Source organism: Triticum urartu, chromosome 1A (genome assembly GCF_056163025.1).
Source record: "Triticum urartu cultivar PI428250 chromosome 1A, HENAU_Tu73, whole genome shotgun sequence".
NCBI classification, from domain to species: Eukaryota; Viridiplantae; Streptophyta; class Magnoliopsida; order Poales; family Poaceae; genus Triticum; species Triticum urartu.
The window spans coordinates 495,003,410-495,074,565 of NC_141873.1; the positions used below are offsets into that span (position 1 = coordinate 495,003,410).

Below are 71,156 nucleotides of genomic sequence, written 5' to 3' on the forward strand. Positions count from 1 at the left end.
GGTTAGTTAGTTTTAACTAAATGATTAGGTTAATCTAATCTAGATTATTTAAGTTGATTAATTAATTAACTGATTAAATTAATATTTTAATTATTATTTATTTATTTATTTATTTTTAATTCTTTTTTTAACAAAAAAACGTTCTGGGGGGGTCCCATGTGTCTGTGGCCCAGAGGGCATTAGCGGGTTTGGGCGGCGGCTAACGGGGCGGGCGCTGGGTGCGGGCGCTCGTGCCGAGGCCACAGCAGCAGGCCGAGCACGGCGGCAGAGGGGCACGGCGCGGGGAGGCCGCGGGGCATGGGCAAGCACGGGCGCGCGCGCGGCCTACATGCGCAGCAGGGATGAGGCGGCGCGGCGCAGGCAGCGAAGAGTCAGGCGGGGGGCGCGAGCGGCGAGCCGCGGTGCAGAGCAGGCGCGGTGGCACGACCGGGCGAGGACGGCGCCGGAGTAGGGGCAGCCCCAGACGACGGCGGCCCTAGTGGGCGCGGCCAGGCGCCGCGGGACGGAGGCGATGGTGGCCGGGCGTAGGTGGCTCCCGGGGCAGCGCTCGCGGCCGGTGAGCGGAGCAACGGCGACGGCGGCAGTGGAGCTCGGTAGCGGTTGGCGTGGGCGGCTCCGAGGCGGCGCGGGATGGAGCCGAGCGTGAGGGGGGAGGGCGCGGCCATGGCAGAGAGAGGAGGGAGGGGAGCTCACAGGGGAGCAGTAGGGCACGGGCTGTGGGGCTCGGGGAGGAAGACGTGGACGGCGCGCGATGGGGAGGCAGTCCGGCGAGGAGGCTCCGGCGTCGAGCAGCGGGGCGGCGTCGGGCATCGAGCAGCGGGATCGATCCGATCTAGCTCGGGTCGAGGTGGGGCGGGCACCATGCGGGGGAAGATGGGGAGGCAGGCGGCGGCGAGGGGGGTGGCCGGAGGCACTGGGCAGCGGCGGCGGCGTCGGGGGCGAGGGCCCCGATCCCGATCTGGATCGGGGATAGGAGGAGAGGAGCGTGGGGATCGTGGGGGCGGGGGGACTGGGAGGTGCTGCGGTTTGGTGGCTTAGGGTTACGGGGGATAAGGGCAAGCGAGGGTGGGTCGGTCGCTGGCCTGGTTGGTCGGCCGGGCGGCCTGGAGGCCAGCTGGGCCACGGCCTAGCAGGGAGGGGTTCTCTCCTTTTCCTTTTTCCTTTTTTTGTATTGTTTTGTTTTCTGTTTTTATTATTTTATTTCTTTACTGTTTTCATTTGAAGTTTCTTTTCTTTTAGTTTCATAAAATACCAAATGAGCACCTAAATTTGTATTACTAATTAGGCCACTGCCACAATTATTTTGGCACACTATTAAATTAGTTATATTATTATAACTTTATAAAAGGCATTAAATTAATTATCTTGCCCTCTGTTTTGGTTGTTTTAGTGCATCTAAATATTATAATAAATGTTGGTTTCTCCAACATTATTACTCATAATTTATTTGTCACAGTTAGAACATTTTAGTTTTAATGTTTGAAAACGTTCATTTGTTTGTTTGATTTTTAACTGGGACTCGAACCGGTTTCGAACTAACGCGAGATTAACAACAGTAACCGTGATGACGTGGCATCATTAACATGGGATTACTGTAGCCTAATTATCCGGGCGTCACAATTCTCCTCCACTACAAGAAATCTCGTCCCGAGATTTAAGAGGTAGTGAAAGGGGGAAAGGTTTTGGTTATGAATATAGCGGGTCTTCTCGATAATGGCTGCTCTTCTCGAAGAGATCGATCCATTACGTTGATGTCTTAATTTCTCTGTTTCAGGTCATCACGATGAAGCTGGCATCCTTTCTCCAGGATCTCCATCATTCTTACGGATAGGCAAGGGACAGCTCATCAACGGTAGAATGCTATAAAGGGTAATCGTTTGGGGTTTTCCCGTGAATGAACAGATGAGTATCTCTCGAGTTGCACAAATCGAGAGCAAGGTAAGTAGGTATATCAAGGAGTTCCAAGCAGATAGAAAATCGTTCGATGCCTGAAAAGGAATGTGAAAGGGGTTCAAAGCAATGGGAATAATTATTGTGTCTGATACCAGAATAGATCACTAGGCAGGTGGCCCGTGAACTACATACGAAGTCAAGCTCTAGGAATAACTTTGGCAACATGGGTGTACAAGAGAGTCAGGTTTCGATTCTGTGGAACTGTGGGTTATGGGCCCACCATGTGGGGTAAAAGTAGGAAGGGCGGTGACGTCTTGCACGATCATGTAAGCAAGGCATGTCAGGGGATAGCCTGTTAGTTATGTCGGCAACAACATCGGTACCGAGGGCAAGGGACGAAGAGAACCACTTTCCTGCTCGTTGAAACGAGGCGGGCCAGTAGGCAAGGTTCTCGTCCATCGGTGGCTACCGAAATGTCATCAACAATAGTAACAGGGTCTTGCTGACAGAATTGTACACTGAGGTATATACATAAGCAGGAGAATATTACTGCTTAGATCATATAGATCACAAGAAAGGTTAAACCAATTAATGGAAAGGAAAATGTGTTTTAACACATATATCAGGGGTATATCCTTCCCAAGGACAAGCAGAGCATGATATCCTTGGCAGGATATAATGTAGAAAACTCTTTAGGAAAGGGGAGAGAAATTTCATGACATTACCAATGCAACGGTGTTTGGATAATTGAGCAAGTAACATTTAGCATTGGGCTTCAAATGTTCTTGTTGAAAATCGGAGCACCACCGACATGCTTCGAGATAGCATTGACATGGTCTACAGGTGAAGATCAGACTTTGGAAACAACAGGATCCATCAGGAATAACTTATAGAATAAGTCTTACAATTTCCTCATGGAAGAATGGCTAACCTTGCTAAAAAGGAAATTATAACAATAGGTCCTCCGGTCGGGTGTGCTAGGCATGACATCACCTTACCGAGTCATATAAGGACCAATGTTATAACTCTTGAAAATATGTCCCAACCATCATATCTGACCGAGGTTCAGATCCGATTGGTGTCAGGATACCTCTGACTTAGGATGCCAGAGAAGAAAAGGTGCAACACAAATTGACGAGATGACAATGTAAGATTCTCGAGAAATGAACTATGGGAGAGGGTCCAAAACAAGAGTTCATCATTAAACCAAGGAGAGGATGGGGAGGTGGCTGATGGTCTCAGCGACACTTCATCGAGAGTTCCAACAAGGTGGTTTTCCACAGTTATGTGAACAAGGGGATATAATTAGTCGGATCAAATGATATAAAGATGTATGCTCGAGGAAAACATACACAATTACACATTGGTTGAAAGGTGCACCCGAAGTATGGCCTTAGGTAGCATGATCAAATGTTAGAATGGTGATTCGGTGATCAATAGTCTAAGAATGAACGTTCGACCATTAACTTCAAAGCAATAGGGTTGCTAGAAGGGCAGAATCCAAACAGCGCCGTTCACCTGTTGGTATCCCGGTTAGAACCAACACGGGGACCAAGAAAGAATGGTGATGGTGAGAAGTATTACTATATCAAGAATTAATAGTGGAGGTAATTCCCTTAACATTCTTGACGTAACAGATGGTAATACTCCAAGATAGAATCATAATATAAGTTGGATAGAAAGGAAACTACATGAAACATGAACAAGTTTTGTGTCGGAGGGAATGCGGGAATGTTGTCGATGTTAATACAAATCATTAAGGGGGCAAGGATGGTGTTACACATTCTGAATTTGATTGATATCCTAGAAGAGCTCAATATGTTGATGATGATCACGACAATTTTGTCGAGAGGCTCCACAAAGAAGCAATCGAACAGCGACTGCTCAAGCAGAAGAACTAATGCAGCAAAAGACTATTGGAACTACGGATACAACACCAACTAGGGATCAAGCTTGCCGTTCGGGGTGAAACGACAAGACAAGGAAGATCGACATAAGCTTAGCTCATCGTCGAAAGTTGTGCTCCGGGAAAAAGGACCAGGTAGCACAGTTAAAAGTCTGCACGATGATGATATAACCGATAAGGCTAGGAATGACTTGAAGGATTATTAAACTTATAAGCAACGGAGATTACTTAGAGTTATTGAATCGGAGTATGAAATTGATTCACTTATCAGTGTCCTTGAGTGTCTAACAACTCAGAAACCGGGGAAAAATTGGAATCGGTGGGAAATAATACTTGAAGAACTCATAAGAAGTAATATGGTTCTGTGCTAGTATCGAGATACCACGGGGTAATACTCGAAAGTAGATCATAATAAAGGTTGGACGGGTGCATTGTTCTGCAGAGGACTTGTCCGAGAAAAGAATCAAAGATGATCAATCATGGTCGGAACCACGGTTGCAAAGGACCAGCATAGATACAAGATGAACTTATAACAAGGGAACCATTATTAATACAGGAAGCTTCCTTGATAGACTCCACATTGGGCCCATGGGCATGAACACAAAGTTCAAGGTCGACTCCCACTTCTCCAAAGCAGAACCTTACATTCACTTCTCGTTTTGATAATGGCATTAGTGTTGAAAGTTTTACCTGGTGAAATACCAGATAAGTAGGACCTGTGAAATCTTTCGAGTTTGCACAGATTAGGGAAGGCATAGGTTCAACCCATCGAGGCATCGTGGAAACATATACCACAAGCTTTAATAGTAAATACCACCAGCTCGAGAGCAGAGCATGGTTGAGAAAACAAAGGATACAATTTACCCAAGGCTTTATATATCCGTGGAAGGCTCACAAGGTTATTGAATATGAAGGACGCTGTCGGATAAAATCCATTAAGGGATCTGTCGGTCCATAACAGAGCTGATGTGAGCATCGACACACAACCAGAGGAAGTAACAATGCAAAGGCATTGGATTATAGAAACAACTGACTAATCCAGAGCTCAAATGCAAAGGAATTATGATTTTCAAATCAAGGGATCAGAAGCAATGTTCTGATTAGGGATGGATAAGTTGAATAACCTTAGGGGTACAATCGACGGCAATTGGATTGGTTGAGAAGCAGCTCATGTTTAAAATGACATCTGAGCCGGAAAGATAATTTAAAAGGATCAACTGATGATTGCGTGCATTCGCACTCATGTTGAATCAATAGGATCAAAATGACGGTGCCTAAGGATACTAACGAATATTGTCAGACATATGGAAAGCATCCATAATGCAAGCCGACAAGCATTGCAGAGCAATAAGCTACTAAGGATGTTTGGAGGATCGAATAGTATTTCGAAGACCATTGTGAAACACATGAACAACTGGGGGATGAGCGGATACTCGATAAGTGCGAGAATTATCCATAGGGGTATTCAGGAGACAAAGAACAGCAAGGCAGTAAGCTCAAAGGATTATCGAACAACGACGAGTATTTCGGGGTATCTTGTAATAACAAGACCAACTGGGGATGAATGTAAGAATAACAACTGCATGTAGTTATCCATAAGGGTTGACGGTGGAAGGGGAATTGCAAACGCGATGAACATAAGTTCTCGGGTTAACAGCGGAGAGTATTTTCAGGGTCTTCACGTGCAGCAGACAATCATCAGTAATAAGGGGCTCTCCGGGTCAAAGTGATAACGAGATCCTAATGTTAGATTTAGCAAAATTCATTTAACCCGAATAGGAGAGATGTCAAAGCCCCAGAGTATAGGTCGGGAAACAAAAGACCCTACTACCACCCAATGGCGACGTGGGCCCATGGGCCGCACAGCCATGTTAGTAAAACATTTTTCATCGACTAGACTCAACTTCGGCCAAGGAGTTGGAAGGGGGATTCCTACAGGCAGTCGGCTCTGATACCAACTTGTGACGCCCCCGATTTGACCGTACACTAATCATACACGCAAACGTGTACGATCAAGATCAGGGACTCACGGGAAGATATCACAACACAACTCTACAAATAAAATAAGTCATACAAGCATCATATTACAAGCCAGGGGCCTCGAAGGCTCGAATACAAGAGCTCGGTCATAGACGAGTCAGCGGAAGCAACAATATCTGAGTACAGACATAAGTTAAACAAGTTTGCCTTAAGAAGGCTAGCACAAACTGGGATACAGATCGATAGAGGTGCAGGCCTCCTGCCTGGGATCCTCCTAACTACTCCTGGTCGTCGTCAGCGGGCATCACGTAGTAGTAGGCACCTCTGGTGTAGTAGGAGTAGTCGTCGACGGTGGCGTCTGGATCTTGGGCTCCAACATCTGGTTGCGACAACTAGGTAGAAGGGATAGGGGGAAAAGAGGGAGAAAGCAACCGTGAGTACTCATCCAAAGTACTCGCAAGCAAGGAGCTACACTACATATGTATGCATTGGTATCAACTGGAATAAGGCTATTATATGTGGACTGAACTGCAGAAAGCCGGGGTAAGGGGGGATAGCTAGTCCTTTCAAAGACTACGCTTCTGGCAGCCTCCATCTTGCAGCATGTAGAAGAGAGTAGACTGAAGTCCTCCAAGTAGCATCGCATAGCATAACCCTAACCGATGATCCTCCCCTCGTCGCCCTGTGAGAGAGCGATCACCGGTTGTATCTGGCACTTGGAAGGGTGTGTTTTATTAAGTATCCAGTTCTAGTTGTCATAAGGTCAAGGTACAACTCCAAGTCATCCTGTTACCGAAGATCACGGCTATTCGAATAGATTAACTTCCCTGCAGGGGTGCACCACATAACCCAACACGCTCGATCCCATTTGGCCGGACACACTTTCCTGGGTCATGCCCGGCCTCGGAAGATCAACACGTCGCAGCCCTACCTAGGCACAACAGAGAGGTCAGCACGCCCGTCTAAATCCTATGGCGCAGGGGTCTGGGCCCATCGCCCTTTGCACACCTGCACATTGCGAACGCGGCCGGAAGCAGAACTAGCCCCCTTAATACAAGAGCAGGCTTACGGTCCAATCCGGCGCGCGCCACTCAGTCGCTAACGTCACGAAGGCTTCGGCTGATACCACGACGTCGAGTGCCCATAACTGTCCCCGCGTAGATGGTTAGTGCGTATAGGCCAGTAGCCAGACTCAGATCAAATACCAAGATCTCGTTAAACGTGTTAAGTATCTGCGAACGCCGACCAGGGCCAGGCCCACCTCTCTCCTAGGTGGTCTCAACCTGCCCTGTCGCTCCGCCACAAAGTAACAGTCGGGGGCCGTCGGGAACCCAGGCCCACCTCTACCGGGATGGAGCCACCTGCCCCTTCAGCCCCCATCTCCGAACAGTATCACAGGTAATGTAACTGTGTAAAGTATATCGTATATGCCCGTGATCACCTCCCGAAGTGATCACGGCCCAGTAGTGTAGCAAGGCAGACGGACAAGAGTGTAGGGCCACTGATGGAACACTAGCATCCTATACTAAGCAGTAGGATAGCAGGTAATGGTAACAACAGTAGTAGCAAGGACAGGCTATGCATCAGGATAGGAATAACGGAAAGCAGTAACATGCTACACTACTCTAATGCAAGCAGTATAGAGAAAAGAGTAGGCGATATCTGGTGATCAAAGGGGGGGGCTTGCCTGGTTGCTCTGGCAAGAGAGAGGGGTCGTCAACAGCGTAGTCGGTCTGGGCACCAGCAGCGGCGTCGGTCTCGTAGTCTACCGGAGAGAAGAGGGGGAAGAAACAATGAATATAATGCAAACAGATGCATAACGATGCATGACATGACAAAGCGTGATGCTAGGTGTGCCCTAACGCGGTACGAGGTGGTACCGGTGAAAGGGGGGAACATCCGGGAAATTATCCCCGGTGTTTCGCGTTTTCGGGCAGAGGAGCCGAAGGGGGGAAGTTGCGAGTTGGATATGTTAGGGATGCGTGGCGGACGAACGGGCTGCGTAACCGGGTTCGTCTCGTCGTTCTGATCAACTTTCATGTACAAAGTTTTTCCATCCGAGCTACGGTTTATTTTATATTAATTTTAAAGTTTTAAATCATTTCCTAAATTAATTTTAATTCAAAAATTAAATGTTAAATTGCTATGGGTACTTAGAAGTGTACCCATAGATGGGCTTGGGTGGCTGACCAGCAGGCCCAGTTGACTTGGTCAACTGCCCAGTCAGCAGAGGCTGACTGATGGGGCCGGTCAAAGTCAACAGCCCAGTCAGCATTGACTGTTGACTGGTTAAACTAATTAGTGGGTCCCGCTTGTCATAGTCTCATAATAATTCAACAAGGTTAGTTAGTTTTAACTAAATGATTAGGTTAATCTAATCCAGATTATTTAAGTTGATTAATTAATTAACTGATTAAATTAATATTTTATTTATTTATTTATTTATTTATTTTTAATTCTTTTTTTAACAAAAAAAAACGTTCTGGGGGGGTCCCATGTGTCTGTGGCCCAGAGGGCATTAGCGGGTTTGGGCGGCGGCTAACGGGGCGGGCGCTGGGTGCGGGCGCTCGTGCCCGAGGCCACAGCAGCAGGCCGAGCACGGCGGCAGAGGGGCACGGCGCGGGGAGGCCGCGGGGCGTGGGCAAGCACGGGCGCGCGCGCGGCCTACATGCGCAGCAGGGATGAGGCGGCGCGGCGCAGGCAGCGAAGAGTCAGGCGGGGGGGCGCGAGCGGCGAGCCGCGGTGCAGAGCAGGCGCGGTGGCACGGCCGGGCGAGGACGGCGCCGGAGTAGGGGCGGCCCCAGACGACGGCGGCCCTGGTGGGCGCGGCCAGGCGCCGCGGGACGGAGGCGATGGTGGCCGGGCGTAGGCGGCTCCCGGGGCAGCGCTCGCGGCCGGTGAGCGGAGCAACGGCGACGGCGGCAGTGGAGCTCGGTAGCGGTTGGCGTGGGCGGCTCCGAGGCGGCGCGGGATGGAGCCGAGCGTGAGGGGGGGAGGGCGCGGCCACGGCAGAGAGAGGAGGGAGGGGAGCTCACAGGGGAGCAGTAGGGCACGGGCAGTGGGGCTCGGGGAGGAAGACGTGGACGGCGCGCGATGGGGAGGCAGTCCGGCGAGGAGGCTCCGGCGTCGAGCAGCGGGGCGGCGTCGGGCATCGAGCAGCGGGATCGATCCGATCTAGCTCGAGTCGAGGTGGGGCGGGCGCCATGCGGGGGAAGACGGGGAGGCGGGCGGCGGCGAGGGGGGTGGCCGGAGGCACTGGGCAACGGCGGCTTCGTCGGGGGCGAGGGCCCCGATCCCGATCTGGATCGGGGGTAGGAGGAGAGGAGCGTGGGGATCGTGGGGGGAGGGGACTGGGAGGTGCTGCGGTTTGGTGGGTTAGGGTTACGGGGGATAAGGGCAAGCGAGGGTGGGTCGGTCGCTGGCCTGGTTGGCCGGCCGGGCGGCCTGGAGGCCAGCTGGGCCACGGCCCAGCAGGGAGGGGTTCTCTCCTTTTCCTTTTTTCCTTTTTTTGTATTGTTTTGTTTTCTGTTTTTATTATTTTATTTCTTTACTGTTTTCATTTGAAGTTTCTTTTCTTTTAGTTTCATAAAATATCAAATGAGCACCTAAATTTGTATTACTAATTAGGCCACTGCCACAATTATTTTGGCACACTATTAAATTAATTATATTGTTATAACTTTATAAAAGGCATTAAATTAATTATCTTGCCCTCTGTTTTGGTTGTTTTAGTGCATCTAAATATTATAATAAATGTTGGTTTCTCCAACATTATTACTCATAATTTATTTGTCACAGTTAGAACATTTTAGTTTTAATGTTTGAAAACGTTCATTTGTTTGTTTGATTTTTAACTGGGACTCGAACCGGTTTTGAACTAACGCGAGATTAACAACAGTAACCGTGATGACGTGGCATCATTAACATGGGATTACTGTAGCCTAATTATCCGGGCGTCACAACCCTTTTCATCGAATCCGATCCGACTAAAGTGGGAGAGACAGACACCCGCTAGCCACCTTATGCAACTAGTGCATGTCAGTCGGTGGAACCAGTTTCACTAAGAGTACGTGTAAGGTCGGTCCGGGCCGCTTCATCCCACGATGCCGCCGAATCAAGAGTCGTACTCGTCGTGATCCAAATCACCGATGATCCTAGTGCTGAACGGACGGCACCTCCGTGTTCAACACACGTACAGCCCAGCGACGTCTCCTATGCCTTGATCCAGCAAGGGGAGAAGGAGAGGTTGGGGAAGACTCCATCCAGCAGCAGCACGACGGCGTGGTGGTGGTGGAGGAGCGTGGGACTCCAGCAGGGCTTCGCCAAGCACTACGAGAGACGAGGATGGAGAGGGGTAGGGCTGCGCCAACAGGGAGATTCAATCGTATCTATGGCAGCCCAAAACCTCAAGTATATATAGGGGGAGGGGAGGGGCTGTGCCCCCACCTAGGTTTCCACCCCTAGGGGTGGCGGCCAGCCCTAGATCCCATCTAGGGGGGGCGGCCAAGGGGGGAGAGAGGGGGGCGCACCATTAGGTGGGCCTTAGGTCCATCTGAGCCTAGGGTTTGCCCCCTTCCACTCTCCCTTGCGCTTTGGGCCTTGGTGGGGGGCGCACCAGCCCACCTGGGCTGGTCCCCTCTCACACTTGGCCCATGCAGCCCTCCGGGGCTGGTGGCTCCACTTGGTGGACCATCGGGACCCTCCCGGTGGTCCCGGTACATTACCGATAAAACCCGAAACTTTTCCGGCGACCAAAACAGGACTTCCCATATATAAATCTTTACCTCCGGACCATTTCGGAACTCCTCGTGACGTCCGGGATCTCATCCGGGAGTCCGAACAACATTCGGTAACCACGTATATCTATTCCCTATAACCCTAGCGTCATCGAACCTTAAGTGTGTAGACCCTACGGGTTCAGGAACCATGCAGACATGACCGAGATAACTCTCCGGTCAATAACTAACAGCGGGATCTGGATACCCATGTTGGCTCCCACATGTTCCACGATGATCTCATCGGATGAACCACGATGTCGCGGATTCAATCAATCCCGTATACAATTCCCTTTGTCTATCGGTACGATACTTGCCCGAGATTCGATCGTCGGTATCCCGATACCTTGTTCAATCTCGTTACTGGCAAGTCTCTTTACTCGTTCCGTAACACATCATCCCGTGATCAACTCCTTGGTCACATTGTGCACATTATGATGATGTCCTACCGAGTGGGCCCAGAGATACCTCTCCGTTTACACGGAGTGACAAATCCCTGTCTCGATTCGTGCCAACCCAACAGACACTTTCGGAGATACCTGTAGTGTACCTTTATAGCCACCCAGTTACATTGTGACGTTTGGCACACCCAAAGCACTCCTATGGTATCCGGGAGTTGCACAATCTCATGGTCTAAGGAAATGATACTTGACATTAGAAAAGCTTTAGCATACGAACTACACGATCTTTGTGCTAGGCTTAGGATTGGGTCTTGTCCATCACATCATTCTCCTAATGATGTGATCCCGTTATCAACGACATCCAATGTCCATGGTCAGGAAACCGTAACCATCTATTGATCAACGAGCTAGTCAACTAGAGGCTTACTAGGGACATGGTGTTGTCTATGTATCCACACATGTATCTGAGTTTCCTATCAATACAATTCTAGCATGGATAATAAACGATTATCGTGAACAAGGAAATATAATAATAACCAATTTATTATTGCCTCTAGGGCATATTTCCAACAGATACAGAGGCAACTGAAAGACTATAAGCACAACACTAAAGGACCACACAGAAGATGAATGTACAATCTTGGGGGACCTAAACGCAAAAAAACATGTGTTGCCAATGTACGCCATTGTAGCCGAAGCTTTGATGGACAAAGGGGAGACACCAACTTTCCATGGTCGTATAAGTGTCATAGTAGACAAAGTTGTGTTGTGAACCGACAAAGCGAACTATGAATGATTGGTGGTAGGTTTGAATTGTACTTAGGAAGATTTGATTCATTCTATAATGTAAGAATTTCAATGTAAAGAATTTCTCTGCCCCCTCCTCGAAGTGGAGACACGAAGCCATCATCCCGGAACCACACATATCGTGTCCCGCTGACAATCTTCCAGATGAGATCATTGTTGCCATTGTGCTAAGGGAGGCAACACCAGCAACCCCGCTGCATTAGGAACAAGGCCACAAAATGGAAGACAAACCGTTATAGCAGACACCAACATGACAGCGAGATTAAAGCACACATGGTCTCGAAAATGTTGCCACCGTCAGGCAAAATCATGCTTGGAACATAGATCCACACCAAAGACATAAGGCACTGCATCACAAAGGTATCGAGAAGCAATCTATTCCCTCTTGGCATCGCTACCAACAAAGAGGAGATCATGGCGGACCGAAGCACTAAGCAAACTAGCCTGTCGTGCGTGACGTCAGCCGACACCAATCCCGTCAGCGACCAAAGGTTGTAAGGGAGGAAAGCCATCGTAGACAACATCGGCAGACGGTATCGCATCTTTCTCGCATCGGAAGAGAAGAGTGAAGCAACTCCCTGGGAATTGCAGTGCATACTCTGTTTCCCTCATCCTTTTGTGGGCGACATTCTTAAAATAAGCACCGAGAAAAGAATTATAATTCATGGCGCCTCCCATCTTTCTCGAACCTACCTGGGCTTATCATTATCCCCAACAAACTCCCTGCCTCAGCCTACCAACTTATCGTTGACACATTCGATCTATATCTATCTAGATGTACTGCTCCTCTCCTTACCAAGGGACTGCTCTTGGTACTCCTCTCTACCGTGCTAGACTCACTACCCACTTATTTTATGGGGCCCTTTTCTCTCCCCTACAAAGCTAATTGAAATATTGGATAAAAAGAGACAATCAAAGATACATGCTCCGGTGCACAATGCTTGGTTGACTGGGACAAGGCTTGTAAACCGAAATCTGCATGTGATCTTGGTATTAAAAATATTCAGGCACAATTTTTTTTTTATGATCAAATTTACATTCAAGTTCCTTCATCCCACCAGCCTACCTTGGAAGCAGTGGATCATGCACGAGTCATCCTTTCCTGACGCTTATGGAGACAAGGGATCTTATCTTGCCAGATTAGTCCACACAAATTTAGACAGTTTGAGAGAATTAATACAATGTTGTGTGCATGATGGCAAGTTATTTTTCTTTTGGCTAGATAGATGGCTACTACATGTTTAACTTTCCACTGCTTTTCTTGCAATTTATTCTCACCACCCGCACCCAAATGCATTTGTTCATATTATCTTACATGAGGAGATCGGCTCTGACCTGCGTAATAGACTAACCACTATTGCAACACAAGAAAATGTTTCCATGAGTTCTCCTATGCAAATTGTATTCCTCTTTGAAACGCCAGATCAGCGATGCATTGTTGGAGGCCAAGCTCTCTCAACAAAGGCCGCACACTCCACCATGTACAACAGTACAAGGCAGTTGATGATCCTGCACCGAACTTGGTGTGGTCCTCCAGGGTTCGAAACAAGGTCAAGATCTTTGGATGGGTACTGCACAATGACAAACTAAACACTTGCAAAAACCTACACCGAAAGACTATCCTACAGCCAGACAAGTGTCTCAGATGCCTGCACCACACACAGACATGCTTACACCTGTTCCATGTGCCCCAAGGCAAAAGCTATTTGGAGGACAATTGGCATCGGACCAAACTGCAATAACATAAGCTCATTTGCAAAACCAACTTCCCAACCCACATTCCCGAGTCACTCCATGCTTTCATGATGTTGATCTTTCTCTAGAAGACCTGGGGTGCAAGAAACACACTCGTTTTTCGGCAACTCCAGCTAAGGCCATCTCAAATGTAATTTCGGATTTTTTTAATCTGGTTTTCGACCTCATTTCATTTGGAGGAAATCAAAACGTAGGATTTAGAAATAGTATATAGAAAGTTGATAGGATGAAATTTGCCATCCTAAAGGATTGTCTTGCCCGTTTCTACGCACAAAATGAGCTTTGAGTGGGTGTATAGATTCATCCAAACAAAAAAAATGAATAATATTTCTACGAAATTCCCGTGCGTATTTTTCCTACGAACCGAATGCATCTATAATTTATTTTTCTTTCCGAATCTTTGATCCTATGCTTTTTTATATAAAAATCCTTCAAACCGGATCAGGCCTGAGACTTAAAAAAGCTTGGACTTTGTGGTGACGCCAATCTGTTTTCATGCGCCATCCAAAGAACAGAAGAATCACGTTTGTACATGTAACAATTGAGCCACAACACACAAAGGTCAGTTACCAGTACCAAGTGCTAGATTTGCCTTGGAACCATTAGTGAAAAAGAACCCGTAAAAAAGCTCGCTCAAAAATCAAAATCTCTCAGCACTTCAGTACCGCCGGCTCTGCAGAAGCTGGCTCATCGAGTCGTACCCCAGCGCGCGGTGCAGCAGCAACGGCACCTGCTGCGCACCGGCACCGCCGCTCCTGCTCGCCGCGCGTTCCAGCTCACCCGAGCCGGACACCCCGCTCGTCCGGCGCGCGGGGCCAGCGGTACCCGCGACCGCGGGAAGCGCCATCTCGAGCACTTTCTCGCACCCGCCGCACCGCAGCCTGACGCTTCCCCTCCTCCGCGACGGCACCGCCGACGTGGGCGCCTGGAGAAGCTCCGAGCACTCGCCGCAGACGACGAACGGCGCGCCCCCCAGGACCGGGAGGCAGTGGCGCCTCCTCCGCGGCCTCGCTGCGTGCCGCTCGCCCTGTCCGCTGGACGACGACGCCGACGACGACCACGAGGCGGAGCCAGCGCTCGAGTAACCGTTCCGGCGCGGGCCACGTGCCGCCGCGCTGTCGGCGGGAAGCTCCTCCGCGAGCCGCGACTCCAGCCGCCGGAACAAACGAGAGTCGCGCCGCGTCACGGCCCCGCTCCCGCCGCTCGCCTGCCGCGGCTGCAGCTCGATGCTGGCAATCATGCCGCGGAGCTTGTCCAGCGCGTGCAGCAGGTCCCTTTGGAACGCCGGGTCCGTCAGGGGCGATGCCGTGGCAGCGGACACGCTGGCAGACGTCCTGAGCTCCCTAGAGCTCAGCGCGGATTGCCGGAGCTGCTGCTGCCCGGACGACGCGTTCCTCAGCGCCTCCTCGGGATCCGGGACAGAGAAGTCACGTCGGCGCAGAATGCTCGGGTCGGAAGCGCTCGACGCCCGCCTCGTCCGCCGAGACGACGCCCGGAGCGCATCGACGCGACTGTTCACCGGTCGAACGACTCGAACCTCGTCCTGTCCATCCGAGCCAATGAGGCCGTCTTCGACGCCCCGAGGTAGGCAGCTATTGCTCCGAGGTTTGCCGGCCCGTGGTGAACCGAAGCCTCTGTGCGGCGACGGCGAGGAAGCAGCCGCAATCCCCTGGCTGTTGGCATCAGAGTTGGAGTTGTAGCCGCACGAGAAGGGAGGTTGGTCGCCGTCGACGTCGATGACCGAGGGCTGCGTAGTAGAGGAACCCTCGAGCTCGTCGGAGAAGACCGACTCTGTGTCGACGGCCGAGAGGATCTCCAGACTGCTCAGAGCGTTGTCCGTTTCATCGTCTGTCGGCTCCGTGTTCTTGCCTGCGGACAGAGGCAGAACGGGACCGAAGCAAATTAGAGCAGAACTCGACGGCGCGCATGTGTCGCACGGTGATTATGCGGCGCACCTCGGATCGGAGTGCGGCATTTGGTGCAGTAGTAGATGGCGGCGCTGGTGCTCTGGCAGATCATGGCGCGGCAGTACGGGCACCGGCCGAACCGCGTCTTCGCGCCCCCGGCCGGCATCGTCGCCGCCGCCGCCGCCGCGTGTCCGGCACGTTGTTTTCTGTCCTTGGAAGCTTAGACGATGGTTGGAGAGCAGCTACTACCTACGATTCATTGAATTAGTTGGACAAAAATTAGGAAGAACGTTGGGGTGTCCATTTCGAACCTGAACAAGTGGTTCGTCAAAATTTAAAAAAGCTCAACTAAAGGCTTCATTGGACACAAGGGCCAGAGGTCAACCAGTAGGTTAACTGCTTATGACAGGCCTTGAGCGGCAAGTCATTGAATTGGTCATGTCATTCTAGGATGCTTCTTCATCAATGGCATTTAGAGAGCAAAGTCAGAACTATATACTAGTAGTAATCCGGAATGCAGATGTAGATCCTGGACTACCTTTACGGAGAGACAAAAAAGAAAGAACTTTCGATATTGAGACGAGCTAACTAGTATTACATGGCATCGGATTGTTGAGACATAGGCTCAGGAGTCAGGCCCATTCATGGACAAATTTGATGCAAAACAGTAGGAAGGTTCTGAAATATGGAACTATTAGATTCGAGAGCAGCAAACGAAGACAGGAAATGAAGAACAGGCAGACCGCACCTCTCCCGTTGTCAAAATCTTCTTCAGAGCTTCTCCGTTTACCCACCTCTTCGCGGGCTTGTCCGTGATAACATAGCACGGTGCCTCTATGGCGGGCGGACGGATTTTCTGAAACGTGAAGACACAGGGAAGAAGAAGTAGGAGGAGGAGCGCCCAGCCAGAAAGAGTCGTCCTCCCTCGAGACAGCAAAGATACAGCACTCCGAGGAAGTGCTATTTTAGTAGGTGGCGTACGTGGAAAGAAGTGGCCATGATTTGGTAGTTGGAATTGGAACACAGCATTCAGCTGCTTTAAATTTGCAAAAAGGACCTTTTTATAGTAATAATCGAAAATTGAAAAGTTCAATCTTTTCTCTAGAAGAAATTGAAAAGTCCAATCGCAACTCGCAAGGGGAGGTTTTTTTTTTGAGGTTAACTAGGGAATTTATTCAAGGTTCAAAAATTCAGGGAAATAGATAATATCCGGAACTAACCCTAGCCACAAGTGTCGTCCCACATCTAGGAAGGACGCTGCTTTTGCTAACATATGAGCTTCGTAATTAGCTTCCTGAGGTTCAAACCGGAAGCAAACATCATCAAAATCGTTCCTTCGATACTGAATCTCGTTCAGAATTGAGGCATAAGTGGCAGATGTCCCCTTGTTGATACCATTGATGACCTCCAAGCAATCAGACGCCACCACCACATTCCTCAACGCAAGGTCTTGGGCAAGAGCCATCCCCTCATTGCATGCATAGGTCTCCAAGCAGGCTGGGTCCACAAGGCCATCAAAGATGATGGCTGAGGCGCCTAGGTAATGTCCATTGCTATCTCTGCAAACAGCGGCTGCTGCTCCCCTATTTCCATTCCGCGATACACCTCCATCTGCATTTATTTTTACTGCTGTTCCACTAGGAGGAATCCACTTGCGAACTCTCTGTCTTGGCGCAGGTGGTGAAGGCCTGGTAGGTTCTCTTGCAACAGCGATTTCAAGGTTCTGTAGACATCTGTTGATAAAACACATGGTTGGTAGGGGGCTCTGGAACTCTTCATCGTGAATCGCTCGTCTCCTCGCCCACCAAATCGCCCATAGTGTGATCAGTACACGAGCGAGATCCTACTGGTTAGGCCTATTTTAGTTCATAGGATAGGATTATCGTAGTAATAGGAATCTTGTAGGAAATGAGATGACATGTATCTCAAATCCTATGAGTAGGAATAAGAAACAAGATGTCATTTGGTTGACACCAAAGGAATTTTTCCATTGAGTCTAGGCTCATTTTTATTTTCCTATGAAATATGAAGGATAGGAACCAATCCTATATAGAAATAAGAATCCATTCCTATGAACCAAAGGCTCTAAAGAAAAAAATCCTATAAAAATTCTATCCTCTAGAATTCCTATGAAATTCCTCCAAATCAAAGGAGGCCCAAGTGTTTCAAACAACCAAAATAGCTATACACGAGCATCTTCAGACCGGTTTGACAGCACATGCTCCGAAACTTCTTCGTCCCCCAAAGCCCATACACATCTGGCCATGCACATCTTCTATATCTAAATAGCTAGCCCCCACTAACCTATTTCTCTCAACATGCAAGCATGCCACCTCATCAAGCAACATGCATTAGAAAAGACCCACTTCAACATTCAATGAGTCATAGGAAAAGGTTGACTTCAACATGCAAACATGCATGATATATTTAATAAATATTTTACAAAAATACAATAATCAAACACAATAAACCATATGTATTTTTAGATTTAGCTCACATATTATTTCTCCGAATATTCTTATTTTCATAAAATTATTAATATCTTAGAAAAATATTGCAAAATAATCCCGCAACAACGTGCGGGACATCATCTAGTTCAAATAGCGAGTGTCCCCACGTATCTTCTTCCGCGCAAGGGGAGGTTTGCCTGCTCTCGAAAAAAAAAGCTCGAAAGGGGATGGAGAATCGGCCTCGGGCCAAAGCCCGATATAACTCGCTGGCCCATTGTTTTCTCGCTCGGCCCATCGTTATCCCATCCGCGTGCGTGGCTGCAAGCCCCTGCCCGCCACGTAGCACATTCCGCAGCCGCAGCTCGGCTCACCTCAGCCTGCTCACCTCCACCTCTCAAACACGCGCGCCTCCACCTCCTCCCATGAGAGGCGCGCCATCCTCTCCATGGCCTCCTCCTCCCTCCTGCCCCCGCCCACCTTTGCCAACAAGTACCATGCGCTGCTCCACCCGCACGGCGCCAGGCACCGGCTGACCAGGTGCGGTGCCGCGCCCACCGACGGCGGCGCGGGGGACGAGCTCCTCACCGGCGCGCTGAATCTGAACCTGGTAAGGCCCGACCCGGTGGTGGCGACCGTGGTCAGCGACACGGGCACCGATGGCTGGGGTGACCTTTTCACCGAGCTCAAGAGGTCGCTGCAGGCGGACTCGTCCGACCCGGCCGCCAGCGACGCGTCATCCATTGGCGCGGCTGTCCCGGACGGGCTCCTGAGCTCGCCTCTGGCCGGCGAATCGGCCAATGCCAACGCGGCCCTCGTCGTCCCGGAAGGGGTCCTGACGAGCTTGCCGGACTCGGCGACGGACGGCGTGGGCGCGGCCGTGGACGCCATCCCGGACGAGCTCCTCTCCGCGCTGAACCTGAACGCGTCCAGCCCGGCGGTGCGCGTGGCGGACGACGCGCTGTCCCGGATGGAGGAGCTGACGGCGGGGATGAACGAGGCGGAGCGGTGGGCGCTGTTCGGGGTGGTGGCGGTGACGTGGCTGTACCTGACGGCGCGGCCCGGGGTGCTGAGCGGCGCGGTGGACACGTACGTGTTGGCGCCGCTGCAGCAGGCGCTGGACACGCTGCTGGGGCGGCGGAGCCTCAAGATGAGCGACTTCGTGGTGGGCGAGCGCATCGGGGAGGGGTCGTTCGGGGTGGTATTCTCCGGCGCCGTGGTGCCCAGGGGCGGCCCCGCCGTCGAGGAGAGGGCCGGCAGGGCCAAGACCAAGCTCCAGCTCGACGACCGGTACAAGGAGAAGGTCATACTCAAGAAGGTGAGGGTGGATTGGAAGCGACGCTAGCTCGATCGGCTCCGCCGGGGTTGCAAGCAAAAATGGCGACGAATCTGATGGGTGGACCGGCGGTGCGTGTTTTGATTTTGCAGATAAAAGTGGGGACGGTTGGAGCCAAGGAGTGCGGCGACTACGAGGAGTGGTTCAACTACCGGGTGGCGAGGGCGGCGCCGGAGTCGTGCGCGGATTTCATGGGGAGCTTCGTCGCCGACAAGACCAAGTCGGAGTTCGTCAAGGGCGGCAAGTGGCTCGTCTGGAAGTTTGAGGTATGCTTCTTCATAAATAATGCAAAATATTTTTTTAAAAGGGAAAATGGGGAGTTTTATTCCAATATTGTTGGACTACAGTGCTACACTCTGCACGATTATAGTTTGCCCAGAAAAAAAAAAGATTATAGTTTGCCAAGTGATATGTTACTGTATCCATGTCTCGGAGCAGGACTACGCACATTGCACCCACTAGCCGACCTGACTACCACAAACAGACACTGCTAAGATGAAGAAGAAGAAGAATATCCATCAAGGTAGACAGGGCCATTGCCGTTACATATATTGCCCTAACTAGCGACTTCGACTTCATGGTAGACTACCACGAATGGCAAGGTGAGCTATCTCAAAAACAAAAACAATGATAAAAAACAAAGACTACCACCAATGGAGCAATCCACAGTAAATGCACAAAAGCCATGCGATTCCATGCCAACAATTGGTCCCACATATAAATTCGATGGGCTTGCAGCAATCGAGCCCCCCCCCCCCACCCACCCACCCACACACGCACACAATGAACAACGATTGCAACGCCATCGCCGCCACCGCAGTTCTGACTCCATGGCGACACAACGAAACACTGAAGAACCAATTGAACACGTCGGAAAACCGTAGCGAAATCGAAGCCCTGCTACCAAGCAGATCCCAGCACCTCCCGGCACCCACCTCATAAAAAAACTATCATCCGGCGATGATGTCCCCGAGGAGGGGAAAGATGCAAAAATGCATGTGTCACCAGATCTAGTGAATCATAGGTTTTCCTTAAGAGTCAAGGTCGTCGGACGAGGAGAGGAGCACAAACCCACATCAAAGCTTTCAAGATATTCTAGGGACTTCACACGCATTGTCGTCGCTGGTTTCAACCAAGACCAGAACAAGAATTTCTCTCGGACATCCCTCAACCTCATGTTGCCCGAATCACCCTTCCATGAGTCGCAATCGTACCACTACAACCCATACAAAGGACGTGAAAGTGCTTCGAAAGGTGTCGGCCGGTGCACGGAACCGGAGACGACATGTTCACCCAAGCCCCACCGACGACCACCCCTACTAGGCAACCCCCTAAGTCCACAGGCCCCGTAGTGCTGGTTGTGTTCACCATTCCTCATGGACCAACACAGTGCCGCCATCAACCACCTTTTAGACTAAAGCACGCTGAGTCGCTGATAGAGCACGAAGTAGCAGAGAGATATCATCGAGGCTGATAGAGCACGAAGTAGCAGAGAGATATCACCGAGTTACACAATCCGTCGCCGCCTCGTCGAAGCAACTACAAGGAGGCACCAGAAGAGAGTTGGGGAATATGCAAGCCTTTTTTTCCCACAACGGAATTTTGATGAGGTATGTGTGTTAAAACGGATGGAAGGATTGCCTTAAGAAAAATACATGGTTGAAAATAGGGTATAGCTCTGTGAGTCTTAGTTATCCAAGTACAGAAGATTCTCCATAGAAAGAAAATTCAAATAGGAAAAGAATGATTTCTGTCAAAAATGAAAAACTTGGCCCATACAAAAATGATTTCTGTCGAAAGGTGTCGGCCGGTGCACGGAACCGGAGACGACATGTTCACCCAAGCCCCACCGACGACCACCCCTACTAGGCAACCCCCTAAGTCCACAGGCCCCGTAGTGCTGGTTGTGTTCACCATTCCTCATGGACCAACACAGTGCCGCCATCAACCACCTTTTAGACTAAAGCACGCTGAGTCGCTGATAGAGCACGAAGTAGCAGAGAGATATCATCGAGGCTGATAGAGCACGAAGTAGCAGAGAGATATCACCGAGTTACACAATCCGTCGCCGCCTCGTCGAAGCAACTACAAGGAGGCACCAGAAGAGAGTTGGGGAATATGCAAGCCTTTTTTTCCCACAACGGAATTTTGATGAGGTATGTGTGTTAAAACGGATGGAAGGATTGCCTTAAGAAAAATACATGGTTGAAAATAGGGTATAGCTCTGTGAGTCTTAGTTATCCAAGTACAGAAGATTCTCCATAGAAAGAAAATTCAAATAGGAAAAGAATGATTTCTGTCAAAAATGAAAAACTTGGCCCATACAGGTCTCGAACCTGTGACCTTCGCGTTATTAGCACGACGCTCTAACCAGCTGAGCTAATAGGCCCGTTGTGCTATGTATCGAATAGCACCTTATTTATTGAATGATAAAGCGTACATTGGATGCTTGCTTACGCCGGCAATGGCCAATAAACTCCAAACGCGCGCGCTCTGACACTTGAACTTCTTCCTCCGTGCAGGGCGACCGGACGCTGGGCAACTACGTGACGGACCGGGGCTTCCCGGCGAACCTGGAGCCGCTCATGTTCGGGCGCGCGCTGCGGGGCGTGGACCCGCTCACCCGCGCCGCGCTGGTGGTGAAGCAGGTGATGCGGCAGCTCGTCACGTCGCTCCGCCGCATCCACGACACCGGCATCGTCCACCGCGACATCAAGCCCTCCAACCTCGTCGTCACCCGCCGGGGCCAGGTCAAGCTCATCGACTTCGGCGCCGCCACCGACCTGCGCATCGGCAAGAACTACTTGCCCGACCGCACCCTGCTCGACCCGGACTACTGCCCGCCCGAGCTCTACGTGCTCCCCGAGGAGACCCCCACGCCGCCCGCCGAGCCCATCGCCGCCATCCTCTCCCCGATCCTCTGGCAGCTCAACAGCCCCGACCTCTTCGACATGTACTCGGCCGGGATCGTGCTCATGCAGATGGCCACGCCGGCCCTCAGGTCCCCCTCCGGCCTCAAGAACTTCAACTCCGAGCTCAAGGCCGCCGGCTACGACCTCAACAGGTGGCGGGAGACCACGCGCCGGAGACCCGACCTGCAGATCCTGGACCTCGACTCCGGCAGGGGCTGGGACCTGGCCACCAAGCTCATCGCGCAGCGGGAGAAGGGACGCCTCTCCGCCGCCGCCGCGCTCCGGCACCCCTATTTCCTGCTCGGCGGTGATCGGGCCGCCGCCGTCCTGTCAAAGCTGCAGCTCACCAAATAATTGATACGTCTGGCTTCATTGAACAAGCGACCAAACCCCTGCATATAGTTTCTATATAGATGATAAATTCTGTCCTGAGTCCTGACATGAGTGAGACGCAAGATCACCAATGGCATTGGCAATTTTGTTGTACAGTCATGATTTCATGAGATCTCAAGGCATCTGGCTGGTATCAATCAATCAGTACATCGTTTTTGTGCGAGTTCATATGGACAGCGTGTGTGGCGCAAAGTTACAGATGCTGGGCTAACTTAATTTACTGCTGATCGAGTGTGGACGCTACCAAGAAATCCTACTTCTGCTGGTCAGTTTCTCGAACCTACGTATGCCGCCGAGCAGGCCCTTGCTGATGCTCCCAGCCAATGGAGGCCGTGCTCGTCCTGAAGCTCTATCGACTGGCAGGCAGGAACATCAGGTTTTGTCCTCGAAAGACTGTTTACTCATGACTTCGTCGCCTGGCCGGCAGTATGGTTCGAACTTCTGCTGAAGATCGACCTGGTTCCCCCCCACCAGCTTGTCGATCTCCTTGTTATCTCTCAAGAAGATGAATGTCGGCGTGGCACGTACGTCGAATTGCGTGACCAGTTCCTGACAAAAAGTATATATCGAAATGACATTTAGTTTGGGCATTCGCTCAAAGGTAAAGTAGCAATGAATTGGCGGAACATTTGTGTACCGGTAGTTCGTCTACGTCCACGGACACGAAAACAAGATCGGAATGCTTCAAAGAGAGTTCGGAGTATGCAGGAGCAGCGATCCTACACGGGCCACACCATACCGCGCTGAATTTTACAACAAGCTGTGCAGTTGAAAAATGCCAACGTGGTTAATCAATACAGTTGAAGGGATTCGAAATTGGAAATTGCATGCACCTATATATCCTTGTGTCCAGAGTATGAGTTAGGTTGTAGGCTACTTACTGTTTTATTGGCGTCAGTTGCATCTTCCAATTTCTTCTCCCAACTCTTTAGATCAGTTATAAGAGTCACATTCCCAGAGCTGTAGTCTAGGTGTTCCTCCTCATCTACAGGGTTCTGCAAAGGGAAGCATAACCAAAGAACTCGATTTACTAATGTATAACTCGATAAACGGCTTCCTTACAATACAGATGCTAGTGCACGATTCAGTTATCAAAGTTGCCAGTTGTAAATGAGATGTATGTGAGTAAAAACTACTCACGCTGCCGCAGCATCCCATTGGTTCGAGCAAATCCGTCAGGATGTCCGGACTCCTGGACTCTGGTACACGAGGAGGAAAAAGAGGTATATTTTCAGTGCTGATTTCACTATTTGACTGAATAAAAGATAACATGATACCAAATATATCAAATATGATTAACATAGCTAGCTCTAGATGGCGAAATGGTGAATATAAATATGTACTACTACCTCTGTAAAGAAATATAAGAGAGTTTAGATCACTAAGGGAGTACCTCTGTTCTTGAATATAAGACGTTTTGACAGTTTAAATTGAAGTGTCAAAACTTCTTATATTTAGGAACAGAGGGTGTACATACAAATGGTGAATGGCACTTCAATTCTTCCAAACAATGGCCAGAGACTGCAGAAATATGAACAAGAAGAGACCAGCTAAAAACGTGCTGTTTGTTTTAGATAGAAATTGAAACAGATTTGATGTCCGCAAGTCACAACCACAGCAAATCCAATAGAACTGAGAAGTTTGTTTCGACGATAGCGAATTTTGCTCAACATATTTGCCTGAATCCGCGTGCTACAGCTTCAGACAATCCTAGGGTGTCAATTTTTTCATCCAAAGGAGATACATTCATTAAATTGGAGGAGACCTCCAACAACAATATGACCGTTTGAACGCCAAAGAAATGAACTTTTGTTGACCTACTAATCCTAGAAAAAACATACGGTTACCACATTGCTTAGATGTATATTGTAGATTAAAAAGAAATGCCATGATATGGAACCGGCAAATAGCTTTCGGCAGCCATGCATGCAGCCTGCTTATTACTACATTGCTGAGAGCAGAATGAAATGCACATATCCATCAATCCATGCATACCTTGGCAGGACCAAGAAGCCTACGTTCCGCCTCCTGACGATGGGGGATCCAACCGAAGATTGAGATTTCCCCGCGTTGGATGCCTGCCGGCCGTCGTCCACGGCAAGCCCACCCCGGCGGGCGGCGGGGGCTCGGAGAGAGGCGGGTGGCGCCGGGGCGGAACGGCCCTAGCCGTTAATAGCAGCAGCTCAAACCGTCGAAACCGGAGGGCGTGGTGACAGGGGATCTGCAAATAGGCCGAGGGAGGGAGCGGCTGGGAACGGGGTTCTGGGAAGGGAAGACGTACGCGCGCGCGCGCGCGGGAGAGGGAGGCCGAGAAAGAAAAGAGGCGACCGACCCCCTCCCACGTCCAAAATTAGTTTGGTGTGAACTGTGGAGGAAGGTGCCTGCTGTGCTGTCGTTTTAGGCCTGCGAAATGGACCAAACTGGACGGCGGCGACGTGCATGGCCGTTCTGCCGGCGCAGCACAGCACAGCACAGCGCCAGGACGTGACAAGGTAAGGCACACGGCGGTGCTGGCGCCGGTCAGCGGTGGCGGCAGAGCACAGTATTTCGGGTGGCGGTGGCCCTCCTGGCTCTGCTGGTTTGCTGCTGCGCCTTGACACTCTTATTTGCCGGCTTGAGTTTGTATATGATTTTTCATAACCCGTTTTCCACTTATTAAGCACTGGTGATTAAGCATAAGCCGATTTATTTTTCAAACACCTACCTTTAAGCACTCAAAACATCTAAAAATAAAGGCGCACGCACCGCGCTGCTTGCGATTTCTCAGCAAACCTGTCGTCTTCACATGCTACTCTGTTTCATTCCTAAATATAAGTCTTTATAAAGATTTTAATATTGACTACATACGGATGTATATAAACATAGTTTAGAGTGTAGATTCACTCACTTTGCTCCATATTGTAGTCCATATTGAAATCTCTAAAAAGACTTTGCATTTGTCTTGAATTAAAGCTAGTAAACTTTTAAAAAATTACTGACACCTACAATATCTAATCAATGCTAGTAACATTAGATTCATCATTGAATGAATGGTCAAAGTTTAGAAAGTTTGACTTAGGGCAAAGCAAATATGCAGAGCCAACACGTTTTGCAGCGAGCTTCTGGTATATTGCAAGTTGCAACTACCCTTGATGCTTTAGCTGCGAACAACAACAAAACTGAACATACATACATATCGAAACATGACCAAAAACCAAAAGAAGATAAATCTGGACAAGGTAATGAAGCAAACATGTTTTAATGAACATTTACCAAATAACACCAACACCGATGAAGGTTAACCCAACAAGCATAGGTGAATAGGCTGATAGGCATGCATGTCTGCCGATACTAGTGGCAATTGATGATAGGGCCGACGCCGAATGCAATTTACAATCCTTGAGGATCGGATTACACACACCAACAAATCGAAGAAACAATGGCCCATAAATATTTTTCTTGAAGCGACATTTCAGTTGTCCACGATGCAGGTCTTCTTCAACCCATGGCGTACTTCTGCGTCCAGCTGCGGGCTGTCGTCTCGTACTTTGACCGGTCCGTCTTGTACATGTGGGCAATCTCGGGAACAAGGGGATCATCCGGGTTGGGATCGGTCAGCAGGGAGCAGATAGAGAGCAAGACCTGTACAACATCAAAACATGCAACAGATCAATAATGGACAGCAAGCGGTTTATGATGGTGGTTTCTGGGAAAGTGCAAAACTGAACAAACATGCACTCCTTTTGGCTTATGAACAACTTATCAGTCTCACATGTTAAACAACAAAAGTGTCCCTAAATATTGCAGATTTTCACAAGGATATGGCAGGGATAGCATGTAGCAAACAAGTAATGCAAAAAATAGTGGTACTGGAGCAGACTTCTACAAGTGACTTGTATTTTTAGTAAGCATATAGAGAGTTATGTGTGCAAATAGAAAATGAGGATGGAGACGAGGATGACCTTGGAGATCGTCAAAGCAGGGCTCCACTGCTCCTTAAGAATATCAAGGCATATGCTTCCATTGCTGTTGATATTAGGATGGAAGACCTTTGTCTTAAAAGATACCTAAAAAGAGAACATACCAATTAAAATGGCACAACCATGGATTAAAATGCATTGTAGGGAGGAATATCGACACCTAAACATTAGAATACTGCACTTAGCAATGTACAAATAGCAACAAATGATGCATCCAAACACCACATGGTCCTACTAAGTTCTTCAATGTGGATTTTAGTCAAGAAGGAAGATTGAGACGAAACAAAATAATATCAGGTGTTGTCTACCATATGCTATATATGTTAGCAACAGCAACAAGATCATAATAGTGCTGTCATAAACAACATCATCCATGCCATTATAGCATGTCTATCCCACCTCATGAAAACTGAAAAGTGATTGTGTTTACTTTAAGATAAAATAAACTGGACGAAAGACACAAACAGGACAATCCTGTAAACCAAATTATGAACAGGACAATCCTATATACCAAATTACTAACAGTGTTGCAACTTTGAAAGACCACATCCATGTTAACTATATATATAACCAAAAGATGATTTTATGGCGATCCATAAAAGGGCCACACTGATAGTTATAATACCATGAGTGGACATTGAGAAAAGCATTAACAGGAAAGTGCACACAGCGCCCATCAGGAGTACTCCCTCCGTTCGGAATTACTTGTCGCAGAAACTGATGTATCTAGACGTATTTTAGTTCTAGATACATCCATTTCCAAGACAAGTAATTTCGAACGGAGGGAGTACATGTTACGACCCCTCTACGCAAAAAGGTGATCATAAGTGTTATGGGCATGACAGGCCCAAAAGAGTCACAAAGAAGGCAAATATGGCAGCAGATAAAGATTAATTAGCTGTTTCCTTCGTAAGCAAGTTATATTCTAGAGATCAGAGATTGAGATTGATATCTCCTATTGTTTATGTGTCGCAGTTAATATTCTATTATTAGGATTTCTACTCTATAAAAGGGCAGGTGAACCAGCGAGATTAATTGACTAAGAAAATAGAACCATTGTTGTTCTATCTAGGCGGGAGTGTAACTCCCTGGATGAGCAGGGTGGAAATAACAGATAAATTTCCAGATTACAATATCAAGGACTATGAAAGCAGGCAGAGCACACATAATGAGGGTTTACAAATACGAGGATGCTTCTAAGTCCTATACCTTTGGTGGCTTGAAGGGGTAATCCGGAGGGAAATGAATGTTCACTAAGAAAACACCGCCGGCATAGGGACTGTCAGGGGGTCCCATAATTGTTGCTTGCCAATGAAACATGTCCTCACCAGCAGGACCTAAACAATTTACAAACAAGAAATAGAGTCCATGAGATGGCATGCCAGGATAAAGCAGGGAACAAAAAGGTGTGAACGAAGATAGTGTTATATGGCGTAGATCTCCAATGGAAACAAGTCAAATTCAAACCTGCACTGCATGATGTGGGCGGGTCCTTCTGCAGGTCCTTGAGTTCCTTGAGGATGCGCTTTGATGCCATGACAAGCAACCTAGAAGGAGAGAGAAAAGCTGTTCTAGTTACAACATACTGAGGAATGAAATTGCTGCAGCCATGCTATGACCTCAAAGCTACTCCATGATGATGACACAGCCTCATAGCTGTGAAAATATAACTCAAACATTCTACTCAGGAAGCTAAACAATCCATCGAAAACCTATCAGAAGTAGGAATCAGCAGCTCAGCCCGGCACAGGAACATATCAATGTTTCAAACTCCCATGGCCCATGCACTCATGTGTTCAGTAATAAGGGTAACAAGGGATCAAAGTAAACAGCAACTACAAAGCCCAGCTTGTGAGAAAAGAAATAGTAGCTCACTAGTACACAATTGCCACTGCTGTCGAATCCCCGCATCGATTCGGGCATCTCGGAGATCATATAAACCTCGAACCTCACATGAATACACGAGACTGGACGACTGATCCTCGTAATTCTCAGATAATATACTCATATGTAAGCATGCGACAAACAAGCGAATAATCTTGCCTATACAACACCAAATAATTTTACGTGCGCATCGCCAAGAACGTGAATAACCTAACAAGTAACAACCTAGCGGCGACGGCGACGACCAAACACGCTCCCGAGAGATCGAACACAATCGAATCAAATCACCCCAAGGGGCCGCGCACCAAATCGGACTCCCGGCTGACAAAACCACCATCGAACCACGAACCCACCGCGGCGGCGACGCGCCAACCCGGACCAAAGCGCAGATCTACCGGTGGGCGGCACCAACCAGCACCGGAACGAACGAAAAACTCTACAGAAACATGGCGGCGCGGCGGCGGGGACGGATCCGGATCGGGAGGGGGCGGGGCGGGGCTTACCCGCGCCGATCTGCGACCGGGCAGGGAGAATCACGCGAAAGAGGCTGGGCGGGGGGGAGGGGGGCGAAGGTTTCCACACCTTTTGCAGCGAGAGGTTGGGGACGGCGAGGACAGAGGGACGGAGGACGCCTGCCTTTGGTGGTCTTTTTTGCTCCGGGTCCGCCCCTCGCTTTGTGGCGTGGTGTCGTGCGCGACGGGTTTGGTTTGAAACCGGGCGCCGGGTCCGTGGCCGGTATTTATAATCGGCCCGGCCGGTCCGCGCTTGGAACGTTCCCCGGTCTTTTTATTATTTTCGCTCCCGAAATTACTAATTGTCAGAAGAGTCAGGCAGAGGAATCTAATACTCCCTCTGTCTGGAAATATTTGTCTTAAAAATAAATAAAACAGATGTATCTATAACTAAAATAAATCTAGATACAATCATTTTTAAAACAAGTATTTTCGGACAGAGAAAGTATTCGTTTCCGATACGCGAAAGAGTTTTTTTTATGGAGTTAGACAAATTCCAATTTCCAATAGCCCAAACGTTTGTTGCCCTCATGCTCTACGTCAGAGTGTCTTTCTCTTCCTTTTTTTTGAACACTTCGCCACAGTAGTGGTGGCAATAATTGGTGACAAGGTTCCTCGCCGTTTTCGTGGCGATGTATGATGGGACGTCACAAAGTATGACTGCATATATCAATTTCGAGGTATGAGGGCATTTTTAGCCGCGCTCTTAACAGGCCTTTCAGGCCACTTTTTTGGTGCCGGCCTTGAAAAAACAGCTCAGTCGCGTCCCCAGGACGCGAAAATCATCGGTTTGAACCTTTTTTCCGCCCGACGGTCACAGGCCGAACCCGGCGCGCTGGGGAGCAGTTGGGGGCTCCGGCGCTAGGGAAAAGCACGCCTGGCCCACACCGACAGGGGAAAAGTCAAGGTTTTCTTCCCCCGACTCGCCTTGCACCCCCCGCGCCCTCGGCCACCACTAGCTATATCCCGGTGACGGCCGCCGCCCTACTCCGCTAGATAGCCATTCCCTGCCGGAAAATAGCAGCGCTTCGCCGCGGCAGCCCCTCCCACAGCAGCTGGGCGTTTTCGGCCGCGGAGGCGCGGTTTAGCGGCGGGTACACGCCCACCGAGCGCAAGGTGTTCGGCGTTTTGCCTGACTCGGCGATGGACTCGGATGACGAGGAAGAGCTCGCCGCGCTGCTGGAGGAGGAAGTCGCGGCCGACGTCCAGGAAGAAGAGCATCTCATGGTGCTCGCCGCCCTCGCCCAGCTGCTGGCGAGCAATGAAAAGCCGCGGCGAGGTGGCTCGGCGCCGGGGCGGGTGAAAGCAAAGAACCGACATCGTCTCGAAGGCTACTGCATGCTCTACTCCGACTACTTCACCAATGCTCCACTTCATGGCGAGAAAACATTTCGGCGTCGTTATCGGATGAGCCGAAAGCTCTTCCTCAGGATTGTGAATTCCATCCGGGAGTTCGACAACTACTTCAAGTGTAAGATGAATTGCACTGGCGCTCTTGGATTCACCTCCATCCAGAAGTGCACGACAACGATGAGGATGCTTGCATATGGAGCTCCCAGTGATTCACTCGACGACTATGGGCGCATGGCCGAGTCCACCAGCATAGAGTGTTTCTACAAGTTCTGTCGGGCAGTGATGGCAGTGTTTGGGCCACAATACTTGAGAACACCCAATGCGGAAAGACACTGCTCGGATCCTAGCCCAGAATGCAACAAGAGGATTTCCTGAGATGCTTGGAAGCATCGACTGCATGCATTGAAAATGGAAGAATTGCCCATTTGGTTGGCAGGGGATGTACAAAGGCGCCAAAGGCGGTTGCAGTGTGGTGCTTGAGGCGGTAGCCACACAGGACCTCTGGATTTGGCACTCCTTTTTTGGTATGCCAGGAACTCACAATGACATCAACGTGCTGCAGTGCTCTCCTGTTTTTGCCAAGCTCGTTGAGGGCCATTCTCCTTCGGTGAACTTCGAGATCAATGGGCACCAATACAACAAGGGGTACTACCTAGCAGATGGCATCTATCCGAGATAGTCGACATTTGTGAAGATGATCTCAAACCCTGCGGCAGGAGGCAAGAACGCCTGGTTTGCGAAAGTTCAGGAGGCTTGCAGGAAGGATGTCGAGCGGGCATTTGGTGTGCTCCAATCTCGATTCGCTGTTGTTCGGTACCCCGCTCAGACCTGGTCCAAAGATCAAATGTGGGAGATTATGACTTGCTGTGTCATCTTGCACAACATGATCATCGAGAGCGAGCAAGAAGACCCAGTGTTTGACACTGAACCATACTACAGGCAGGGGCCTCTAACCGAAGTTGATCACAATCTACCGGTAACTTGGACTGCCTATCTCAGTATGCGTCAGGAGATCCGAGACCCACAGGTGCATCATCAACTGCAGAAAGATCTGATTGAGCACCTATGGAGGCTCAAGGGGGACGCCGTGTGATGAAATACGAGTTTTTATTTGTTGAACTATATAATTTGTATTGAACTATTTGTTGTTGTACTATTTTGTTGAAGTATTTGATTTTTCTGTGATGAAATATGTGATAAGAAATAATTATGTTGATAATTGAACACCGAGACACGGCGAAACCACGCCGAATATGGGCCTATTCTCGTCCATATGGGCCCTTTATTCGTCGAAATTAGGCTGCAAAGTGGGCTAATTTCGGCGCCTGAGGACGAGCTGGGGGCGACGACTGGACGCAAAACCGTCCCCAGCGCCGATTGTATTGCCGGCTCACCCCCAAGGGGCGATTTTTATGCGTTCTGGGAGGGCCAACGGCTGGAGATGCCCTGAGATTGCTAACTGGATCTGTTCGTCCGGTAACAAAAATAAATAGGATGTCACAAAAGTACAGAATGCAACTTCCGTGGGTCGAGTATATAAGAGTTATTTACCCTCGCAAAAGGAGAAGAGTTATTTACCACCTGACACTCGTTGTAGCAACCCAGACTTGATGAAAAATATAAGAGTTATTTGCACAAAACAATCGCATTGTCTCTGGGTTAGCAGAAATTGTCATATTTTTGGTAAAAGAAAGTCGGCCTACCACAATCTCTTGGCAAACGGTACTTTTATTTTTCTTCTCAAAAAGAATAAGAATGGCTTCACTTGTTGGATGTTGTTGCCTCGTTTTTAATAAAAACGGGGTAGGAGTAACCCCTTTCCGTAAAAAAAGAGAGAGAATGGCTTCACTAAGCTAGCCTTAAATGTGCTCGATTTGTGTAGTTAAGTTTGTATGTAAGGGCATCTCCAACATCGACTTTCAAACCGTCCGCATACATCCGGCTGGCAGCTGCGTTGTCTGAACGTGTCGTGTCATCCAACGCGAGACTATATCGGTCCGCCGAGCGGTCCATACATGGGGGGGCTTTGCAGGAGCGCGACACCCACAGATGTCGTTGTCATTTGTGCCAAGGCACGGAGCTTTCGCTTAACAACTCGCCCGTGCCACCATGAGGCAACCAAGAGGAGCGCGATGATGTCAGATCCCCAGATCCGGACCAGGACGCCGCCCCTCAAAGAGAGAGGGCACGTCCAAGGTACCCGCCGCAACACCTTCCATTGCCCACACAACCCGAGAGGAGAGTCATCACCATCGCAATGATGCCCGCCGAAGAGCAATGATGCAGACCGCCATCCGGAGCCATTGCCCCGACATCCCTGTCACGAGATACCGTACACCGCTTACATCATAGCACACACAATCACGGTAGGAAGAGTGATGGCAATCCATCTACTCCTAGCACGACATCAGTCTCAGAGTCTGGATAGGCGCCTCCAACTTCCTAGACCAACTAGCATTTTACTTCTGGCCACAATGTTATGCCATGAAAATTGCATGAGCCTATGGGCTAGTGCAGAATCACCCACTTGCCAAATCAAATCGTGTGACCCATTTACTAGAACTTTGGCAAAGTAGAATTTCATTTCAGACACATTTCCCCACCGCCCTTTCATTCCTTGGCCCATTCGAGAAACACGGCGGCGCCATGGAGCAGAGAGAGGATTGGAAGGGGGGGGGGGGATTTGATGGAATAGTTCATTGTATTGCTTGAATCTCGTGAGTATATATATAGAAGTACAATCATCTACTTGAAGTACAAGATAAACCAGAACAAATCCTAATCTATCTCGTCTTTCCTAATAAACATTATACTCAACAGAAACAATTAACAGGTCGGCCGCTGGCAATGTGGGCTTTGATGGATTATCCACGTAAGCCACTTAATTTTAGTGGATGTCCACCAACGCCATTTGGGCTCTTTTCTGTGGATGGCATATGTGGGACAAGTGGACAGCAGGATTTGCCCGTGCGATCGACCTCCAAGGTGAAAAGTATACGTCCATTCCATCCAGTAGAATCAAAAGCACCACTCTGAGACGTACATCTCTCGTTCTCTTCACCAATCTAAGCACAAGGAGCAGGAGATAGGCTGGCAGGTTGTAACTTGGATTGGGTAACGATATTCTGACTGACGTAAAACGTTGCCGTCGTTGGGGTAGGTCAACTTTTTCTCTGTTTTGACCAAAGCAAGCGCTTGCATGCAACGCCACCGTTTGACCCGTACCGGATCCGTTGAGCGCGTCGGTGTAGAAACCAACGTTTTGGTTCCGGAGACCGCCTCCGTCAACAAAGGCAGCGGCAACTTGACTTTTTTTTTTTGCGGGAAGCGGCAACTTGACTTGACTTGCAATATCAGCAACTGCCACCAGATGCTCTTTCTTTCTGCCTAAATAATCAACCCCAGGGATATATACTAGTATAACTGAACCAAGCATGTTTCAGTTGGAGAAAATATCAGTAACAGTAAAATATCAGTAACATGCAAGTGACAGATCAGATTGCAAATTCAGTGAATCAGCATCAACCATTCTCTAATGAAAAATCTATAAATACACTATGCTCCTTAATTTTAGAGCTCTCATGGTCAATCAAGGTCTCCGATTTGAAATTGGGTCACCCGATTTTCACAGGGTCAATATTTTTTTCTCTCTAGGAGCTCTTGTGTTCGAGTCTTTCAAGGCTGGTCATAGTGGGGAGTAACTTATGCTAGTGGCATGCATATGCATGACACTAGTATAAGTTACTATCTTCATAGTGCAAAGTAACATAGTGGTAGTGTTATAGATGGCTTCATTTAGTAGTTTATAGACTCATATTTTCTTGAAAAGCGCTATGTTACAGTAACATATTAGACCAAGTATAATAAGGTGACATAAGCAGACTATAAGAATTAGAATATTTTATCTTTACTTAGTTGGAGGAGAGAGAAGAGAAACGGACTATTGATTAATAGCCATCTGCAACACGAGCCCCAAGACGCTTTATGAGGTTGTAAGGTGAGCCAACTACTAATAAAGTAGTACATGTTTAAAACTTACTATTGTACATGCCGACTATGAGGTTGGCTCTAGATGATGTGGCAAATTCTTATAGCCGACCCTTGGCTCTATTATCAACCATGCTCTTATGTTACTCTAAACACATATTTCCTTATTAAATGCATGCCACATAAGTAAATTTATCTTGAAATGTGCTATGTTATAGCTAAGCTACTCCCACCATGACTAGCCTAATCCACTACGTTCCCTAATTTTGGAGTTGTCATAGTCAATTGAGGTCTCTAGTTTAGCATTAGCTCACCTGATTTTGACCAGGCCAATATATTTTTTCTCAAGGAGCTTTCTCGTTCAATTATATTTACAAATGATAAATCCTGAATGTTCGGGATTTGACCATGGAAATTGAACATTTTTATGACAATTTTAGTTAACGTGAAGATGTCAAGTTTAGTTGGCAAGCACAACAATGTCCTCACAAAAAATAAACCGAGGACAAAATGGGCATGCTTACCAACTAAACTCGCCATGGTCAAAAAATATAAATTACCCAAAAAAATCGTTCTATTTGCCATGGTTAAATCTCGAATGTTCGGGAATTATCGGTGTCCTTCTTTTAATCCATTATAATTTCTAGGAACTCCCCCGTTTAATTGAGGTATTCAATTTTAGATTTAGTTCATGATTTTGACTCAATAAACGATTTTTCAAAACAATCGACAACCAAAAACATTGACATCCACAATACTAAATAAATAAAATATGTAAATTCATTTCATGATGAATCTAATGATATCAATTTGATATTATGGATATTTATATATTTCTCTACAAATTTGGTCAAACTTAAAGAGGTTTGACTTTTCAAAAAATTAATACACCTTATATTTTGAATCAGTGGGAATAGAAAAATTATGAAAACCCAACACACCAACGGCGCAACAAAGTGCACCAAACCCTTCTAGTATCAACTATACTCCATACTCTAAAGAGACACAACACAACACCCTACAAATTATCAGCAGAGCTACCACCGAGAAGATAAACCAATAGGAAACAAATTTACTGCTAGTAAGAATGATCAGAAACCATCGGAGAAGATTCAGTAAAACAAATGGCTATCAGCTTAGTTTGCAGGTAGGCAGAGCGACACTATCAGTATCAGATCTATTGTCTGTCGCCTCGGGTGATCTGGATGAACCAATTCTCATCTAAGCTCTCCCATATTATTTTTTCATAAATTCATTCAAAGCTTGGGGGCATTGACCCCCTCATCTTAATGCATAGATCCGCCATTGCTAGTGTATTTGTGATGTAAATGTATATTATATATTTTTCTGCTCTTCCACCCGCAACACCCTTTCCTTTCATAGTCATTTTTTTTAAAACGTAGTAAAAAACACCCTTTCCTTTGGAGAAACCTCTGGATGAAGATGAAGCTGAGTCTGGATCTTGGTCTTTCAGTCTCTTGAAGATGCATGTCAACCAGATGACAATCAAAATCAACAATAATGCCCCTCCTGCAATCAGGATAGGTTTGTGACCCTTTGCCAAGAGTCTTTGTGTCGAGGGAGATGGTGCATTCGGAGAAGGAGAAGGTAGTCCGGCCCGTCAGCAGAAGTGAGACTTTTTCTTGGGAGGGGTGGGGGGGGGGGGGGGGTGGGGTGGGTAAAGGAGTATGTATTACTCAAGAGCAAAGAAACTCTTCCCTACACAGTTTAGGGATATTACAAGGACCGGAGACAATCCAAATGAAAGTGCGATCCTCCGTCCTACAAAAGTTTGCCAAAACATGGCCAACATTATTGCATGGTATTTTTCTATTCTTGTCATGAATTATTTATTGAAATTAATCATAATTTTGCCTAATATTCCAATAGTTTCCGGACGTGGTTCCACAGGAAAGCCACATAGAAAAGCATTTCCCAAGAAAGAATTGGATGGAAATTTCTGTAGAGTAGCCGGAATGAGCCCAATTGTAGCTCAATTTCAAATACCTCAATTTTGAAGGGTGAAGATTAGGGATGGGTCCAGAAAGAGAGTTGTTTTGGAGGGACCCACTGGTGCAGGAGATCCAGCACTCCAAACTCTTCATCAACGGTGAGTTTTTGATGCCGCCTCAGGTATGCCGTCATGAATAATTAGTCTGTGCATGTGAAAAGATTCGTATGTACAACTATACTGGCTATGCTCTAATTTGGTGGATACATACGCACTAGCTACTTTCCCTTTGTCTGTCTTCGCCAACGAAACATATATGTTTGTTGTAGACCTGTAGTTGGGATGCATGTCGATAAGATTGATAGATCGCCTATTCATTTGAGTTTTCGCAATCAATACATCCCAATCCAAAATGCACGTTTAGGTGCTAAAATCCAAACATCAGTTTTCTTTGTCAGTTCGAACTGCTCAACTTGATATCGATAAAACAGCTATATATGCTCTCCTAGCTCTATGAAATATATTCTTTTCGTTCTTTACGAGATTATGGTACAAAATCTACATGACTCGGTATTGTGTGCTCACCTAAGTTTGAATGTAGTTTTCTGGCAAAAACTTTATAGATATACAGTTCATGCAAGTACCTACTGGCATACTACCCCCTAAATATAGGGTGTGGATGTAAAATGGACGCTGTGCTAATTTAAATGTCTCCTGGCGACAGAAAATTCGAAACAAAGGGAGCGCTACCTAGATTTCCTGAATGTTTTGTAGCCATTTTTTGGACTAGTAAGGGCATGTCCAATGCATGTCCCACTGAATGCGCATCGCCGAAAATTCTGAAATAAACCCAGGAATAAATGTGAGTAACAGAATTTGAACCTTGGTGGGTTAGGGATACCATAGTCACTCTAACCATCCAACCACAGATTGGTTTACAAAATCTATTATATAATTAAGATAGAAGACAAAGAAGCTTCCCTTAAAAAAAGACGAAGAAGCTATTACGTTCATCCACACAGATTAAATTATCTGAGGCGTTAATTTTAGATATTGAGGGCTAAAATTTAAAAGATGTAGCGTAACATACAAAAAAAAAGCATACAAACAGTTTGACACGTCTCCATGAAGAAAAAAAAGTTTAACACGTCATGTAGAAATAGTTAAACTCATGTACGGCAGACTCATATGCCTTTTCATCGGAAAAAAGTGTACGAGATAGTCATATATCTTTACTTTTAATAGACGAGTTGGTGAATAGTCTCCGTGGTTTATATTCGCTGATTTTTTTCCGTCTCTCCTCCCACCACCCCCTCCCATTCTGGTCCATTGATTTATTTTTCTCTCCACTCTTTATTACAACCAGAACTTTCTTAACATATAACAAATCACGGATCTAACTTCCTTAAATTATACAAATCAATCGATTCCTTTTGTTGGTTTAATTTGTCTTAGGAAACAAATAACAGATTTTCAGCAAACAAATAATACATTTTAATCTAACTTTTCTAACTAATCTAAATCAATCGATTTCTCTTATTAGTGAAATTTGTTTTAGGAAACAAATAACAGACACGTCACAACTTTCCTCCCAATAAATAGTTTCTTAATATTTGCAAACTTTCCTAATCAGACACGTCACAAACAGGCAGGTACTGATATCACGTTACGAAACAATAAAACCCCATTTGTATAGAAATCAGTTAAAAATCCTAACTTTCCTAAATTTTTACCTTTCCTTGATAACAACCAATATTTCTTATGCTTTCCACCTATTGAAGAAAATCACCCCTCCATCGACATTAGCATTTTTTGAAATGAGATCTCCCGGGTTATGTTTTTTTACGATTCTTTCCAATTGTGACCTCTCCTTTCACTCCGGCTCCTTCTCGCATAAACATCTCCACCACAGCCAGGTGACACCACCCCAGACCTCCTGCCTCTCCACACCTTCTCCGCCACCTCCTTCTCGTACTCCATTAACAATCCCTCCGCCATATTTGTCCACGGCGGTGTCGAGGGCATGACGCAGCAGCGTACCAACGGTAGAGCAGCGCATAGCAGCAGGAAACAGCACGCAACAGGCGAGGCGAGCGGCCGACGGTGGAGGGCAGAGATGCGGCCGGCGTGGCTGAGGGGGCGGCCGGCAGAAGATGGCCACGACTGGAGGCGGCGCAAGGCAGGGGCGCGACAGCGGGGCGAGCGAAGGGATAGGCAACAATCCTCAAATACCAAAACCAAATGTACAAGTCAACAATCAATTCACGTATCACAATCAGATTCTAGTACCCAGCTTAACTCACGGATGGTAATCAATCTCCAAATAAAGGAAACAATCACCGTCGTTTACCTCTCGGCAATGTTAGATAAAAATAACGCTGAGAATTCAGATGTATTGTTTGTCATGGAGCTGAGGCTGGCCGATTACATGAAGTTAATTCTCTCAGTTATGGTGGCAAATATAATACACATAATCCATATTGTTATGGACTAGCGCGTGTGCGTGTGAAATAGATGGATTATGGTCCCGTACCCAATAAGATGAATATGTGTGTGTTAGAGAGAGGGAGAGAGAGAGAGAGTGAGGAAGAGGGTGTGTGTGAGATAATTTGATGGTAAAAAAAGTCGTCAATGTCACTTAATATGTATGAGAATATTAAATGTAATATTAACATAATTGATATTAAATTCTTAAAGTTAATATAACCCCGTTGCAACGCACGGGCATTCTTCTAGTACGCTTGGTATTGCAATTACGACATGCAACTACTCCCATGTGGAAGAGTCCGAGCACCCCAGCAAAAGAAGAGGTTGAGCACAAAAAAAAGTTGGATGTGTCTAGCCAGCGCACGGTCGTCTGGGAAGCTTAACGAGCGGCCCATCACTTTACGTAATTTTTTGTCTCCCTCTTTAATTAGAATAGTCATCTAGCAGTTTTTTTCTGCTACGTATTAAATGCCAGCATATGCATCTCCTCATTGGCATGTATATGCATGTGCATGTGTTTGTTTGCATTTTTTTGTGATTTAAAAAATTTAAAAAGGCACAACGTTCAATTCGCCTGTTAAAATTCAGATCTGTTTTCTCTGTTGAAAACCCTCGCGCCGTGCTTTTCAAAAGTAGATCCCACATGTGGATGTTTCGACGAACTAGTCTTCCTCCCAACTAAACATCAATATGTGTGTAACTAGACTACATGCCGCGCCAAATGAGCATATGTGTGTGCCAATAGGCCTTTTGGCAACTAAACATCAATGTGTGTGCAATTAGACTATATTGCCGCGTCAACTGAGCATATGTGTGTGCCAATAGTCCTGCCAATTAAATATTAATGTGTGTGCAACTAGACTACATTACAAGCCAACTAAATATCAATGTGTGTGCAACTAGACTACATTACAAGTCAACTGAGCACAAAGTAGATCAAGCTTCATCAGGTCTGCTGTGGCACTGTCGGACGCATTGAGGAGGTTGGACTTGAGCGCGGTCTGGCTCTCGGGGAAGAGGAGGGGCCAGAGTCGGAGGATGTCGTCGGAGAGAGGAGTCTGCGGAGAAGGACATAGCCATGGTGCGGAGCTCGGCGATGGACGGGTCGAAGGAGGCCCAAAGTAGGGACAAGGCTTGCAATCCACTACTAGATAGTTGGTCGGGGTAGTAGACTAGTTGCACGTTAAGTTGTTATGGTTGGTAGGTTGCAACCTCGTATGAAGTTAGATCATGTAGCTCCAAAGTTGGTTTTAAAAAAAGTTGCACCATGTAGTGCTAAAGTTGCACAATACAGTACTTTAGTTGCACTATATAGCATCAAAGTTGGCATCAAAACAATTTTGTCGAAACATACCTATGCGGGTTCTAGTATCAAAGATCTCGTTGCGATGAATCCAACTGTGAAAACGGATCTGAATTCCAACGTGTGATTTAAAAGATATGATTTTTTTTAAATTTAAGAGGCCAAAATAAATAAATATTCGTGAATCTATTTTTCAGACTAGTCTGTACGCATTTAATTCTAACAAAAAGCATTCGCTAGCTGACAAAAAAAGACACACATATAAATAACAAGCCGGCCGTTCGTTCCTACGAAAAAGTGCACATGCACTTTTAAGATTTCAGGAAAAAAATTTGAGCACAATAGGCATCAGTATCTAAACTGCTTTTTTCGGTTAGAAAACCAACACGGACTCCTTCTTTACTGGCCCTATTCGTTTCAAAGGGTTTTCACAGGAAATCTACAGAAAGTGTTGTTCCAGAGGAATTTATGCAAGATGGTCATTCGGATCATAGGAAATGCTGATTTGATTTCCTCTGAAATAGTGCTCTGACGACCTGATTCCTCAGGAAATGAAAAATCCAGCCCGGACTCATGTTACATGTATGCCCAAGGCAGATCGGTGGCTTTCTAAATAAACAATTCAGTAGGCAGGTGCTTTACGTAAGAGAAGCACCATGCAACCAAATTAAAAAAAAAGAATCTTAGCCTTCTTATATTAGCATCTAAGGATGTGTTTGGTAGCCTGCATGATTCTGTCATAATGTTCCTCTCTGAGACATGTTAAGTACAGACATGCTGAGTACATACAACTGCAGTTGTTTGATAGCCTGCATGTGTAAGAACATGCTGAGTTGAGACTTTGTTTGATAGCATGTATCTGTCAGGACATGCTGGTCTTAGACTTTGTTTGATAGGCTGTATCTGAGATGGTTAGGATATCATAATTACAAATACATGATAAAAATTTGTGTGCACAATTCAACGGGTTCTTGGCAGCATACATCATTTGACCACCATTTCGACAATATGTAAATATGAAGAAAAAAATACCACTTAAAATATTTAGACATATATATTTGTCGGCAATTATTAATTTATTTTCAATAATAAATACATAATGTTGTTCATTCTTAAAAAAATCTGTGAATCAACACGCCATCTTGTCACAAACAAAAAGAATGAACATGTGAAAATTGGTAGGTGTATTTTATATAGAGGCAAAATTGCATAGCATGCGTGCTTGATTTTTTGTGACACAGATACAAATACACTTAAAGAAATCTTGTGGCATCGAACGACAACAGACATGTTGAACTATTTAAGAACCATGTTATTAAGAAAAGTAACTTGGTTGAACCAATAAATCTTTTGATCCATATTACATATAGTCTCATTCCAAATTCAACTTATTAAAGGGATAGTTCTCAAAAAGCACCAACTAACATCAACTCAAACAAGATCAGGATTCTTCTTCAAGATACGCTTGAACAATGCATTGCGGACTTTCTATCCATCTTCACAAAATTAAGGCCTTTTCCCTTATGTTCGGTCAGATAATTTAAAACAGCCAACCGCTTAGCGAGATCATACTCAACAAGGTCCATTACAGCCTTGTACAACTCAGGGTGTGTTTCGGTATGGCATGTGTTGTTGATAGCACTTGCAATCTCACGCACAGCATCAGACATGTTGTTAACCTGGATTGAGTCTTCTTCAGTCATAACAGGTGTCCTCTTCCTCTTCTTAGTTGTACTAGGAGAAGGATCATTAGTTTCACTAGCACCAACAAATACGAACTCAGCCCCAACAGGACCATTCACAAATCCCTCGCCACTTGTTCCTTGCCCCTCCACAACAATGGGTTTTCCTTTGCCCTCCACATCAACAGGTTTTCCCAATGGCACACCAGAGCCCATTGAAAACCTCCCAGTGGTGAGCTTATCAGCGAAGCAAAGTTCCATATAATTGTAGTGCTCAAGCGGTGTGTTCAGTAATTCAGCATCCGTTGGATGGTCCTACAAAATAAAACGACATTTCAACATTTAAGCAACATAAGTAACTAATTTCAGCACAAAGAGTAACTCGTTTCAGCACCATTTCATCAATGAAGTAATCCATTTGAGCATTTAAAAAAATTGCAATCGTACCTGAGTGTGGCCTAAATAGTGTTGCTCTTCTAGGACTATCATTTTCTTGTCATCGTCCCAAAGTGCACCACTTAATCCACGGAGATGAACAATTCTTTGCCACCTAGTCCGCCACTTGCGAAGATGATTGTGCACCTGGGTGTTACTCACATCATAACCAACAAAAGTGGTCAAAGCCTTTGCAACTTTCATTTTATCGGCCTCCTTGAATCCTTTGTCAGTCCTAACACCTTTTGCTGCTACATCTGCAAGACCTTTCAACATGATAGCAGACATAGGCGGGGTCTAATTCATGACCTTTGGGGCCTTCTTGGCTTTAGCACCAAGATCCGGAATCTCTTGCACGTCATTATCCATCTACAACATATATTCCAGAAAAAATGTGATATCTTGCAAATTATACCAACTAAAAAATAAGCACGATTCACAAACAAATAAGAAATAAGAAAATCAACACAAACTGTGATGAATGGGAAACATGATCTGCGTTTAGAAAAAAAATCGGTGCTATATAAACTAGCACCATCTCTCTCAAATGATACAACCTGGGCATCTAGCAGTCATGTCGTACTAGGAAAAGACATCTAGCAAAACAACTTGGACATCTACTGTATTTAAAAGATCAGTCTATTATTAGTAAAAAAGTATGCCGATGCAACCTGGACATCTAGCAGTCATGACGTACTGGGAAAAGCCATCTAGCAAATCAACTACATCTATCGTATATGTCAAAGATCATTCTTTTCAATCGAAAAGAACAATGCAGATGCAACCTGGGCATCTAGCACCAAACATCAAAGGACAAACAAAAGAGAGGATAGTTTTTTTGTTCAAACATCAAACGCAAACATCTTCTAATCTACTTTCTCTCTCAAGGTCCATCTATTTCTCATTACGTGCTACCTGATTATAAGCAGGAGGGTGGAAGATTGAGGAAGGAGTAGGAACGGGAGGGAGGACAGTAGAACGAGGAACAAGAGGTACGAGGGAATACCTTGCTAGGCGATGGCAATGGCGAGTTGGAGCAGCGGCGGCGCGCGGCGACCAGAAGATGACGAGGCGGCGAGGAGAGAACGGGATCGCTGGGGAGTTGGGAGAGTTGGGGTAACCCTAGCGTTAGTGGGTCCAGATGGGAACCGATGGGTTGGGCTCAGATTTTTTCGTGGGTTCGACCCATGCATGCTGACCAGCGAACCTCTTTTCACATGTTCTCTCCTGAGCGTGGCTACGGGGGTATTCGGGGTGAGCAGAGCATAGCTGAGGAGACCCCGCGCAGGCTACCAAACAACGAAAAATGGGTCGAGTAGGGAACATACAGGCTTATGCAGGCTACCAAACACATCCTAAAATGATGGAAGTCTCCCTCCGTTTTCCCTATGCTGTGCCAAACGCACATTGCTCTCCTTAGTTTTGCACCTCTATTCCTTTGTCATTCCTACGGCTCCCTCAATTCCTACATTTACTATTTCTATGAACCGAATAAGGCCTTAGTGCTTCACGCTTATTTTGTAGGAGTAGTGCTTCACGTTCTATCGGATTAAGGGAAATAAATGTGTACGTACATAGCAAAAAATGCGGGGCAATTTTTTTTGGCAAAACACTTTAAAAATAATAATGATGATGTTACCGGTAATAAATCATGCATGGAACTCAGACTAGAAATACATGGAGAGAGGCACCTGATGATGGATTGTGTATTCGTGAGGCAGATTTGGTCGAGCATGGGCCGACTAACGAGGAGGGTGGACCTGGAACCGAGGCAAAACGACAAATACAACAATGGGCGATGAGGCAGGACGGGAACTCAACCAGTGGACGTGCTCATAAAGCCAAGTGCCGTCTTGGGATGTGGATGATCCGGAAACACAAGAATAATGTGGTCTTTAATGACGAGAGGCCGTCCGTCCCGCGAACCATTCAATGCATCCAGGATAAAGGTAGACTATGGGCAAAGGCCGGAATGTTCAAAGGCGACATGGTAGGCTTCGAAGTAGAGCAGGTAGCGCGGGGCAATACCGAGTAGTCCTTTGTAAGTTTGGGGTGATCTCGGGCGAAGTCCGAATGTAAATAATCATGTAACTGTGGACTTGTGGATTCGGGACTCTTTCCCCTCTCTTCTTTAATGAATGATATGCACACTCGTGCATATTCGAGAAAAAGAAATACATGGAGATCTATTAGTACAAATACTTTATATTTCAATTCTGACATTTTTTAAGTAATGAATCAGGATGTATGTTCTTTTTTTTTGCAATGGACGATGTATATTCTAATTACAATGGTTGAAATTCTAAATATCAATGGGAAGAAGTAAGGCATGCAAATTATTTAGTATAAAATAAGTACTCTTCATCGGAAAAAATAGTCGTTAGAAGGACACGTGAAAACACATACAATGTACATACATAAGATACATACCCCATCCCGTTTCAAAATATGAGGCACATAAGTAAACATATTGTCAATGTCTTAAAACTTTGACCACTAAAATATGCAAAAGTATAGGGATTGGACATGTGAAAATAGCTTTCATGTTCAAACTTTTATGCCATACCCCGTTTTACTCTTTTTTGATGTATCATAAGTGAATATCACCGCTATAATTGTGAAGTGGAAACTGAAAATAATCAAGTGCCATATGTTTTGGAGTGGATACAACACTATATAACTATATAATTAAATGGAGCAGATCGACACATAAACCGTCATGGAAGAGTCACCAAAACTATAAATGAACGTATGAACATCGTCATCATTTATGCTTGATGAATTTTGTTTATAGTTGTTATTTAGTTCAAGGAGACTAATAGACTGATAAGCAAGTGATCGAGTCAATTTTATTTCTGGGAAGAAATGAGGCAGATGAGCGAGCTGAAACATATCGCCATTATGCAGAAGGTGCACAACTCTAGAGGACCTACGGATATCCCAATCATGTATGCTCGATGAGTTTCATTTTCGGTCGCAATTGTGTTGACGAAGACCTATGGTGTGGTGGCAAGCAAATGAGTCAGATTTTATTTCTAAGAAAAATGAGCGAGATGACGGACACACTAAAATTTGGAAGAGTAAAAAAAGTTAATATAAGGGATATTATGTTGTTTCAAAGCAGCGACCTCATGATATATGTTTTTTTTGCAAGAATCATGATATATGTTATTAAGGAGCTAACATGGCTGATGACCGATGGACCAAGAGAACATCGTAAAGACAATGCATCACATTTGTCCACATGGACTAAAAATATTCGGTATGTTGTTTATATGATGGGTCCTAATTATAATGGTTGAGAATTATAAACTGAATGCAAATGGTATATACGTGTATTTGCACCGAATAAGCTATGATGGAAATCAAAGTGAAGCAATGAGTATTAAGTGCATCCCTATCAATGATGATATTGATATTACTTTGTATAGGTTGTGAATAAGAAATAAAAAAATATGTTTTCATCTTCACTAGAAATTTGCTTGGTCCATTCTGCATGTACCATACAACTGCCTTCGACCATATATTGTCCTTCTAACATTGGAACAAATTAAATGTTTGTGCCAAGCAAAATTGAAATCCATACAAGTATGATATGCAGCCAAAAAACGCTACACCATTTCAAGATTATTTTATTATAGAGTAAGAATCCTGAAAATTTTAAACAAATACAAAGATGTTTCAAAATATATATTAAAATGGTAGTGGTTTGAACTGAATAAAAAGCTATTATATTGAGCTAACTATACGTGTTTCACTGTAATATAACTTTTATATAACTTCATCTATATTTTTAAATATCAAATGACAATGTAGAGCTGAATATGATCAAGTAAGAATTAGCATTGAAGAATAGATTACTGATGAAAAACATAAAGTATGCTAATATGCAATAAATCTATGTACGTAGAAGCCACTACACTACTAATGGTGAGCCGGATTGAGGAACGGACAACCATGTTCATATGTCATCAATATTTAGATTTATCGTTTGGTTGAAACTAATTTTTAGTTTGTAAAAATATCATGATGAGCCATCATTATTTGGTATCACTATGAACTAATGGTCAACAATTGAAAACAGACCGAGTAAAATTTATAAATTAGCTACGAATATAGTAATAATTTTAGGTCACCCAAGAAAAACTGTACCAATTTATCAACGATCCCCTTGCAATGACAACATTATGTATAGAATATTCATGCAAAAATAATGATGAAATGTTTTATCCGAAGAAAAATATAAATTCCATCTGTAGATAGATAATATGTTGGAAATCTAGCCGCGCAAATGCGTGGGTCACCCCGCTAGTGGATCTCATTAAGAAATAGAAAATAAAGATTCTAATACACATGAATCTTTATTTTTCACTCCAATCTTTTCAGCCTTTGACACCAGACCACATTTTTTCTCTCCAAGCACCCGCCTCCTGCAGAGGATCCCGCTTTCCTATTTGAACCTACTTTACCTGATATCCAATCCTACATGGCATGTGAGGCATCACCCTGGGGCTATACATTGTACATGCCCTCAGAAACCCCAAATTCAGTGGCGGAGCTCACCTTGTCGGCGCTATTGGAGAGGTTCGCGAAGCTGCTACTGGCCGCTGGGAAGCTCTAAGTGGAGCCGTGGTCAACTCGGTGAAGAAGACAATGGGCGTGGTGGAATAATTTATTTATGAAACGATCGTAAGATTACCTCGGGCGAAGAATAACATATTCAGTGATGAATAGTATTATTATATATTTGTTTGTGTTGGGGGAGGGGGGGGGGGTTGTTTGTGTTAGGGAGGGGGGCATTGGCCCCCTCATCTTAACACATACCTCAACCGCTGCTAATATGTTAGTATGCTGTATTTGTGATGTAAAGACATTTTTATATCAATTGGACCACCCATACCAAAAATCCTGGCTACGCCACTGCATCGAGATCACCTGCCCTGCCCTGACTAGATCCCTAGAGCTGCACCATCAGTAGCATTCTTCCAGCAGATTTCTTCCCTGTGTATTATTTACAATTGATGGATAAGTCTGTGATCGTGTAATTTCGTCGTTTAAAAAAATTTATTGTATGTGGTACATCAAGATGACAAGTTTGCTTAGTGGTTCAAACAAAAGACTTTAAATAAAGATCATACATACCATGCAAAGCAGATGAAAGACTACCCGGCGTAACATAGTCATAAACCAGGAGCTTCTCTTCCTTGGAGTAATAGAAAGCACGCAAGGGAACAACGCCCTGGTGCTGGCCAAGCATGTCAATTATCTCCATCTACTGTTCGAATACTTTCTTTCCTACCACCACCTCCTTCAGCCTCTTGACCACCACTGTCGTGCCATCCTCAAGACCAGCTTTGTAGGTCGGACCGTAGCTTCCTTTCCCAAGGACTTCACATGAAGCCCTCAACAGATCATCCAAGTCGAAATCATATGAATAGCCCTCAAGGAAAACTAGCTTGTTCCTCTCTGCTTCTATATCACCGCTGTATTCTGGCTTGGATTTCTTGGCTCTTCCCACAACTTTATGCTCCATGACATGATCACCACTCCTGTATTATGGCTTGTATATCTTCCTCTTGCAGATGCATACCACGAGAATGACCATTATTATCACAAATATAACTATTGTGCCTACAACAACCACTGCAATTTTGACAGGTTTCTGACCCCTGTCCGGGGGAGTTGGAGCATTGGGAGGAGGTGGTGCGGTTCCTGGACATGGTTCCAAGGGAAGCCCACATAGGAAAGCATTATCCAAGAAAGAATTGGCTGGAAACTTCTGCAGAGCAGCTGGAATGGGCCCACTAAGGTTATTGTAGCTCAAATTCAAATACCTCAGTTTGGGGAGGTGAAGATCAGGGATGGGTCCAGAAAGTGAGCTGTTCTGGAGAGACAACCCAGTAAGCCGAGTCATATTCTTCACTTTCAATGGGATTTCTCCGACAAATGAGTTGTACAACAGGTCGAGGAATGCTAGTTTTGAAGCTAGGGAAGTAGGTATTGTGCCTGCAGTAGGACTGTTTGGTCCTATGCCCTCCAACATACATGGCAAGCTTCATGCCTTTGAGGTGCTAAGCCTTCGGTCCAATCGTCTTACTGCTGGCCTCCCCACTGATGTCGCATCCATTCCATATATATGTCTGCACTCTCTCTACCATCGGCGCAACAACTTGTCAGGCGGACGGGGGCATTGGCCCCCTCATCTTAACATGTACCTCAACCTCTGCTAATATGTTAGTATGTTGTATTTGTGATGTAAATATATTTTTATATCAATTGGACCACCCTGACCAAACATCCTGGCTACGCCACTACATCCAGATCACCTGACCTGACCTGTCCTGATCAGATCCCTAGAGCCGCACCATTAGTAGCGCTCTTCTAGTAGATTTCTTCCCTGTGTATTATTTACAATTGATGGGCAAGTCTGTGATCGTGTAATTTAGTCATTTCAAAAAAATATTGTATGTGGTACATCAGGATGACAAGTTTGCTTAGTGATTCAAACAAAAGACTTTAAATAAAGATCATACATACCATGCAAAGCAGGTGAAAGACTACCCGATGTAACATAGTCATAAACCAAGAGCTTCTCTTCCTTGGATAAATAGAAAGCACGCAAGGGAACAACGCTCTGGTGCTGGCCAAGCCTGTCAATTATCTCCATCTGCTGTTCGAATACCTTCTTTCCTACCACCACCCCCTTCAGCCTCTTGACCACCACTGTCGTGCCATCATCAAGACCAGCTTTGTAGGTCGGATCGTAGCTTCCTTTTCCAAGGACTTCACCTGAAGCCCTCACCAAATCATCCAAGTCGAAATCGTATGAACAACCCTCAAACAAAACTAGCTTGTTCCTCTCTGCTTCTATACCACCGCTGTATTCTGGCTTGGATTTCTTGGCTCTTCCCACAACTTCAGGCTCCTGGACATGATCACCACTGTTGTATTCTGGCTTGTATCTCTTCCTCTTGCAGATCCATACCACGAGAATAACCATTATTATCAAAAATATAATTGTGCCTACAGCAACCACTGCAATTTTGAGAGGTTTGTGACCCCTGTCCGGGGGAGTTGGAGCATTGGGAGGAGGTGGTGCGGTTCCTGGACATGGTTTCATGGGAAGCCCACATAGAAAAGCATTCCCCAAGAATGAATTGGCTGGAAACTTCTGCAGAGCTGCTGGAATGGGCCCACTAATTCAAATACCTCAGTTTGGGGAGGTGAAGATCAGGGATGGATCCAGAAAGTGAGTTGCTCTAGAGAGACAACCTAGTAAGCCTAGTCATATTCTGCACTTTCAATGGGATTTCTCTGACAAATGAGTTGTACGACAGGTCGAGGAACACCAGTTTTGAAGCTAGGGAAGTAGGTATTGTGCCTGCAGTAGGACTGTTTGGTCCTATGCCCTCCAACATACTTGGCAAGCTTCATGCCTTTGAGGTGCTAAGCCTTTGGTCCAATCGTCTTACTCCTGGCCTCCCCACTGATGCCGCATCCATTCCATGTCTGCACTCTCTCTACCTTCGGCGCAACAACTTGTCAGGCGGAGGGGGGCATTGGCCCCCTCATCTTAACACGTACCTCAACCTCTGCTAATATGTTAGTATGTTGTATTTGTGATGTAAATACATTTTTATATCAATTGGACCACCATGACCAAAGATCCTGGCTACGCCACTGCATCCAGATCACTTGACCTGACCTGTCCTGACCAGATCCCTAGAGCTGCACCATTAGTAGCGCTCTTCCAATAGATTTCTTCCCTGTGTATTATTTACAATTGGTGGGTATGTCTGTGATTGTGTAATTTAGTCGTTTCAAAAAAATATTGTATGTGGTATATCAGGATGACAAGTTTGCTTAGTGGTTCAAACAAAAGACTTTAAATAAAGATCATACATACCATGCAAAGTAGATGAAAGACTACCAGGCGTAATATAGTCATAAACCAAAAGCTTCTCTTCCTTGGAGTAATAGAAAGCACGCAAGGGAACAACGCCCTGGTGCTGGCCAAGCCTGTCAATTATCTCCATCTGCTGTTCGAATACGTTCTTTCCTACCACCACCTCCTTCAGCCTTTTGACCACCACTGTCGTGCCATCCTCAAGACCAGCTTTGTAGGTCGGACCGTAGCTTCCTTTTCCAAGGACTTCACCTGAAGCCCTCACCAGATCATCCAAGTCGAAATCGTATGAACAAGCCTCAAACAAAACTAGCTTGTTCCTCTCTGCTTCTATACCATCGCTGTATTCTGGCTTGGATTTATTGGCTCTTCCCACAGCTTCAGGCTCCTGAACATGATCACCACTGTTGTATTCTGGCTTGTATCTCTTCCTCTTGTAGATCCATACCACGAGAATGAGCATTATTATCAAAAAGACAACTGTGCCTACAACAACCATTGCAATTTTGAGAGGTTTCTGACCCTTGTCTGGGGGAATTGGAGCATTGGGAGGAGGTGGTGCGGTTCCTGGACATGGTTCTAGGGGAATCCCACATAGAAAAGCATTCCCCAAGAAAGAATTGGCTGGAAACTTCTGCAGAGCAGCTGGAATGGGCCCACTAAGGTTATTGTAGCTCAAATTCAAATACCTCAGTTTGGGGAGGTGAAGATCAGGGATGGGTCCAGAAAGTGAGTTGTTCTGGAGAGATAACCTAGTAAGCCCGGTCATATTCTGCACTTTCAATGGGATTTCTCTGACAAAGGAGTTGTACGACAGGTCGAGGAATGCTAGTTTTGAAGCTAGGGAAGTAGGTATTGTGCATGACAAGTTGTTGCGCTGAAGGTAGAGAGAGTGCATATATGGAATGGATGCGACATCAGTGGGGAGGCCAGCAGTAAGACGATTGGACCGAAGGCTTAGCACCTCAAAGGCATCAAGCTTCCCAAGTATGTTGGAGGGCATAGGACCAAACAATCCTACTGCAGGTAGTCGCAGCATACGAACACGCTTCCCGTTTGGTGTGCATGTAACCCCAATCGAAGATGTGCAGACTTGGGTTGTGAGGCTCCAGTTGACCTTCCGTGGATGAGGAAGGGACACAGAAAAATCCAAAATGGTTTTTCTTATCAGTGTTCATATCAGCTCCTTTGGCACAAGGAAGAAGCAGACCAGCAGAAAGAAAAGCTAGGAGCATAAGATGTTGCATTGTTAGGATGTCAGTGAACAAGCAGAACTAGAATGATAATCCGAGGATCATCAATGTTTCACTCCTGCTGCACAAAGGAAAAGAGTACATTACTGTCTAAAATCACACACCCTACCTACACATCACTGTCCCAAACTTAGACTAAAATCACAAAACTTCCACTGCAAATCGATGGTGGCAGAGCATAAAACCACTGATAGTAGAAGGTTGGGGGAAGATTACTGCACAAAACACACCATTGATGCCAAACGAGGTTTGGCGGTCAGCTGGTGTGAGCATGTGTTCAATCTGCACAAGCTTCCCCGATCGGCTGAACGTAATCAGGGGGAAATGTCAGGGCAGGTAGAAATAAGCTACCCAAGCACATTAGTTGTCTAACATGGAGATGAACATCAAGCCACACTAAACATAGGTGCAAAGCAAGAAGAGATCCAAGACTGAGGAGAGAGAAGCATCACGGGAGAAGGAGGATCCCGATGTCTCTCTATGAAGATATCACGGGAGGCCGAGGAGGGAGAACCATCACGGAAGAATTCCTTGGCCTCTCCCTGGTGTGGTCTCCTCCCTCCCTCCTTTGAGGTGTAGTAGTGGAGTACAGTGCACGTGTGTGTGTGTGAGCGACTATGTCTGAGCCCAACAAACAACTAGTTTCAGTAAAACCTTCTAGCATCTGATGTCTATAACAACTCTTATTGATATCTACTTCCAACGCTGAAAACCTTCTAGTATCTTTGCAGAGACTGATATGTATCTACAACAACTCTTACTGATGTCTATAATCCTACAATACTTTAGAATATTTCCAAGTTTTAATTGAAAATGATTTAGCGAAAGTTTCAGCAAATTGCTCTTCAGACTAGTAGTTCCAAACAATGTTTTCCAAGCACAAGCAGAGTAGCATCACTCACCAGGCGTCCCGGGCGTGACGAGGACGATGTGGAAGAGCAGGCCGCTGCTGGGCAGGAGGTCGACAAGGAGTGGAAAAATCCTACCATCACGTGTGGGGAAGCACATGACGAGGTTGGGGACACCCAGCTGCGTGACCAGCTTCTTCCTCAGGTGGAATACGGACTCCCCCTGAAATCGAACGCGCCATGGCTAATGCGGGTCCCATAGGTGCTCACCTCATCGCACACGATCGCCCACGGCAGAAACAGTCTGGTCAGGCTTTTGGGGAGGGGGAGCTGCAAGTGAGTCACAAAGAACCATCATGATGCCAGCCAGTAGACCAAACATGAAAATGCCATCAAGAATCAGAAGTGTGGTAGCCAAGAAACAAAGGATTTAACCATGATCTGCTCCCGAGAAACGCAAATCTTGCAAGATGCCAGGAACAGAGCCAAGAAACAATGAAATTAACATGGGCTGAATGAAGGAGATCAGGGGAAAAGTCAAGGCAGGTACAAATAAGCAACCCAAGCACACTAGCTATCAAGCATGGAGATGAATAACAAGCCACACTAAAGATAGGTGCAAAGCAAGAAGAGATCTAAGGACGAGGAGGGAGAAGCATCACGGGAGAAGGAGGATCCCGATGTTGATCTATGAAGGCATCACGGCAGGACGAGGAGGGAGAACCATCGTGGAAGAATTCCTTCGTCGCTCCCCTGGTGTCGTCTCCTCCCTCCCTCCCTCCTCTGAGGTGTAGTAGTGGAGTACAATGCGCGATCGTGTGTGTGTGTGTGACCGACTGTGTCCGAGCCATGGGCGAGCTGCTTTTGGAGGGGCATGGGTGATACGTCTCCAATGTATCTATAATTTTTTATTGTTCCATGATATATTATATTCTATTTTGGACATTATTGGGCTTTATTATACACTTTTATATTATTTTTTGGACTAACCTATTAACCGGAGGCCCAACCTAGAATTGCTGTTTTTTGCCTATTTCAGAGTTCCGTAGAAAAAGAATATCAAATGGAGTCCAAACGGAATGAAACCTTCGGGAACGTGATTTTTGGAACGAACGTGATCCAGAGGACTTGGACCCTACGTCAAGAAAGAAACCAGGAAGGCACGAGGTAGGGGGCGCGCCTACCCCCCAGGCGTGCCCTCCATCTTCGTGGGGCCCACGTTGCTCTACCGATGTACTTCTTCCTCCTATATATACCTACGTACCCCCAAACTATCAGATACGGAGCCAAAACTCTAATTCCACCGCCGCAACCTTCTATACCCGTGAGATCCCATCTTGGGGCCTTTTCCGGAGCTCCGCCGGAGGAGGCATCGATCACGGAGGGCTTCTACATCAACACCATAGCCTCTCCGATGATGTGTGAGTAGTTTACTTCAGACCTTCAGGTCCATAGTTATTAGCTAGATGACTTCTTCTCTCTTTTTGGATCTCAATACAATGTTCTCCCCCTCTCTTGTGGAGATCTATTCGATGTAATCTTCTTTTGCGGTGTGTTCGTTGAGACCGATGAATTGTGGGTTTATGATCAAGTTTATCTATGAGCAATATTTGAATCTTCTCTGAATTCTTTTGTGTATGATTGGTTATCTTTGCAAGTCTCTTCGAATTATCAGTTTGGTTTGGCCTACTAGATTGATCTTCCTTGCAATGGGAGAAGTGCTTAGCTTTGGGTTCAATCTTATTGTGACGTCCGGATAATTAAGCTACAGTAAACCCTTGCTACTGATGCCACGTCATCATATTACTGTTGCTAATCCTCACTTGATCCAAGTCACTGTTCATATTCTAACTCAAATTTAAAATAAAAATTTCAAATTTGCCAAACATGAAAACTAAAATGTTCAAGTGTGGCAGATAATCCTTGGATATTTGTCATGTTGAAACTCATATTTTAAAAGGTTATTAAATGGCCTCAAACATTTAAAACTGTGCCAAAACAACATTTTTGAATGCTTCTCCATTTATGAAAAAATCAAGCTAAGTCAAACTTCCTCCTGAGTTTTTGGTGGTAGCACCTAACTTTGCAATTCTAAGTATGTGTCCATCTCCACATTTTACAAACCTCATTTACTAAATGAATTAAGTACAAAACAGAGGTTAGAGAAATAAAACATATGATAATAAAAGAAAAGAACTACACCTATTGTACAGATGGGCTCTAAGCCAAGTGCAGCCCAGCCCGACCTGGGTCCCCTCCCACCTCGCTACAGGAGGCAGAGTGGTGCGTGGAGCACATCCAGGGCGCCATGGCCGTGGATGCCCTCCACGTCGCCCCCTGTACCTATATATTTGTCCACCGAAAACCCTAGCCTGCTCTCGATATATTCCCTCTGTTTTCCCCATTGTGCGCCCCCTCATCTGCTAAAATACGAGCTCCTAAACTCACGCGGTGACCGCGAACGCTGCCACCATTACCACGACCATCATCGTCCCGGCGCCCTGCAGCCGTGTCCAGAAAATCCGCCGTCGTTCGCTTCTTCACCTTCGTCCATTGGATCCAGACGGACTCGATCGTGCCGTCGGGATCGAGCTTCTTCTTCAACTTCGGCCGCCGTCATCCACCACGTCGATCCGCTCGTCATCGACTGTCCTCGGTCTCATCGAGCCCTCCTCGAGCTGCGTTGTGAGCCTCGGATCCTCCTTGACCTCCCCTTGTTTCTTCTCGTGCCTCGTAGGTTAGCTCATGTAGTAGCCTCGTAGTCCCGCGCCGCTCGAGCTCTTGGTCACCCAGGTCACCTGCGCCGTCTACGCCCTCCTACTGCCGTTCCGCTCGTCGCCGTGTTCCACGCATGCCCTTGTGTCGCGCGCGCCGCGAGCTGCTCGCCTACAGCCGCACGCCTTGTCCGTTCCTTGGCCGCGCGTCCCCGGTCGCCCCGCTCGCGCCTGCGGCTGTTGGGGCCCCGACTGTGCCGGCCGCGTCCTCTAGCGCGCCCTGCCCTTGCGAGCCCGCTCCTGGCCGCTTCCTGGCCGCGCGCCCATGACTGCCGCTGCTGTTGCTGCGTTCTGCTACTGCCGCGCCTACTGTTGTTGTTGGAAATATGAGCAAATTACTACGAGATTTAATCCGAATAAACAGAAGATAAATCATGACCACAGCAGCAGAGATTAAACTAATCATGCGAACTAGCATAGCAGATGAACATATCACATCTAGGGCACATACTAGAAGCATGAATTCTACCACGATCTCGAACAGGAAGGATAGAATCACATACGGTGCAGCGGGTGCAGCACCGTCGGTGTTGACGTTGTCGCCCATGTCGTCGAGGACGAGGTTGCCGAGGTCGGGGAAGAAGTCGTCGTTCGCGAAGTCGTCGCTGCCAGCAGTCGCGCGAGTGCGCTCCCCAAAAACCTGATCGCCCCTCTCCCGTACAGGATCACGAGAGGCGGGGTTCCGGAGGCCTGCTGTCCCTTCTCGCGGTGCACGCCGGAAGGAGGGATGGAGAAGACTTGCTTGGCGGCGCAATGATCTGGAACGGTGGTGAGAAACCATACGAAGCGGCAGCGGCTAGGGTAGACGTCTGCCTGACTATATAGTGCGGGCCGGGTAGGTCGTGGGAGTAAACCCCACGTCCGAGTCGTCACGATCCAAAAGAATCGGAAACGGTTCAGTAATTAACGCGTCCGTTAATTATTAATTAGTGACTCATTAATTTTCCCATGCAGCAAAAATATAGACAACGTGCATAGCTCTGTCCTCGACTCGGCTCAATCCCGCAACCCGCGACGAGGCGTGGCGAGGCGAGCGAGGAGGAGGAGCGCGCGTGTAGGTCTCCTCTTCTCATGCTCATACAAGTGGTAGAAGAGCTCACCTTATAAAGAGGTGCAACTCTCTCTCAACTTCCGGGGTGGGACTAAACTTTAGCCTCACTCACTCCACTCACATGTGTGCATGAATGGGCCAAGAGAATTTCAGAATTTTAGTTGGGCTTTGGGCCAAAGGCCTACTAGCAAAATTCCAACAATCCCCCACAAAGTCTCATTGGCACATCTCATCATTTAGTTCCAAAACATTGTTTTATATATCGGTGCTTAGTGGAGACTGTGAAGTTGAACTTCCACTTAGAAATTTATGCTACACTAGATCACAACTTGAATAGTGGACTATGCCTTGAACTACAAGTTTTCTGTGAAACTAGTTTCACACAAATTCTTGACCGATACTGGGCTGCCGCAAGGCTTCCCCGCGGGTGGAGCGTATACGTCATACTCCAGGGCCTTTCATGAATTTATTAGAGAACACCCAATTCTCACAGACTGCGACGTTAACAGTCAAATTCATATAGGTGTTTTCCTCAGAAGATGTTCTGCAGGACAACATCTCTGCTTACCCGAATAAGCCACTTGGAACACATTAAGATAAGTATCAACCTGCCATGCAGATCAGGAGAGTATTGCATCTTCACGGAGTGGGATAATTAATATAGGGATACTCTCCTCCCAGCTGACCAACAGCTTGTCTCCCACTTCTACTTCACGGGATCTCCGATCACATAGAGTGGTTTACCACTATGGACAACTCATGCGGTGGGTCTCAAACCCATCTCCATCGATGCATTATCTATCACATTACGTGATAGACCCTTTGTGAAGGGATCTGCCAAGTTTTTCGATGTTTGGATATAATCCAACGTAATAACTCCGGAGTTCCTCAATTTTCTGACAGATTTTAGTCTCCTCTTCACATGCCTTGAGGACTTCATATTGTCCTTAGAACTGTTTATCTTGACGATCACAGTTTGATTATCACAGTTCATCAGGATAGGGGGTATCGGTTTTTCAACCATAGGTAAGTCCATCAAGAGTTCACGAAGCCACTCTGCTTCAACAGTGGCAGTGTCTAATGCTGTGAGTTCTGCTTCCATAGTTGACCTCGTTAAGATGGTCTGCTTGCAAGACTTCCAGGAAATAGTGCCACCACCAAGTGTAAAAACATAACCACTTGTGGCCTTAATCTCATCAGCATCAGATATCCAGTTTGAGTCACTATAACCCTCCAGTACCCTTGGATACCCGGTGTAGTGAATCCCATAGCTCGCGGTGCCTTTCAAATAGCGCATAACTCTCTCAAGCGCATGCCAATGATCATCTCCCGGTTTTGACACAAACCGACTCAGCTTGCTCACAGCAAAAGAGATGTCAGGCCTCGTGGCACTTGCCAAATACATAAGCGAGCCAATAATCTGAGAATACCTCAGTTGATCTCTAGCAATCCTTCGATTCTTTCGAAGCAACACACTAGCATCATATGGAGTTGGAGAAGGCGTGCAGTCGCTATACCCAAAATGACTCAAGACCTTTTCCACATAATGAGACTGAAGCAGTGTGATCCCACCATTCTCATCTCTCAACAGCTTGATGTTTAAGATAACATCAGCTACTCCTAGATCCTTCATCTCAAAACAGCGAGATAAGAAATCCTTAACCTCCTTGATTAAATCAAGTTTGGTTCCAAAGATCAATATGTCGTTGACATACAGACAAAGAATAACTCCTTCGCCCCCACCATAGCGATAGTACATGCACTTGTCACCATCGTTTACTACAAAGCCGGCAGCAGTTAATGTTCTTTTGAACTTCTCATGCCACTCCTTAGGAGCTTGTTTAAGGCCATATAAAGACTTTAATAACTTGCACACATTTCCTTCTTGACCAGGTACTACAAAACCATCTGGCTGATCCATGTAAATTTCCTCCTTCAACTCTCCATTGAGGAAAGCCGTCTTAACGTCCATTTGATGAACGAGAAGACCATGTGAGGCAGCCAGTGATAGTAGCACCCGAATTGTGGCCAGTCTAGCCACGGGTGAGTAAGTATCAAAGAAGTCTTCACCTTCTTTCTGGGTATAACCCTTGGCCACAAGCCGTGCCTTGTACTTTTCAATCGTACCATCAGGTCTAAGCTTCTTCTTGAACACCCACTTACATCCTACAGGTTTGCACCCATAAGGACGGTCAGTGATCTCCCAGGTACCGTTAGCTAAGATGGAATCCATCTCGCTACGTACAACTTCCTTCTAGTAGTCAGCATCAGGAGATGCATAGGCTTCTGAAATAGTCCTGGGTGTGTCATCCACGAGGTACACAATGAAATCATCACCAAAAGACTTTGCAGTCCTCTGTCTCTTACTCCTCATAGGAGTTCCATTGTTACCCTCAACAGGATTCTCAACGTGTTCCATCTTAATGGTGGGTTCAGGAATTACAGTGAATTCCTCACTAGATGGAGTAGGTATCTCCTGATTTGATGAACTCGACATATCCTTCATAGGAAATATGTCCTCAAAGAAAGTTGCATCATTTAATTCCATAATCGTACCAACATGCATGTCGGATACCTCAGATTTTATTATCAAAAATCTATATCCGATGCTATGAAAAGCATAGCCCAGAAGAACACAATCCACGGTTTTTGGTCCAAGCTTGCGCTTCTTGGGAATTGGTATATTGACTTTCGCCAAACAACCCCAAGTACATAGGTAAGAGAGTTTCAACCTTTTCCTTTCCCATTCCTCAAATGGAGTCATGGTCTTATGCTTTGTGGGAACTCGGTTTAGGACATGACACGCAGTCATTAGCGCCTCCCCCCACCATTCCTTGGATAGACCCGAAGTGTCTAACATGGTGTTAACCATATCAGTTAGAGTTCGGTTCTTTCTTTCGGCCACCCCATTTGACTGGGGTGAGTAGGGAGGCGTCCTCTCATGGATTATACCATGTTCCGCACAAAACAGATCAAATTCATTGGAAAAATACTCTCCACCACGATCGGACCTAAGCCGTTTAATTTTTCGATTAAGTTGGTTCTCTGCCTCAGCTTTATAGTTTTTAAAGAAAGTCAAAGCCTCATCTTTTGATTTCAGAAGATACACATAACAATATCTAGTGGAGTCATCAATCAACATCATGAAGTATCTCTTTCCACCTTTTGTCAACACGCCATTCATCTCACAAAGATCAGAATGTATAAGCTCAAGTGGCGCCAAGTCTCTTGCCTCTGCAGTCTTATGGGACTTGCGAGGTTGCTTAGCTTGCACACATACTTGGCACTTGGAGCCTTTGACAGTAGAGATTTTCGGAATTAAATTCATATTGGCTAACCGCGTCATGCAACCAAAGTTAATATGACAGAGTCGTGAATGCCAAATATCAGACTCATTATTGTGGCAAACATTATTAATAACTTTAGTGCAAATATCTGACAAAGATAGGCGGAACAAGCCTCCGCACTCATAGCCTTTTCCAACAAATTGTCCACACTTAGAAATTACAACTTTATTGGATTCGAAAACCAACTTAAAACCATCTCGACATAAACGAGAACCGCTAATGAGATTTTTATTGATGGACGTCACATGATGATCGTTCTTCAGACGCACAGTCTTCCCCGAAGTAAACTTCAGATCGACCGTACCAACACCTCAAACGATGGCATGTGACCGTTCCCCATCAGCACGGGTGAAGTCCCTGTTGCCTGGTAAGAAGAAAACATGGAGGCGTCAGCACAAACATGTACATTGGCACCGGTGTCAATTAACCAATCAGGGGATTGAAATACTGAAAGGATGGTAGGAAAAATACCGTACCATGATTCCTTCATATCAGTATCACCGATGACAACATTAGCAGACTTGCCGCTCTTCTCATGTTCGCGCTCCTCAAAGCGGTTAGGACACTTCGAAGCCCAGTGATTAGGATCACCGCAGACATGGCAAAGTCCCTTCCCCTTCTTATGAGAATTCTTCTTGAAGTTGGTAGAATGTGATGGCTTGTTCTTTGTATCAAACTTGCCTTTGCCCTGAGTTTTGTTCTTATTGTTTTTGAACTTGTTGGGCCGGGAGTTCTTCTTCTGTACCATGTGGGCACTAGAACCTCCCTCAGTAACTCGAGCACGTGTGTCCTTTGCTCTCGCCTTCTCTTCAACATCAAGAGTACCAATGAGATCCGCAACGGAAAACTCCTGTCTCTTGTGTTTCAGGGAAGTAGAAAAATTGTTCCACGAAGGTGGAAGCTTGGCAATGATGCCTCCGGCAACAAATTTGTCCGGCAACACACACTTGAAGTACTCAAGTTCTTTTGCGAGCGACTGTATCTCATGAGCCTGCTGTACAACAGGGCGCTCATCAGTCATCTTGTAGTCATAGAATTGCTCCATGACGTACAACTCGTTGCCGGCGTCCGAGGCACCAAACTTGGCCTCGAGCGCAGCCCACATGTCCTTGCCGTTGTCAAACGACATATACGAATCCACAATGGAGTCATCAAGAACACTCAGAAGAGCGCCTTTAAAGAGGGTATCGATGTTCTCAAAAGCTTCCAGCTGTGCTGGATTAAGATCCCCCTCAGGCTTGCCCTTGGTGGCATCATAGCAGCCCATGGTATGAAACCAGTAGACTGCTCTCGTGCGCCACCTCTTATATTGCGCCCCCTTAAAGGCAGGCGGCTTCAGATGCGCAGCAAAACCACTCGGAGTAAATTGCCTATAATCAGGTTTTTGGATTGTTGGAAATATGAGCAAATTACTACGAGATTTAATCCGAATAAACAGAAGATAAATCATGACCACAGCAGAAGAGATTAAACTAATCATGCGAACTAGCATAGCAGATGAACATATCACATCTAGGGCACATACTAGAAGCATGAATTCTACCACGATCTCGAACAGGAAGGATAGAATCACATACGGTGCAGCGGGTGCAGCACCGCCGGCGTTGACGTTGTCGCCCTTGTCGTCGAGGACGAGGTTGCCGAGGTCAGGGAAGAAGTCGTTGTTCGCGAAGTCGTCGCTGCCAGCAGTCGCGCGAGTGCGCTCCCCAAAAACCTGATCGCCCCTCTCCCATACAGGATCACGAGAGGCGGGGTTCCGGAGGCCTGCTGTCCCTTCTCGCGGTGCACGCCGGAAGGAGGGATGGAGAAGACTTGCTTGGCGGCGCAATGATCTGGAACGGTGGTGAGAAACCATACGAAGCGGCGGCGGCTAGGGTAGACGTCTACGTGACTATATAGTGCGGGCCGGGTAGGTCGTGGGAGTAAACCCCACGTCCGAGTCGTCATGATCCAAAAGAATCGGAAACGGTTCAGTAATTAACCCGTCCGTTAATTATTAATTAATGACTCATTAATTTTCCCATGCAGCAAAGATATAGACAACGTGCATAGCTCCGACCTCGGCTCGGCTCAATCCCGCAACCCGCGGCGCGTCGTGACGAGGCGTGGCGTGGCGTGGCGAGGCGAGCGAGGAGGAGGAGCGCGCGTGTAGGTCTCCTCTTCTCATGCTCATACAAGTGGTAGAAGAGCTCACCTTATAAAGAGGTGCAACTCTCTCTCAACTTCCGGGGTGGGACTAAACTTTAGCCTCACTCACTCCACTCACATGTGTGCATGAATGGGCCAAGAGAATTTCAGAATTTTAGTTGGGCTTTGGGCCAAAGGCCTACTAGCAAAATTCCAACAATCCCCCACAAAGTCTCATTGGCACATGTCATCATTTAGTTCCAAAACATTGTTTTATGTATCGGTGCTTAGTGGAGACTGTGAAGTTGAACTTCCACTTAGAAATTTATGCTACACTAGACCAAAACTTGAATAGTGGACTATGCCTTGAACTACAAGTTTTCTGTGAAACTAGTTTCACACAAATTCTTGACCGATACTGGGCTGCCGCAAGGCTTCCCCGCGGGTGGAGCGTATACGTCACACTCCAAGGCCTTTCATGAATTTATTAGAGAACACCCAATTCTCACAGACTGCGACGTTAACAGTCAAATTCATATAGGTGTGTTCCTCAGAAGATGTTCTGCAGGACAACATCTCTGCTTACCCGAATAAGACACTTGGAACACATTAAGATAAGTATCAACCTGCCATGCAGATCAGGAGAGTATTGCATCTTCACGGAGTGGGATAATTAATATAGGGATACTCTCCTCCCAGCTGACCAACAGCTTGTCTCCCACTTCTACTTCACGGGATCTCCGATCACATAGAGTGGTTTACCACTATGGACAACTCATGCGGTGGGTCTCAAACCCATCTCCATCGATGCATTATCTATCACATTACGTGATAGACCCTTTGTGAAGGGATCTGCCAAGTTTTTCGATGTTTGGATATAATCCAACGTAATAACTCCGGAGTTCCTCAATTTTTTGACATATTTTAGTCTCCTCTTCACATGCCTTGAGGACTTCATATTGTCCTTAGAACTGTTTATCTTGACGATCACAGTTTGATTATCACAGTTCATCAGGATAGGGGGTATCGGTTTTTCAACCATAGGTAAGTCCATCAAGAGTTCACGAAGCCACTCTGCTTCAACAGTGGCAGTGTCTAATGCTGTGAGTTCTGCTTCCATAGTTGACCTCGTTAAGATGGTCTGCTTGCAAGACTTCAAGGAAACAGCGCCACCACCAAGTGTAAAAACATAACCACTTGTGGCCTTAATCTCATCGGCATCAGATATCTAGTTTGAGTCACTATAACCCTCCAGTACCCTTGGATACCCGGTGTAGTGAATCCCATAGCTCGCGGTGCCTTTCAAATAGCGCATAACTCTCTCAAGCGCATGCCAATGATCATCTCCCGGTTTTGACACAAACCGACTCAGCTTGCTCACAGCAAAAGAGATGTCAGGCCTCGTGGCACTCGCCAAATACATAAGTGAGCCAATAATCTGAGAATACCTCAGTTGATCTCTAGCAATCCGTCGATTCTTCGAAGCAACACACTAGCATCATATGGAGTTGGAGAAGGTGTGCAGTCGCTATACCCAAAACGACTCAAGACCTTTTCCACATAATGAGACTGAAGCAGTGTGATCCCACCATTCTCATCTCTCAACAGCTTGATGTTTAAGATAACATCAGCTACTCCTAGATCCTTCATCTCAAAACAGCGAGATAAGAAATCCTTAACCTCCTTGATTAAATCAAGTTTGGTTCCAAAGATCAATATGTCGTCGACATACAGACAAAGAATAACTCCTTCGCCCCCACCATAGCGATAGTACACGCACTTGTCACCATCGTTTACTACAAAGCCGGCAGCAGTTAATGTTCTTTCAAACTTCTCATGCCACTCCTTAGGAGCTTGTTTAAGGCCATATAAAGACTTTAATAACTTGCACACCTTTCCTTCTTGACCAGGTACTACAAAACCATCTGGCTGATCCATGTAAATTTCCTCCTTCAACTCTCCATTGAGGAATGCCGTCTTAACGTCCATTTGATGAACGAGAAGACCATGTGAGGCAGCCAGTGATAGTAGCACCCGAATTGTGGTTAGTCTAGCCACGGGTGAGTAAGTATCAAAGAAGTCTTCACCTTCTTTTTGGGAATAACCCTTGGCCACAAGCCGTGCCTTATACTTTTCAATTGTACCATCAGGTCTAAGCTTCTTCTTGAACACCCACTTACATCCTACAGTATTGCACCTATAAGGACGGTCAGTGATCTCCCAGGTACCGTTAGCTAAGATGGAATCCATCTCGCTACGTACAGCTTCCTTCCAGTAGTCAGCATCAGGAGATGCATAGGCTTCTGAAATAGTCCTGGGTGTGTCATCCACGAGGTACACAATGAAATCATCACCAAAAGACTTTGCAGTCCTCTGTCTCTTACTCCTCATAGGAGTTCCATTGTTACCCTCAACAGGATTCTCAACGTGTTCCATCTTAATGGTGGGTTCAGGAATTACAGTGAATTCCTCACTAGATGGAGTAGGTATCTCCTGATTTGATGAACTCGACATATCCTTCATAGGAAATATGTCCTCAAAGAAAGTTGCATCATTTGATTCCATAATCGCACCAACATGCATGTCGGATACCTCAGATTTTATTATCAAAAATCTATAGCCGATGCTATGAAAAGCATAGCCCAGAAGAACACAATCCACGGTTTTTGGTCCAAGCTTGCCCTTCTTGGGAATTGGTATATTGACTTTCGCCAAACAACCCCAAGTACGTAGGTAAGAGAGTTTCAACCTTTTCCTTTCCCATTCCTCAAATGGAGTCATGGTCTCATGCTTTGTGGGAACTCGGTTTAGGACATGACACACAGTCATTAGCGCCTCCCCCCACCATTCCTTGGATAGACCCGAAGTGTCTAACATGGTGTTAACCATATCAGTTAGAGTTCGGTTCTTTCTTTCGGCTACCCCATTTGACTGGGGTGAGTAGGGAGGAATCCTCTCATGGATTATACCATGTTCCGCACAAAACAAATCAAATTCATTGGAAAAATACTCTCCACCATGATCGGACCTAAGCCGTTTAATTTTTCGATCAAGTTGGTTCTCAGCCTCAGCTTTATAGTTTTTAAAGAAATTCAAAGCCTCATCTTTTGATTTCAGAAGATACACATAACAATATCTAGTGGAGTCATCAATCAACGTCATGAAGTATCTCTTTCCACCTTTTGTCAACACGCCATTCATCTCACAAAGATCAGAATGTATAAGCTCAAGTGGCGCCAAGTCTCTTGCCTCTGCAGTCTTATGGGACTTGCGAGGTTGCTTAGCTTGCACACATACTTGGCACTTGGAGCCTTTGACAGTAGAGATTTTCGGAACTAAATTCATATTGGCTAACCGCGTCATGCAACCAAAGTTAATATGACAGAGTCGTGAATGCCAAATATCAGACTCATTATTGTGGCAAACATTATTAATAACTTTAGTGCAAATATCTGACAAAGATAGGCAGAACAAGCCTCCGCACTCATAGCCTTTTCCAAAAAATTGTCCACACTTAGAAATTACAACTTTATTGGATTCGAAAACCAACTTAAAACCATCTCGACATAAACGGGAACCGCTAACGAGATTTTTATGGATGGACGACACATGATGAACGTTCTTGAGACGCACAGTCTTCCCCGAATTAAACTTCAGATCGACCGTACCAACACCTCGAACGATGGCATGTGACCCGTTCCCCATCAGCACGGGTGAAGTCCCTATTGCCTAGTAAGAAGAAAACATGGAGGCGTCAGCACAAACATGTACATTGGCACCGGTGTCAATTAACCAATTAGGGGATTGAAATACTGAAAGGATGGTAGGAAAAATACCGTACCCTGATTCCTTCATATCAGTATCACCGATGACAACATTAGCGGACTTGCCGCTCTTCTCATGTTCGCGCTCGTCAAAGCGGTTAGGACACTTCGGAGCCCAGTGATTAGGATCACCGCATACATGGCAAAGTCCCTCCCCCTTCTTATGAGAATTCTTCTTGAAGTTGGTAGAATGTGATGGCTTGTTCTTTGTATCAAATTTGCCTTTGCCCTGAGTTTTGTTCTTATTGTTTTTGAACTTGTTGGGCTGGGAGTTCTTCTTCTGTACCATGTGGGCACTAGAACCTCCCTCAGCAACTCGAGCGCGTGTGTCCTTTGCTCTCGCCTTCTCTTCAACATCAAGAGTACCAATGAGATCCACAACGGAAAACTCCTGTCTCTTGTGTTTCAGGAAAGTAGCAAAATTGTTCCACGAAGGTGGAAGCTTGGCAATGATGCCTCCGGCAACAAATTTGTCCGGCAACACACACTTGAAGTACTCAAGTTCTTTTGCGAGTGACTGTATCTCATGATCCTGCTGTACAACAGGGCGCTCATCAGTCATCTTGTAGTCATAGAATTGCTCCATGACGTACAACTCGCTGCCGGCGTCCGAGGCACCAAACTTGGCCTCGAGCGCAGCCCACATGTCCTTGCCGTTGTCAAACGACATATACGAATCCACAATGGAGTCATCAAGAACACTCAGAAGAGCGCCTTTAAAGAGGGTATCGATCTTCTCAAAAGCTTCCAGCTGTGCTGGATTAAGATCCCCCTCAGGCTTGCCCTTGGTGGCATCATAGCAGCCCATGGTCTGAAACGAGTAGACTGCTCTCGTGCGCCACCTCTTATATTGTGCCCCCTTAAAGGCAGGCGGCTTCAGATGCGCAACAAAACCACTCAGAGTAAATTGCCTATAATCATGTTTTTGGATTGTTGGAAATATGAGCAAATTACTACGAGATTTAATCCGAATAAACAGAAGATAAATCATGACCACAGTAGCAGAGATTAAACTAATCATGCGAACTAGCATAGCAGATGAACATATCACATCTAGGGCACATACTAGAAGCATGAATTCTACCACGATCTTGAACAGGAAGGATAGAATCACATACGGTGCAGCGGGTGCAGCGCCGCCGGCGTTGACGTTGTCGCCCATGTCGTCGAGGACGAGGAAGAAGTCGTCGTTCGCGAAGTCGTCGCTGCCAGCAGTCGCATGAGTGCGCTCCCCAAAAACTTGATCGCCCCTCTCCCGTACAGGATCACGAGAGGCGGGGTTCCGGAGGCCTGCTGTCCCTTCTCGCGGTGCACGCCAGAAGGAGGGATGGAGAAGACTTGCATAGCTCTGTCCTCAGCTCAATCCCGCAACCCGCGGCGCGGCACGTCGTGACGAGGAGTGGCGTGGCATGGCGAGGCGAGCGAGGAGGAGGAGCGCGCGTGTAGGTCTCCTCTTCTCATGCTCATACAAGTGGTAGAAGAGCTCACCTTATAAAGAGGTGCAACTCTCTCTCAACTTCTGGGGTGGGACTAAACTTTAGGCTCACTCACTCCACTCACATGTGTGCATGAATGGGCCAAGAGAATTTCAGAATTTTAGTTGGGCTTTGGGCCAAAGGCCTACTAGCAAAATTCCAACAGTTGTGTGCCGCTGGAGCTTCTCGGCTTGCTATTGCTGTTGCTGCGATGCATTGCTGTTGCTCTCTGCTCTCGTGTATCTTGCCACTGCGTTGCTGCTTGCAGTTGGCCATGGCCTTGGCCAAGGCCATGGTCGAGTGGCGTGTGCTATGTGTGCGTGTATGCGCAGGGCCTCACGGCTGGCCCAAAATCAATTAGAGGCTAATCCCTCTTTAGTACTAGCCACCCCCACTTTGAGTCTAGTACATGTGGCCCTCAAGTGCTAAATTAATCCTCTAAATAAAATGCCAGTCTATTACATGTGGGACCCAACGTTAGATTAAACCAGGAAGTTAAAATAAATAATATGCTAATTTAAAGTGTGTGCCAATGACACCTGGGCCCCAACTGCAGTTTGACAAGTCAACAGTCAAACAGTTGACTGGGTCAACTAGGACCCCCCTGGACCCACTGTCAGCCTCTATGTACAATCTGTGTACACAGGGGGGGTACACATAGCGTTTTAATCATTATTTTCGAATTAATAATAATCTCAAAATATTGCTAAAACCTTAATAATTCATAGAAAAATAACCGTACCTCGGATGGAAAAACTTTGCACATGAAAGTTGCTCAGAATGATGAGACGAATCCGGATACGCAGCCTGCTCGTCCGCCACACATCCCTAGCATAGCGAACATGCAACTTTCCCCTTCCGGTTCATCAGTCCGAAAACGCGAAACACCGGGTATCCATTCCCGGTTGAATTCCCCCTTTACCTATATCGTGTAGTCTTACGTTAGGTCACACCTGACACAGCATATTGCCACGTTATGCTTTGTGATGCTATGTTTGCTTTATATTTATTGTTTCTTCCCCCTCTTCTCGCCGGTAGACCCCGAGACCGTTGCTGATGCCCCTGTGATCGACTACGTCGACGACAACACTTCTTCTTTTTCAGCAGAGCTTCCAAGCAAGCAAACCCCCCTTGAGCATTCCGATATCGCCTATTTCTTTCCCTCTCATGCTTGCATTAGAACTGCTACTGCTTTATGTATGATCCTACCCTGATGCATAGCCTATTTTTGTTACCTTACCTGCTTATCCTAAACTGCTTAGTATAGGTTGGTTAGATATCCATCAGTGACCCCACCTTGTCCCAGTTGCCTCACTTTACGTTTGATGACTCGATCAACGTGATCGACGTCCAGGCCCTGACACCGCACATCACCCCCCTAGTTGTATGACTCTGCAGAGTTACCATCAAGTGCCGAGGGTGGGACCTCTTACATCACTCCTGATGAGATCTCTGTAGTGTAGCTATCCGGTCATGGTCAAGGGTGATTTCCTCCTTAACTACTTCCGATACGGCTCTGTCGTGAAACCCCTCAAGTGTGAACCTCGAGGGTGGATCCTCCTACGTTCACCTTGATGATTACATCGAGTGGACTTCACCGGGGGTGATTCCTCGGGTTTTCCCCTTGGTGTTAGACACACAATTACTATGGTTACTATGACTTTGCACTAAGCCATGTTATTAAAGACGGGTCGGCCCCGAGGGGTACCTGTGCGAGCTTAATTGCGAGTGATGTGGAGTCGGGTTGACTTGGAAGGTGCCCGTGAGATACTTACGAGGCGTGGCCGAGCATTCTTAGCCCTTGCCGCAATTACTCGAGACAGGGCGATGGGGTCACATCGATCGTGAGTCTCTGCTCGTTACCGCGTGCTCCTAATCTACTACGATTTGGATATTTGATCCGAGAGGCCTCTGGCCTGATAGCACTAACCAGCACGTGGGCATAGTATGGGCGTTCTGCGTCGTATACATCAGCCGAAGCTTAATAGACGTCAGCGACTGAGCGACGCACGCCGGGTTGGACTGCGTAAGCACCTGCCTTTTTGAAGGAGGTAGCTAGGTCTGCTTACCGGCCGCCCACGCAACATGTAGGAGTTCCCGGGGCGATGGCCCATGACCCCTGGGGCATAGGTTTAGTCCGGCGTGCTGACCTCTCTATTAAGCCTAGGTCGGGTTGCAGCGTATTGTTTGGCCGAGGCCGGGCATGACCCAGGAAAGTGTGTCCGGCCAGAGTTAATCGAGCGTGGTGGGTAAGTTGGTGCACCCCTGCAGGGAAGAAAACATCTATCGATAGCCTGTCCTACGGTAACGGACACTTGGAGTTGTATCACGATCGATACTGTAACACCCCGGATATGATTTTCCCAATATGTACTCCAACTCTTGCCGTTTCCGGCGTTAAGTTATTTTATTTTCTCGGGTTCGGGTTTTTGTCTCCGTGTGTTGTTATCGTTGTCATGCATCTCATATCATGTCATCATGTGCATTGCATTTGCATACGTGTTCATCTCATGCATTCGAGCATTTTCCCTGTTGTCCGTTTTGCATTTCGGCGCTTCGTTCTCCTTCGGTGGTCATTTCTACCTTTCTTTCATTTGTGGGGAGTAAACATTTCCGGATTGGACTGAGACTTGCCAAGTGGCCTTGGTTTACTACCGGTAGACCGCCTGTCAAGTTTCGTACCATTTGGACTTCGTTTGATGCTCCAACGGTTAACCGAGGGACCGAGAAGGCCTCGTGTGTGTTGCAGCCCAACACCCCTCCAATTTGACCCAAAACCCACGAAAACCCTCTCCATCATCTAGAGCGTTCGATCACGATCGCGTGGCCGAAAACCGCACCTCATTTGGACACTCCTAGCTCCTTCTATGCCTATATATACACCTCCCCCTCAAAAATTCGCGGTGCAAAACCTACCCTAACTTTCCCCCCCGCCGCCGGACATCTTCTTCCACCGACGGACGTGTCCGCCTGCCGTGTCCGCCGCCAGATGGCAGCCGCCGATTCGCCGCGCCCCGCGCCCACTTCGCCTCTGCGCGCCGCCGCACCGGCCCGCCCGGGCCCAGGCGGGGCCCTCTCGGCCCTGAGTCGCCGCCGCCCGAGAGCGCTCGCCTTCCTCGCGCCTGATCGCCGCCTCCGCCGCCCGGCATCGATGCCGGCCGCAAGCTCGCCGGAGCTCGTCGCCGGCAGCCCTGCGCCCCCTCGCCTTCCCCGCGCCTCGGGAGCCGTCGCCAAGGGCGCCCGCCGCCGCCCGCCGTCAGATCCGGCCGGGGAGAGGCCGGCCTTGCCTCTCCTTCACCTCCCCGCCGACGTGCCGACCTCGCCGGAGCAAGTTGACCTCGCCGGAGTGACCTCGGTTCGCGTGCCCGCGAGGAACCCTAGATCCGGAGGGTATATTTTCTTCTAAGTCCCTGGTTTTCCAGATTCAAATGCCCTTGTTCATCGTGTCGTGACTTTGCATCCGTAGCTCCGTTTCGGGCATATGGCATATCAAAATGTTCATCTCAGAGAGTACATCATTTCATATCATTGCATCATTTTCATTTGAGTTCATCTTGATGCCCGAAATGCTGTTAGAAGAATGCTATTTGAGATAATTGTCAGATCTGCTGCTCCAATTAGATATTTGTCATTTTTGCCATGATTATTGTGTGCATGATATTGATGGGGAACGTTGCAGAAAACAAAAATTTTCCTACAGTTTCACCAAGATCCATCTATGAGTTCATCTAGCAACGAGTGATCGGATTGCATCTACATACCTTTGTAGATCACGCGCGGAAGCGTTCAAAGAACGGGGATGAGGAAGTCGTACTCGACATGATCCAAATCACCAGAGATCCTAGCGCCGAACGGACGACACCTCCGCGTTCAACACACGTACAGTCAGCGTGACGTCTCCTCCTTCTTGATCCAGCAAGGGGGAAGGAGAGGTTGAGGAAGATGGCTCCAGCAGCATCACGACGGCGTGGTGGTGGTGGAGCAGCAGTACTCCGGCAGGGCTTCGCCAAGCTCGTGACGGAGGAGGAGATGTGTTGGGGAGGGGAGGGGCTGCGCCTTGGATGTTCTCTGCAGCCCTCCCCTCACACCTCTATTTATAGGGGAAGGGGGAAGGGGGCCGGCCCCCTCTAGATGTGATCTAGAGGGGGGGCGGCGGCCAAGGGGATGGGGGCTTGCCCCCCAAGCAAGGGGGCGCCCCCCTTAGGGTTTCCCCCAACCCTAGGCGCATGGGCCCTAGGGGGAGTGGCGCCCCAGCCCACTTTGGGCCGGATCCCTTCCTCATACAGCCCATAAGGCCCTCCGGGAGAGGTGGCCCCTCCCGGTGGACCCCCGGAACACCTCCGGTGGCCCCGGTACAATACCGATATGCCCCCGAACCTTTCCGGTGACCGTATGACAACTTCCCATATATAATTCTTTACCTCCGGATTATTCCGGAACTCCTCGTGACGTCCAGGATCTCATCCAGGACTCCGAACAACTTTCG

At 46.8% G+C, this 71,156-nt stretch overlaps 4 protein-coding genes, 1 non-coding gene and 2 pseudogenes across 6 annotated transcripts; 1 reads left to right on the top strand and 6 right to left on the bottom strand.

Moving 5' to 3' along the window:
• Window positions 1-14,026: 14,026 nt before the first annotated feature.
• On the bottom strand, window positions 14,027-16,381 carry LOC125536370 (uncharacterized). The gene is made up of 3 exons (XM_048699575.2): window positions 16,173-16,381; window positions 15,473-15,673; window positions 14,027-15,386 (listed from the first exon to the last, which is right to left on the bottom strand). The coding sequence occupies exons 2-3, from the start codon at window positions 15,588-15,590 to the stop codon at window positions 14,176-14,178; spliced, it is 1,329 nt and encodes a 442-aa protein (XP_048555532.2). The 5' UTR covers window positions 15,591-15,673; window positions 16,173-16,381; the 3' UTR covers window positions 14,027-14,175.
• Window positions 16,382-18,225: 1,844 nt separating this feature from the next.
• On the top strand, window positions 18,226-22,680 carry STN8 (Protein kinase superfamily protein). The gene is made up of 3 exons (XM_048687479.2): window positions 18,226-19,189; window positions 19,300-19,473; window positions 21,730-22,680. The coding sequence occupies exons 1-3, from the start codon at window positions 18,320-18,322 to the stop codon at window positions 22,471-22,473; spliced, it is 1,788 nt and encodes a 595-aa protein (XP_048543436.2). The 5' UTR covers window positions 18,226-18,319; the 3' UTR covers window positions 22,474-22,680.
• TRNAI-AAU (transfer RNA isoleucine (anticodon AAU)) lies at window positions 21,523-21,596 on the bottom strand. The gene has a single exon. It is a non-coding gene; the product is annotated as a tRNA-Ile (tRNA).
• LOC125521692 (thioredoxin H5-like) lies at window positions 22,492-25,577 on the bottom strand. Its single transcript, XM_048686758.2, has 5 exons — window positions 24,508-25,577; window positions 23,653-23,711; window positions 23,394-23,507; window positions 23,150-23,272; window positions 22,492-23,061 (listed from the first exon to the last, which is right to left on the bottom strand). The coding sequence occupies exons 2-5, from the start codon at window positions 23,668-23,670 to the stop codon at window positions 22,885-22,887; spliced, it is 432 nt and encodes a 143-aa protein (XP_048542715.1). The 5' UTR covers window positions 23,671-23,711; window positions 24,508-25,577; the 3' UTR covers window positions 22,492-22,884.
• A 157-nt stretch (window positions 25,578-25,734) lies between these two features.
• Window positions 25,735-29,062, bottom strand: LOC125521707 (ubiquitin-conjugating enzyme E2-17 kDa-like). 2 transcript variants are annotated; one of them, XM_048686778.2, is made up of 5 exons: window positions 28,938-29,062; window positions 27,939-28,018; window positions 27,681-27,808; window positions 26,454-26,558; window positions 25,735-26,133 (listed from the first exon to the last, which is right to left on the bottom strand). In XM_048686778.2, exons 2-5 carry the CDS (start codon window positions 28,006-28,008, stop codon window positions 25,990-25,992), a joined length of 447 nt encoding a protein of 148 aa, XP_048542735.1. In that variant the 5' UTR covers window positions 28,009-28,018; window positions 28,938-29,062; the 3' UTR covers window positions 25,735-25,989. The 2 variants fall into 2 exon arrangements, with proteins under 2 accessions (XP_048542735.1, XP_048542727.1); XM_048686770.2 differs by having other exon boundaries at window positions 28,859-28,988.
• A 12,317-nt stretch (window positions 29,063-41,379) lies between these two features.
• Window positions 41,380-42,434, bottom strand: LOC147991922 (uncharacterized; annotated as a pseudogene).
• A 4,588-nt stretch (window positions 42,435-47,022) lies between these two features.
• LOC125532961 (uncharacterized) lies at window positions 47,023-51,218 on the bottom strand (annotated as a pseudogene).
• Window positions 51,219-71,156: the final 19,938 nt, after the last annotated feature.

What these genes read in the sequence shown, in the direction of transcription:
- LOC125536370 (XM_048699575.2), bottom strand. Translation starts at nt 15,590, where the DNA reads ATGCCGGCCGGGGGCGCGAAGACGCGGTTCGGCCGGTGCCCGTACTGC. An exon ending in ATGCCGCACTCCGATCCGAG is followed by an intron (nt 15,387 to 15,472) that starts GTGCGCCGCATA and finishes CTCTGTCCGCAG; the next exon opens with GCAAGAACACGGAGCCGACA.
- STN8 (XM_048687479.2), top strand. Translation starts at nt 18,320, where the DNA reads ATGGCCTCCTCCTCCCTCCTGCCCCCGCCCACCTTTGCCAACAAGTAC. An exon ending in AGAAGGTCATACTCAAGAAG is followed by an intron (nt 19,190 to 19,299) that starts GTGAGGGTGGAT and finishes TTGATTTTGCAG; the next exon opens with ATAAAAGTGGGGACGGTTGG. An exon ending in GGCTCGTCTGGAAGTTTGAG is followed by an intron (nt 19,474 to 21,729) that starts GTATGCTTCTTC and finishes TCCTCCGTGCAG; the next exon opens with GGCGACCGGACGCTGGGCAA.
- LOC125521692 (XM_048686758.2), bottom strand. An exon ending in CAACTGACGCCAATAAAACA is followed by an intron (nt 23,273 to 23,393) that starts GTAAGTAGCCTA and finishes TCAACTGCACAG; the next exon opens with CTTGTTGTAAAATTCAGCGC. An exon ending in TGGACGTAGACGAACTACCG is followed by an intron (nt 23,062 to 23,149) that starts GTACACAAATGT and finishes ACTTTTTGTCAG; the next exon opens with GAACTGGTCACGCAATTCGA.
- LOC125521707 (XM_048686778.2), bottom strand. Translation starts at nt 28,008, where the DNA reads ATGGCATCAAAGCGCATCCTCAAGGAACTCAAGGACCTGCAGAAGGAC. An exon ending in GCCCACATCATGCAGTGCAG is followed by an intron (nt 27,809 to 27,938) that starts GTTTGAATTTGA and finishes TAAATTGTTTAG; the next exon opens with GTCCTGCTGGTGAGGACATG. An exon ending in ACCCCTTCAAGCCACCAAAG is followed by an intron (nt 26,559 to 27,680) that starts GTATAGGACTTA and finishes TTCTCTTTTTAG; the next exon opens with GTATCTTTTAAGACAAAGGT.